Source organism: Corylus avellana, chromosome 2, assembly GCF_965113065.1.
Source record: "Corylus avellana chromosome 2, dhCorAvel1.hap1.2, whole genome shotgun sequence".
Lineage (NCBI taxonomy): Eukaryota > Viridiplantae > Streptophyta > Magnoliopsida > Fagales > Betulaceae > Corylus > Corylus avellana.
Genome location: NC_142491.1, coordinates 42791595 through 42852542, shown reverse-complemented (window position 1 = coordinate 42852542; position 60948 = coordinate 42791595). Strand labels below are relative to the sequence as shown.

Below are 60948 nucleotides of genomic sequence, written 5' to 3'. Positions count from 1 at the left end.
TATTTCAATGGCCACAGGAAGAGTGGCTCCTTTACACTCTATATATAGATAGAATAAAATAAAAAAAAAATTGTTTAGTTATTAGTTTTTTTTTTTTTTTTTTTTTTTTTTTAAATTATAGGAGTATTTTTGTCTTATAGACATTAAAAAAAAACAAATTTTGTGTTTTTGACATTTTGTGCCTTGGAGAGATGTTTTCGTAATAGTTTGAAGGAGATATATAGGTAGATTTTTATCAATACTTATTCATATTTTTAAAATAGATAATTTTAGGGTACCAAACATTTGTTATTAATGTATATTGTGAAAAAATTTAGAGCGGTGGTTTAATGATTAAAGGAAATTTCTAAAATACTCTAGGACATGTGTTTGAATATTGTAATGAGAATCTTCATATTTGATTAGTATAAATCACATTAGTTCTTACTGATGTATTCGTAGAACTGGATTAAATTAAAATTAAGTCGAACTTAAAGAAGCGCTTGTCATTCTTACTATCAAGTCTCTCTTACGTAGCTTTCAGTAGATATGTATTACAATAATCACGTTGGGATAAAATTATGCGCTGTTAATGAATTTGTTTTAATATATATATATATATTTTGGAAAGTATCCAAGGTCATAACCGACAGGCACTCACGCAACTTCTGTATTTACTAAAAAAAAAAAAAAAAATTTTTTTGATTTTTTTTGATTTTTCGTGGTGGGTATACCATACACTCGAGCCCAAAATATGCCACACTTTACACTGTTGACATGGTGAAGTAGTTGCATCACTTCGGCCACAGCAAGACGCCACGTGGTAAACTTTCCTTGACACACGAATGCAAATATATGGCTGACAACACAGCAGAAAAGCCCACCTATAAAATATCTCCCAAAACGAACCGCCCCCACTGCCTGCAAAAAACGCGAATCTCTCTCTCTCTCTCTCTCTCTCCTCGAAAGCGAAATCGAAATCGAACTATACGAAAAAACAAGTCAGTCTTGAAAACGGATCCGAAAGAAATTACGAACCAGAATAAACTGAAAACCCTAACCCTAGCCGAGACTTTTCGTCTTCACCCCACACCGTTGTCTCTCTCTTGATTTTACTGTGCACGTGAAGACCTTAGCCATAGTTAGATTAGGGTTAGGGTTTTTGTGGATAGAGGTGCACGCGAGGTACCGAAGCGGATTAGAATTAGGGTTAGGGTTAGGGTTAGGGTTAGCGCTAGAGTTAGGGTTTCGGTGATGGAATGCGAAGGTTGTGGTGGTGGTGGGCGTTGTTTGTGTCGTCGCTGATGACTGGAGGCCGATGTCACAGGCGGAAGAAAATGATGGGTAGGGGTGCGGACGGAGGTTGCGGCACCGAGGAGCGGTCTTGCCCCGTTTCTAGGGTTCCGGCCAAAATTCCGCCGGGGGCCCAACCGGAAATTCCAGAGAAGCAGACCTCAGTAGACATTGATTTCTACTCGCAGTCTAGGAAAGCGCTCTGTGAGCGCTCGCCTTTCGACGTTGCGGACGAGGCCTCGGCTTTGAGTCTGCCTACTCTGCCCAGCGGCTTGGCCAGCTTCTTGTCGAGGAGTTCGGACAGTCGGAGGCGGCACAAGAAGTCCCATTCGGCCCATTCTGGCGCGGACAAGAAGTCTTCTCGGCCATCTAGGGGTTCCAACATTTGGGCTGAGACGGATGAGTACTTTAGAGACCTGAGATTGTGCGATATTGATGCCTTGTTTGAGGTTTCTTCTCCATTTAGTTCTTTAGCTACTTGGAAGTGTCTTCTGATTCCAATTTCGGAAAATGCTTCGAGGGTGAAAGTAGGTAGTTGTGGAATTGAGAGTGTGAATGAGCATGATGGAAATGGAAGCGGAAATGGTAATGGAAATGGGGTTGTTAAAGAGGAGGTGAAGAGTGAGGGTGAGCAATCATTGGAAAGTGACAGTGTTGGAGACGAGGCAAAGCCTCAGGATGAAAAGGGTTGTTCGGTGTCTGATTCTTCTGGCGGTTTAGAATGGCTTTTAGGAACTAGGAATAAGATTTCTTTAACTTCAGAGCGGCCTTCGAAGAAGCGGAAGCTTCTGGGTGGCGATGCAGGGTTGGAGAAAGTTTTAATTGGTTGTCCTTGTGAAGGGAACTTGTCATTGTGCCACTTTTGCTGTACGGGTGACATGGGAAAGGAGTCCCACCGGTTGATTGTTTGCAGTTCGTGTAAGGTTGCAGTTCATCGGAAGTGCTATGGTGTGCAGGAGGATGTGGATGCAGCTTGGTTGTGTGACTGGTGTAAGCAGAAGAGTGATATCAATAGTAATGATTCAGTGAGACCTTGTCTGCTTTGCCCAAAGCAGGGTGGTGCCCTAAAACCTGTTCATAAGAGGGACGAAAGTGGTGGATCCATGGAGTTTGCTCACTTGTTTTGTTGCCATTGGATGCCTGAGGTCTATATAGAGGACTTGACAAAGATGGAGCCGATCATGAATGTGGGAGGAATTAAGGAAACGAGGAGAAAATTGGTGTGTAACATATGCAAGGTGAAATGTGGCGCTTGTGTTCGGTGCAGTCATGGTACGTTCTGTTGATTCCTTCATTTATAAGAATTCTTCATTTCATTTTTGGTTGGTACACGAGCAGAACATTGTTGTAATTGGAATAATGGGCCTACTTGTGAATCTGTTAGACTTCTGTGTTGGGTCATATTTCAGCTGATACGAGTTATATGGTGTTGTATTCTGCTGCTATCTGTGGATCTTAGAAATTCACTTTATATCTGTCTCTCATCAAGCGGAAGGACAATGGTTACATGCCCTTTGATCTAAATGCTTTGTGTAACTGATGTACGATTTGAATTAAAATGAATGGAATCAATGACCTCTCTTCTAAAGTGTTTAAGACTAGATAGTTTTATCTGTATTTATTTTTTCTGACAATATATTATTGGGGAATGCAAAGGTTTTTGTTACTTTGGAGTTGATTAGAATTTTTGTAATTTATAAGCTATGTTCTCTTCCTTTTCTTCTCTCTCTGTTGCACTTGCACATGGGCAGTTCCTTTGTATCTAATAACTGATTTTAGTAGCAATGAAATTGAGTTGAGTCAAATGATAGATGGCTGTCAGGAACAGGGGTAGGCATTGACATTCTCTGATTCCTGGAAACAGTGGGAAAACCTCTCCTTGGGTTCTTAATCAAGCAACCCCGGAGGTCTCAAAAGAACTAGAAAACTCAAAGACAACCTCAATAGAATAATTTACTTATACCTAACACTTCATCAGGAACATTTGTGATTGACGAAGGAATTGTGTTTTTCATGTCCGGTTCCCTCAAGGGGATGGATCCATAATAATTCACCTATCCCAATAACAAAAAAGAAAAAAAGAAAAAAAAAAAGCTCTACTTGAATGATCCTGTATTAAGAGCTAAATTGGCTAAAGGTATTGGTCATATTTTTTTTTACAATGTTCTTGTTCTTCATGATAGCATTCCTTTCCCAAGTCAGCCTTTGAAAGTGACGTTCTTTGCTTGGTTGGCCGCACTAGGGAAGATCCTTACCGTGGACAACCTTAAAAAGAGGCATATCATTGTGGTTGATTGGTCCTGCATGTGTAAGAATAGTGGGGAGTGGGTGTTCTTTAGAACGCTATCTTCAATAATAAAGGGCTGACTTGGGTTGTGCCTAGTCGAGGGGTAAAACTCTTTGCATGCCGGAGAGGGCAAGTTGGTTGGCCTTATTTTGATGCAGTATGGAAGATGATACCATCTTGCCTTATGTTGTGTCTCTCCGAGGAAAGAAATGATTGGAATTTTGAGGATCATGAGCAGACATCAGTAGACTAAAATGCTCTTTTTTTTTTTTTTTTTTTGGTTTTCCTTTTTTTCTTTAAGACACTTTACCATTGGGCTGCCGTCTTTGATTTTAGAGAGGGCAAGTTGGTTGGCCTCATTTTGATGCAGTATGGAAGACGATACCATCTTGCCTTATATTGTGGCTTTGCGACGAAGGAAATAATCGGAATTTTGAGGATCGCGAGTGGACATCAGTAGACTAAAATGCTTTTTTTTTTTTTTTTGGTTTCTTTTTTTCTTTAAGACTCTTTACCATTGGGCTGCTGTCTTTGATTTTAATATTTATAGCTTGCAAGCTTTTCTAGATCTCCTCTTCTTTTAATTAGGTGTTTCTCTTGTATACATATTGTGTACTTGGGTTGTGCCTTTGCGGTTTTTAATAATACTTTCGAGTACTTTAAAAAAAAATATTTTTTCTAGTAGTACTTCCAGGCACTATTGCATGTCTAGAACCATCAATGAATGGTGAAACTGCAGATCCATGTGCAACAACTTTGGAAATATTGCCTGAATGGTATTTCTTTCCCGTATTTCTGATACTTCCAAGGGCTTGTTTGGGACTATTCTCGAGTTTTTTTTCTTCGATTTTTTTTTTTTTAAAGAAAATAGTCCAAAATGTGTTTCCAAATGTGTTTTCAGAAACTGTTAAGAAATAATGTTTTCTAAGTTAAGGAGAAACAAAGCATTGATTTTTTTTTTTTTTATGAGTGCAAAGCATTGAAAATATCATGCGAGCGATATTGCGAAACCATTTTATTTTGGAGCAAGTCATCTCAGTATCTAAAAATTAACCATCAGAGGTTTCGATTCTGGGTGAAATAGTTGTAAGTTTCCATGGAGGATCTTTGAGCCATTTTTATACATGGGATGTTTATTTTTTCTTTGCAAAACTGACCAACTAATTGATGGTGTTCTATGCAATATCTCAAATATGGTTTTAAATCAGTGCTGATTTTATACAAGTCTCCAATGCTTGCTTTAGCAGATATGGACCATAGTATTTAAGAGAGTTTTCTTGATGATTTTGCCCCCATATCAAGGCTCTAGGTTTATATGTATATATATATATACATATATAATATATATTTATTTATCTTTTTTTTTTTTAAAAAAATAAATGTTGTATCTGAACCTTCTGATTAGGTGTTTCTCTTAATTACTTTTTGTGTTCTTGAGTTGCGCCATCTTGTTTTTAATAAAATTTTGATTTCTTATATATAAAAAAATGAAATTAGCTGACCCTGCTGCTTCCTCTTCACGAAAATATTAAGGTACTTAATGAGTAGGAGTTACGTTCATTTTGTTTTGCATTTAATTAACACTTTAACTCTTTACTTATAAAAAAAAATTAGCACTTAAATCTTTCTTAAAGTTCTCACTGTAAGTTTACAAGGATGGAAACTGTTTTTTGAGATGTAAAGTAGCTAGTTGTTGGGTAATTCCTGCGCTTGCACATTATAGCACCATGAAACTGGTAGGATATACACATTGAATTCTCCTAAAGAAGGAAGCAGGTCCTTGTTATTTAGAACTACCAACATCTATAGATTAGAGCACAAGGTGACCAGTTGTTTATTTAGAAGTTATGCTCATAATGGCTAATGATATAGATTTTTGGGCTTGTATGGAGTTGGAAGCAGGGCTATGTCTTGAGCCTGCATGGAAGTTCAATGTTTTGCGAGCCTCTTTTCTTAGCAGCTGCTGTCCTAGTGCCGCGTCTTGCTTTATCCAGATTTGAAAGATTATCTCACTGAGTTTCAACCACAGTTCTTCAAATCCCTAGTTTTTTTTAGTAGGTCATAAAATCAGAAAGCAAATAGGTATACAAGGAGATCTCCAAATGTCATGATCAAAGTTAAGGATATGAGAAAAAGTTGGACAAACACTGGATTTGGTAAAAAACAACCATCCAGCCATACAAAGATATTAAAAACATAGACTAAATTGAATTTAAGGAAGTCCCACACTATTGAGTATATGGTTGTTGTGTTCTATCCATATTATAAACATAATGCATTATGGAACTGTGCTCCAACTTTTTGCCTCTTGAAGGATTCCCGCATCAAATCCCAAGTTTTTTGCCCTAGTGAATGTTTGATGCTTGGTTGAAGAGCTTTCAGTTGCCAAGTCTGTAAACATGCCACTGTTGTGAATTCTCAGTATACTCAAATGGCTTTTTCATGTGGTTAGAAAAAATATTGGTTTTTCATGTGTTTCTACCATAGGCTCGACATTACTTATCCAAAAAAAAAAGTGTTTCTACCATAGGCTAGTAGGAGTTTAGCAAGATTGTGTATATGCATACGTGTCCTTGAGAAAAAAGCAAGCCAAAGGTTGTTTACTGTTAATGTTGAATAGTCCAGAACTGTCAGTGAATCCATGCTGAAGACTTAAATGGTGCATGGCGTGTTATTGATCTTAATGTTATCATCCACTGGGATATAGGTCTTACTCAACTGTGTTCAATGGAACTGTTGAGGTTGTGGAGGGGTTTACTTCTGCAAGTCTTTTGTTGTCTTAACTTTTGAAAGCTTAGTGGTGTTCTTAAGTTTCATCTTATCCATTTCAATGTTTTTCATGTCAAGGACTCTGGAAGAGTTTACGTATTTGTTCTTCAAAACTTTGTATCTTTGGACTTCTACATATGTTTCTCCTTTGTTGATTTGTTATAGTGATTTTCTTGTTCTTTTTGCTCCTAGCTAGATGTTTCCTCGTGTATACTTCCTGTGTGCTTATGGGCACCTTTACGCTTTTATTGATATTTTTCAATTACTTATAAAAAAAAAGTTATTTATTTTTTAATAATTAATCGAGATATCATTAAAAGCGTAAGACACCCCATGTACACAAGAAGTATACAAGCAAAGCCACCTAGGTAGTAGGTGTTTAATTTTGATTGCTGCTTGGAGTTTTTTAATTGATTGCTTATTCTGTGAGTTAATCTGTCAGGCATTGCATGTTTCAGTTACCTTTTTTATTGCCTTGACATTAGTTCATATTTCTTTATTGCTGGATAATCTGTTGGCTCGCAGTGTTAGTGCTTTTCAAATCTGTGTGCCCTTTTTATTGCTATCCTCTTTTTGGTAATTGATTTTTTGTTTATTTATTTTTTTGGTTGTAATTCTTTTGTTCAGGAACCTGCAGAACTTCCTTCCATCCTATATGTGCGAGGGAGGCGAAATTCAGAATGGAAGTTTGGGGAAAACATGGATGTGATAATGTAAGTTTTCCTTTTGCATTCTAGACTCAAAATTTCTCCTTATATTGTTACTAATGCCTACTTTTGACACATTATCGCTGCTACTTTCTCTCTCTAAACCCCCTCCCCCCCGCGCTGGCTTTGTGAAATTATGAGGCTTTCTAACTGGGAATACCTATATATTGTGGACTTTCTATAGGTTGAGTTACGGGCTTTTTGCTCAAAGCACTCAGATGTACATGATAATAGCAGCAGTTCACGTGCTGGTGATCCTTCTGTGGCTGTTGGTGGTGACTTCAATGTGGATAACCATCTTCCCATGGCAGCCTCTATGAACGAAGCACACAAGTTGATTGATTGCCAAAATGGAGATAATATTGCAGTTCATCTAGGAACTTCTGATGCTACTGATAAATCGGGTGACAGTGAACTGCAAGAGGTAGGGTGTTCCAATTTTGGTTTAGAAACCAGAGTTATGCCTGAATGTGGTGGTGCACAGCAACTCATTAATGTGGGAGAACTAGGGAGGAGCAATGAGGATGTTAACCTATCTGATTCCCTTAATGTTGCACTGATTTTGAAGAAGGTACTTTTGTGTGTGTGCATGTGTGCTTTGAAACATTCAATTGTATAATCTCAATATTTATCTTAGCTCCAGCTTGTTGTAAGTCTTAGTGTCTTCTACTTTTGGTAGATGATTGATCGTGGAAAAGTCAATGTGCAAGATGTGGCATTGGAGATTGGCATCTCACCTGATTCATTAACTGCAACACTTGCTGTAATGCACAAACTAGTTATTTTTATTTTTATTTTTAATTTTTATATTAGTTTCTGAAGCATATAGCTCTTGCTCTTTTGCTCTTTCTTTTTCGTGATGTTTTTACTTCTCCGTGCAGGATGACTGCATGGTACCTGACCTGCGATGCAAACTGTTGAAATGGCTTAGAAATCATACTTATTTTAGTACCTTGCAGAAAAATCTTAAAGTTAAAGCAAATTCAGCAATTATGTGTAAGGATGAAGTTGGAACAACTGATGAATCTGATGTTGTAGCAGTATCAGAGTCTGATATTCCAGATCCTGTCGCTGTTAAGTCAGTGCCCCCACGGAGAAGAACCAAAAGCAATGTTAGGATTTTGAAGGATAACAAAGTAATATGTTCATCAGGGGAAATATTTGGTGACAATGGGATAGTGATCGATAAGGTTAAAGTAGATCAACCCGGCTGTGAAGAACCAGAAAATTCAAGTAAATTATCAGTCCCCAGTGCTACCGAAAAGGTAATCATTTCATACTATTTGTTTGGAGCTTTTGAAGCAAGTGAATTTGTAAATTATTATATAAATTTGGATTGTTTACAGAAGTGGTGTTTAATGGATCAGAAAGAAACTAAATTAGTGCTTTTGGATTAGGTATCTAAATATGCATGTTGATTTTTGTCCTCTGATAGAAGTTGATATGGGCTCGTACTTATCAAAAAATAAACAAAAATTCGTATGGGTTCCCTGCTGAGAACTGCAAGCTTACTAATACCTTTTACATAATTCTTGTAGTCTGTTCTTCCAGGCAGTGATCACCTAGATTTCTTTTCACGGGCCCAGTAGTTTTTCCTTCTTTGTCTTAAAGTTCTTTTATTCCATCGCTATTTGTGTTTTCCTTCTGTTGGAGTAGCATTTGTTGTGAAATGGATCATTAGAGAGAGTAGAAAATGTTAGCTGTAGCTTTTTGTTGGGTTTTGATCCTCCTCGAGTTTCTTGTTTGATGTTCTGTCCTCTTTTTTGATGAGCTCTAAATTTCCATTAGTGGTGGTTATGATTTCATCAAAATCCTTTTTCAACGGCAACATTTTAGTTTTGATGTCATTTTATTATGAATATTGTAGGTATAGAATTTATTTTGCTCTGGAAAGTTGGTTTCTTCAAGCTCTTTATTGTCAGGTACCTTTCCAGGAAATCTTCCCTGCCATCCTCCAGAATTCTTCCACCCTTGCTAGTTTGAGTAGAAATTGTGTGCCATTTTGATCTCTTTGCCTCTTTTAGTTCGGAAATGGTTTGGAAGTGATGTTCTTGTTTGGAGATTGGGGCTGCTTATTCTAGGGCTAATGCGAGCTAGGATTAGGGGCTAATAATGGGAAAAGATGCGTGCGTGTTAGGGAAGTTAGGGTTTAGAAAGAGGGTTTGCAGGCAAACAAAGGGGAAAAACTCAAGTTTTGGGCTGCTGAAGAGATTTGAGAAATTCTTTGTGGAAGTTAGGGTGGGGATTTTGGGGTTTGAAGAGTGAAGAAGAAGATAAATTTCTAACATCAAATCTAGACTTCTAAGTATCATCTGGGGTTTGTTGGCATCACACTTTAGATTAGGGTCAACACAATTCTCTATAAAGGTTTACCTTTTTGAAAATTTAGCAAATTTATTCTTTGAAAAGAAGGCATTGCATTCCTCTCTCTCTCTCTCTCTCTCTCTCTCTCTATATATATATATATAGGATAAATAATCGAATTATCATTAAAAGCGTAACACGCCCTCAGGTGCACAAGGAGTATTCAAGAGAAGTCACCAAAGTATTAAAGGCAAAAAGAACAAGATAGTCCTTTTTTTTTGATAAGTAAAAAGAACAAGAAAGTCCTGATAACTAATCACTAAAAGAGAAACAAAAGCAGCTGCCCAGATATACAAAGTGGTGAAGAAAAAAGATATCAACTCATCGAAAGTGCTCATGCGGTCCTCAAAACACCTATTTGTTTCTTTTCTTCCAAAGACACCACAAAAGGCACAAAGACATCATCTTCCAAACAGCAGCCCTCTGAGTGTTGATATATATGTGCAATTAAAACTAGTGCTAATAAGATTTGGACTTTATGGTATTGAGTACTTAGCTTAAATTTAATAACTTTTAACACCTACTTATATATAAATAAAAAACTATAAACACCCATACATAAAAAGAGCAATAATATAAGAAGCGCATAATATAGCCCAAGCCAAAAGCTACGGGTAGAATCCTTTGTACCCTTTACGATTAGGGAGCATGTCACCTTCCCTTCTCACAAGGATCCTTGGGTATATCAGCTTTAACTTTATAAATGATTTGGCGTATTTGAGTCTTTCCTTTGTGACCTATACAGCCCTTACCCAGATTTCCAACAACTACATAAATACCTTTATTTCCTTTAAGAAGATAAAATAAAACCATTTTTGGGCGTTCGCATCACCATATAAGATTGTGTGGCGGGGTTTTCATCTGAGGGGCCATGGGTAGAATTGTAGAATTGGCGACGCTTCAGCATGGTTCAACTTTATAAAATCATTGAAACAATAACTGTTGGAGACAGAACCTGATGCAGACGATTATCTTATTGTGTGTGGCTACAATAAAAGTGATTTCATTTGCTCCTTATGTTTCTTGAAATTTCATTCATTCGTTTGACTCTCCGGAGGAGGGGTTGTCCATTTTGTCTATGTAACATTGATACCAATATTTGATCTCTTGTGTGTGCCTGAGTTGTATATTTGTGTATTTCAAAAAAATTGGAAGTAACATTTTAGTCGTGGCTGTCTGGTATATACTGGTGTTGACCTCCTAGCTAATTGGGTTACTTTGGAGGTCTGTCTCCCATAATGTGGTCCCTTCTCTTTTCAGATGCTGGAGATGGTTATAATTTTCAGTTTTGCAGCTTAAGAGCTTGCTCCCTTCCCGTGTCCATGTTTCTGTGTTATATTCGTGAATTATGATGATGGCAGGCAAAATATTTTAATTCACTTCCCCAGTATTCTAGAGTTGTGCTCTAGAAGGAATCCTACCTAGGCAAGCTGGGTTTCTTAATTCCTTTCTAAAACATGTACCCTTATTTGTGAAGGGTGGACTATTCGGCCTCTGCTGATTACAACATTCATTATTTCTGGCATGATATTTTTCTGTTATTGAGCTGTGGGCTTTGCGGTGTGTCCTTAACATTTTTTTGTCAACATAAGCCTTCTAGAAGGCTTGGTGGTGAAAGTGATCCATACAGGTAGATGGGTTTTGTGTATTTCAGAACATGGGGTTTTACCGTTTTAGTGAGTCTTTGTCCAATTTTTCTGATTTTGTAACTAGCTCTATTGTTACCATTCTGACAGTGGCATAAATTGACTGTCTATTGTTAAAAATGTACCTCTCCTCCATCTATGCTTTGTTACTTCTAATTTTCTGTAGTTTTCTGGGAGCCTGATTCACACATTTTGGTTTCCTAGAGCTTATACATTTGCAAAACATTTGTTTGTCAATTGATTTTTCTTTTTGTTTGTGCAGAAGTCCACTGAGCCTGATGAAGTTGAAGATTCTTTGCCGAGGCATTCATGTAAATCTGAAGGTACGATTTTCTGACTTTCTTTTTGATTTAACTTTTTTCCATTGGTAAAGAGTTGTTCATGTTCTTATGTTAGCTTTGGTTAGTCTTGGGTTTCTTTTGTGGGGGGTTTTTGCGGGTTTTTCTTTGCTTTTGCTTCTTTTTTCTGTTTTGGTGTCCTTTTTGTATACTTTCTGTATGCTTAGGGGCGCCTTATGCTTTTTTGTAATATTCCTTTGATTACCTATCAAAAAAAAATAAAAAATGTTACCTTTAGATTTACTTATTAAAAAAAAAGTTGTTCATGTTCCTAGTTACTTATATTGGTGATAGTAAGTTTTTGATTTTTCACTTCAATTTGTATGAAGATGGTAGTTGTTTATGTGCTTGGCGATTAAGTCTACTTTGATATTTTGTTGAAATTATACCAAAATTCTGTTCTCAAGTCCTTTTACCTTTCTCAGCATTTGAAACTGAATATTTATCAAAGATAGGATTAAAAAGTCATATTTTTGGAAGTTTTATCATATAGATTTTTTCTCTGGACTTTATCTGGTTTGGTATGTAAAAGTATTGACTGAATGTACCTCTTCCTATTAGCTTAAACTTTTGAGAAAAGTGGTGATTTAACATAGTATCGGAGCTAAAGGTTCTAAGTTTGAACCTTGACTTCATTAATTTACCACCCATTTCAATTAAATATTTCACGTGGTGGAGATGCTGGTGCGCTGCAAAGAGTGATTTTGTGGGCACTTGGAAAGTTGAATTACATCAATGTTCCCTTCTTTCATTGAGTGTTTGGTTTGAAAAAAAACTGCTGGACACTTTTAAGTGCTTTAAACTTCCTGTGATGAAGTTGAAGCTTAACTTTTGAGATCAGTCTTTGGCTGGATGGTTTCATTAAAACATTCTACTTTGTCCTCAATTCATGAGTTTTTGTTTATGCCACAATTTTAGGGCCTAGTTTCTTTTCCCTTCTTGTGTATCCATTGTATTTCTTGGTGTTACCTTGGGTGCTTCTGATTTTTACAATGTTTTTCTTGGTTTCTCATATGATTCAAATGACATTTGTTTGACAGGCAATTCACCTAGACCCTCAACTTGCAGCCTTCATGAAAGCGTTCAATTGGAGGAGGTTGCCATTCATGAGCACAAAGCGTCTGTGAATGGAGACCAAGGAAATCCAGTTTGTGCCACTGTAAATTCAGTAGTCTCTGATGTCATGTAAGCTTTGCAAATGGATCTCTTCTGATTTATACTATGTAAATTTTTTTGCTATATGGTCATTGTTTGAAGCTCTGGCAAGTGGCAAGCTACTCTTTTTGCTCTGTATTGCTAAAATGTTGTGATTTTAAACAAACTTCCTACTTTTTTTCTCATTCATTTACTATAGGGTAACAGAAGCAGCATCTAGCTTTTACATCCACCCGTATATTCGCAAGAAATTGTTGCAGATGGAATTGGGAATGCTTTTAAAGAATCCAGTATATGAGTTTAATGGTAATGTCTCTTTTGTTCCTCTTCCAAGTTTTTTGGATAGTACTAATAGATGCTTTCCTTGGCAGGTTCAAGGGATAAAGAAATATCTAGATTGGAGGCTTCTTCCAGTGCTAGTGTTTGCTGTAATCACGAAAATCAACATTTGAAGTGCAGTAACATGATTTGTAAATCTGATGGACTAAATTTAGAACAATTGGTTAAGGCTAGGAAAATGGGAGTTTTAGAATTGTCTCCAGAAGATGAAGTGGAAGGAGAAATGATCTATTTTCAGCATAGGTTACTTGGCAACGCAGTTGCAAGAAAGCAGTTTACTGGTCTCTTCCTTGTTCTATCTTTTGGGATATTTTGGGCTTTTCATTATTCTTCTACTTTTATTAATTTATTTCTGATGTATAACCATGATATGTAACTATAACTATTGCTTGTGAATGAACTGTCTTTGCAGATAATTTAATTTGTAACGTTGCTAAGAGTTTGCCACTGGAGATTGATGCAGCGCGGATGCAAAGATGGGATTCTGTGCTTGTTAACCAGTATCTTTGTGAGCTTAGAGAAGCAAAAAAGCAGGGTAGGAAAGAGAGAAAGCATAAGGAAGCACAGGCTGTGCTGGCTGCTGCAACTGCTGCTGCTGCAGCATCCTCTAGGATTTCATCATTTAGGAAAGATGCTTTTGATGACTCGGCTCAACAGGAGGTTAGTAATTTATCATTTTCTAAAATTTCTTTTACCCATCATGTTAGAAGCAAATAATGTTTAGTCTTCTTGATATCCGTGATGACCATATCTTTTTTATCTCCTGTTCAGAGTTTGATGAATTTGAATACATCTATTGGGAGGTCTGGCACCAGCTCCCAGTTGATGCCACGGGCGAAAGAGACACTTTCTAGGGTGGCTGCCCCTAGGATTTCATTGGAAAAGCACTCTGATTTTGTTCATTCAATATCAGATCTTTCTAAGGAGCATCCTAGATCATGTGATGTCTGCCGTCGGTCTGAGACAATGTTAAACCCGATATTAGTCTGTTCAAGTTGCAAGGTTTTCTAGCCTTGACCCCAAATTACTGCTTGAAAAACATGATTTTCTCTCTCCTTGAGTTTAAAGGAGTTTTTTTATAACAGGTTGCGGTTCACTTGGGTTGCTATCGAAGCGTTAAAGAATCTACAGGTCCATGGTACTGTGAATTATGTGAGGAATTATTATCATCTAGAAGCTCTGGAGCACCAACTGTCAATGCTTGGGAGAAGCATTTTTTTGTCGTGGAATGTGGTCTATGTCGTGGCACTACTGGTGCTTTTAGGAAGTCTTCAAGTGGTGAATGGGTCCATGCCTTCTGCGCTGAGGTGAAGTTTTTTCTCCTGTTGTCCTGCTTATTGTTGGCTCTTCATATTTCTTATTTCTTGTTTTCACTAGAATACAATTAATTTAAATTTCGTTTCCACCATGTAGTGGGTATTTGAATCAACATTCAGAAGGGGACAAGTGAATCCAGTTGAAGGAGTGGTATGTGTATATGATAAGTCGTGAAGGAATCTGAATTTCTAAATAATTTAGATTACTTATGTTTGCAAGTGTGTTTCTAATATATTTGTATTGTTCAAATCTAGATAAGGTGTGGAACTCATGCTTTGTGCTAAAGTTTGTGCAAGTTTAGGCATAAGCATGCAATATTCTTCACATTCCATATCATGTGACAAAATGCAGGAGACAGTTTTGAAGGAGGCTGATGTTTGCTATATCTGCCGTCGTAAACATGGTGTCTGCATAAAGGTTAGGTTCACCATAAACATTTTTTGTCTTGTCATTTCTGTATTGGACTGCAAGGGGTTCTTTGCATTTAAGATCATTGATAGTTAAGCAACCGTACTTTCTGTATCTGCAGTGTAGCTATGGCCACTGCCAAGTAACATTTCATCCTACATGTGCCAGAAGTACTGGCTTATACATGAATATAAAGAATTTTGGTGGCAAGCTGCAGCACAAGGCTTATTGTGAAAAGCATAGCTTGGAGCAAAGGGCAAAGGTCTAAATTTTTGTTGTAAGTTAGGTTTTTATCTGGAACTTTTTTATGACTTATACTGCCCTAAATGATCAATCTGTGCAGGCTGAAACTGAAGAACATGGAATTGAGGAGTTTAAGAGGATCAAGCAAATTAGGGTGAGGTTCCTCCAAAAATAGTTTTTTATTTATTTTATTTGATAAGTAATTGAAATATCATTTAAAAGTGAGAAGTGCAATATCCTAGTACACAAGAAGTATACAAGAGAAACACTAGCTAGAAGGAGAAAAAATAACAAAAAAAATCATGAAAATTAAGCCCATTAGGAAGGACAAATGCAGCTGTTCAAAAGGTAAAGAATACTGAAGAAAAATGGCTTAATGTCCACTGTTTTCACATGGTCCTCAAAACTTCTATAATTTCTTTTACTCAAAAGATACCACAAAAGGTACGAAGACACTATCTTCCATAGCTATATTATGGGTTCTATTGAGTAACCCCCTCCAACAAGCAAGCAAGTCTACTACTTTTTAAGACATAACCCAAGATAGGCCAACACGACTGATGAATGCATTCCATAAGGCACAAGCAACCTCACAATTGAGAAAAAGATCCATAAACTCCCCATCCCTCTTGAACTTACAGCACCAACTGACCAGAATGATATGCCGCTTCCCAAGGTCATCCATGGTAATGATCTTGCCTAGTGCGGCCGACAAAGCAAAGAAAGCTGCACTCAAAGAATCCTTATTGTGCCAAATACTCTTCCTAGGGAAGGGAATGCCATCCCTACGAACAAGGACATTGTAGAAGGATCTAATATCGAACAATTGTCTTTTGGAAAGGACCCAATAAAGCTTGTCTTCACCTTCTCGTCTCATCCTCAGTGAGTATAACAAATTGAATAATGAAGCAAATACATCCACTCTAATAAAGCTTATATTCCTCTGATGGGAGGCACTAGAAAGCTCCAAATGAACCACTACGGAAGCATCCTTCATGCAAGCAATACTATATAATTTCAGAAAATTTCCTTTAAAGGCCTTATTGTTACACCACAAGTTATGCCATAATCTAATTTTGGAGCCATTTCCCACCTCAATTCCCGTAGAACTAGAAAAATCCTCCTACCCCTCCTGATATTCTTCCATAATTCCAGCCCATATGACCCAAGAGGCTTATTAGAACACCCACCCCATGACTTGCCAAATTTGGAATCCACCACCACTCTCCAAGTGTCTCTCATGCGTATAGCGCCACAACCATTTTCTGAAAAGTGTACAATTGAACATCCTCAAGTTTCGAACTCCCAACTTTCGATCTACCTTGCTATATTGTTATTATTGCTGGTTACTCGTCTGTAGGTTATATTCAGTTTTAGGATCCATTCTAGGATCAATTCAGTTGGCGTTGTTCATGTTGATATCTTCCAAGCACAATGGGGGAATTTGACTTGTTTATGGTTTAGGGTGTAGGGTTTATGTGATTATAATAATTGTTGTATAGTTAACATTTGGTATATGTTCAACAAACATATATTGCATTATACCTGTCCTCTTAGCATACTAGGTGGCTTCTCTTGTATATTTCTTGTATTCCTGGGGATGCTTTACGTTTTTGATGATATTTTGATTACTTATAAAAACAAAAGTCGTCGTATATTATGGGAAAGGTCTAGTAGTACATTATGTTCCTTGGTAGGTGGTTCCATTTTTCTTTTTACAATTGGTTCACATGAAGTTGTATATTCATTGCTGAAACTTGAAAGGAAAGTACCTGGGAAGTAATTTCTACCGGGCAATTACTGAAGTTAGATTTTATTTTACTGTGGCAAAATCTATATGTATGAGTTTTTGTGTTGTTTACATAGACATTTATATGTTCCCATCATGAATTAGCTGCCTTCTTGCCTTTATTTTATTTTTATTTTTTTTCCTGGGGTGTTTTTTTTAGGCTTTGTCCAATAATTATTATTTTTTTTTTCATCCAATGATTGATTTTAGTGTGTTAATAAGCATGGTTTGCTACTTTGCAACTGGTTTTCCATGTACCACTTATAGTGTTTATGGAACTTACTGGCTTAATATAGTTGTATTTATCATTATGTTGTTTTATTTGTGTAATTCTAAGTCCTTGATGGAGTCCTTAATGCTCTTGTACAGGTTGAACTAGAGAGGTTACGCCTTATTTGTGAGAGAATAATCAGACGTGAAAAAAAGAAGGTAAACAATTCTAGCTTAACATTATGGTTTCTGCTATTTGCATAAATATGTATGGACAATTGTGACTATTTTTTGGATCAGGATCCCCTACAATTTTAAGAAAATTGTAGATTCTTAAATTACGGAATTTAGGTTATTCCTAGGCATCAAAACACTTGTTACATTTGTCTGTTACATTTGTGGTATTCGAGGAATCTGATTACTTTTTTCCTGTCCATTGGCGATACGTGGGTTGATTTAGAGTAGACAATACCAGATTTAAGCCCATTGTTGGGGCCCACGATCACTATGAGGCCTTAGGTTTTCTGACTCAACCAGCTTGATCGGTTGGGATGGTCTTGTATACACCTTTGAGCCATTGGGTCCTTAGAACTGCTGTGTCTCAATCGGTTGAAGTTAATTTTACTCCCAAGGATGTTATTGAGAATGCCCAGAAACTGAAGGATTTATTTCCTAATACTTCAGCGGCATTTCTAAGGCATGATTTACAGTATACTAAAAGAAAAAAAGGGAAAATGTCTTAATATATATTGTAAACCTTTTTTTTTTGATAACCATATATATTGTAAACCTTTTAGTTGGTTTCCTTGAAATGCTCAATTGCTTATTTTCAGTTTCTCAAAAATGTCCTTTTTTCTGCTGTACCACTTATTCCATTTGGTTAAATCCTTTTTCCATGCAAGATTCTTGCTTTTGGGAACCCACTCGGTGAGATTGGAGTCTCGAATTTGTTATATGACTCAATTATGGGCAAGTGGGATTGGGATGTGGAAACACATATTTTATAATGGAAAATTGCAAAAGCGTCCTTTGAGGTTTAGTGGAACCTACTCTTTGGAATCACGGTTTCGGTTATACCCCTTGCATCTTAGAATTTTGACTGGGATTAAACCATTGGTTTCGAAACTACGGGGATTGAAGTGTAAGCTCTACAAAACCTCAGGGATGTTTTTATAATTTTCCTTTCTTAATTAATCAAATTGGCAGGGTTTCTGGTATCATCTGTTGTTTTTTCCAATGCTTAATTGTTGAAAATATTTTTTTGAACCACCCCCTCAACCAAATATCCTCTTTGGCTGTTTGCTTTAACAGATATTCACCACACGGGGATGTTGATCTGTGGTTGCTTACTGCACCTTTTTTCTGCTGTTTTACTTCTGTTGTATCTCTAGCTTTAGGTCACCCCAGTTCTGTCTAATAACTTTTTTGACGCTTATGCTTCTTAGTGATATTTAAATCTGACCATTTTTCAGACACTAATTTCTATCCTCATGTATGGGGTGGAATTTATTTGAACTTCTTTCTCTGGCGTTTATTAATTTGCAGCGGGAATTGGTTTTGTGCTCACATGACATACTCGCTTGCAAAAGAGATCATGTTGCTCGTTCTCTGCTTGTTAATAATCCCTTCTTCCTTCCTGAAGTTAGTTCTGAATCAGCTACAACATCCCTCAAAGGGCACACCGATGGTTATAAATCATGCAGTGATGCAATCCAAAGATCAGACGACATAACTGTGGATAGTACAGTTTCTGTTAAGCACCGGATTAAAGTTCCTGTGTCCATGGATGCTGATCAAAAGACTGATGATGACAGCTCCACATCCCAAATCTTTCTTGCCCGAAAGCTCACTGAGAGGGCACAATTTTCTGGGAAGCAAATCCCTCATAGACCTTCTGTTGCATCGCCTAATCTTTCGGATGAGGGTGGATGGAGGTCAAAATCTAGAAAGGTATGGTCTATTTTTGTAAAATATACTATTTTTTCTACTGTAATTTGGGTTAATGCTTCTGCTTTATTTATTCACAGCATGCCGAGACATTTGAAAAAGAACTTGTAATGACTTCAGATCAAGCATCTATGAAGAATATGCGATTACCTAAGGGATATCAGTATGTTCCTGCTGATATACTTCCCAGTGGGGAGCATGACCAGGATGCATGTTCTGGTGAGCCATTGGAACGCCATGGATAGAGCGACGCTTCTTCTTCCGGGTTTTGATTTGCCTACTCAGGCTACCCGTCCATCCAGGGCAAATGTTTCCTGCCCCGAGGCTGCTGGATATATCTGATTATGGAGAATGGCAGACTGAACCCCAAGATGGGGGTTCTGGTCAGTGTGCTCATAAATGGGAGTCACAATCTGGTTTGGACAGGGAAATTTTGACAAGGAATTGCTGTATATTCATTGTGAGAGTAACTGTACAGTGGGTGAGGGTTTATTCCATTAATACATGTATTAGAAGGGCGTGAATGTCTTTGTATTGATGCTTGTCTCTCTTGTGGAGAAGGTGGGGATGGAAGCTGTGCTTCTTGTAACTGTATACGAGGGAACTAAAGGGTATCACCTACTGTGCCTCCTGCTCTGTAAAGATGGTGTATATAGTCCTACAATGTCGATGCTCGAAAATATGGCGCTCTACTTGATATTTGATTAGAGCCTTATTTTGAAGTGCAACATTGTGTCTACTAGTTCGGTTGGTTGGTTTTTTTTCTTTCCCTTTTTTTTTTTTTTTTTTTTTTTCAAACATTTTTCATTCACATGCTGACACGTATTAATAAATTGTAACAGAGCTGTAGGTGTAGCATTCATGTGTATTTGGACAATAAAAAATACCAGTCATGCCGGCTTGGTCTGGATCAAATTTAATCCCATGCCTTTTCCATCCTAGTTTCATGGATTAAATTCTATTGCATTCATTCAATAATATACTCTATATTACTTTTTATTTTGGCTTTTTGGAAGTGTAGCTCAAATTATTGTCATGCCAGCTCGAGGAAGATTTGGTGTATGTTATCTTGGCAGAGACCGGACGGGGATGGAGTGCAATGAGTTGCATCTATTTGGGTTTGGAGTTTCAAAATGTGCGACATTTGAAAATGCAGTTAATTGTTTGGAAAATAATTTGGCCTTTAGAATTGTATTTTGACTTTTAATAGTATGATCTTATATGCGATTTAAAAATGTAATTTTTTAAAAAAGGCACTTCCAAATAAGATATTTTTTGAAATTTTGTTTAAACACGCATTTTCAACCTATAAAATTGCAATAGACATGCTATTCTTTCAATTCTTGTCCAAATTTACTAAATATGAATAGAGTTGGGCGAGACTTGAACAAGAGAAGAAAAAGTAGCATACCAAAGAAGTTCATTACATCCATTTCGGATTAGTAAAAAACGAAATGCTAGACCATTTACCTCGGTTTTTCTTTATACTTTTTTTATTTGTATTTTTAAAATCAACTGTTGGATTTGTACGATCCTTTAAGCAAAGGCGTGAGTCTTACTGGTTAATTTATTTTATTAAAAAAAATAGAGGATGAGAGAATACAATATTACATTTCTCTACTAAAATCCATTTAGCGCGTTGAATGGGGCAATTTTAATTTCAATGGCATGTGATTCTTATTAAAATGATTAAAGGGTCATTTTTATGAATAGAGATTTCCGGCTACCTCAAATGTCAAACATTTGACTTTTTTTTTTTTAATTGAAGAAGAAAGATATTAAAGGAGAGTCTAAATTTAAGATATTAGCACTAAATTTGAGGTATTAGCACCAAATTTAGGATGATAAAATTCCTTTTAGTGATACCATCCCTAAACGATTAACCTTCCACCCCTAGGTTTTAGTTTTAAATTCAAAAATAAGTTTTGAGATATTAGAAACTAAATATTAACTCATAAAAATTCAACAAAAAAATAACAAATTATTATTATTATTTTAATATTTATCCTACGCTAGGCTGCCAAAATTTGGCAAGCGGCATAGAAGGACTCCATTTTTATAGCCGAGAAAAAATGGTAATAATTTGCATTTTCTTTAAATTAAATATTTGGATTTTAATAATTTAGCAATAAAGAAATATTATATTATATATCCTGATCGGGTTTAAAATTTTACTTGTATCCACGTCCCCGAGTCCATTTTGAAGGCTTGCCCGACAAATGGGTTCGTTAGAGTCACCGACGAGCGCAGCAGAGAACGGCTCTACGATTCCAGATACGCATCCCGGCGAACAAAAGACCGCTTCCGGCGACGGAGACCCCGCTTGGATGACGCCGGAATCGGAGGCGACGAGGAGGCGGAGAGCGTCTATGCTACCACTCGAGGTGGGTACTCGCGTCATGTGCCGTTGGAGGGACGGGAAATTCCACCCGGTCAAAGTCATCGAACGGCGCAAAATGCATACCGGTGGCCCCAACGATTACGAGTATTACGTCCATTACACAGAGTGTAAGATCTCTTGCCCATCACTTTGGGTTTTCATTTTGGATTGTTAGGGTTAGTGCCAGGTCAGGGCTTTGGGCTTGAAGCTTTTGGAAGGAGCAGTTGTTTTGATATTGGAATGGTGGTGCTCTGGTGCTTCATATTATTCGGTTTTGTTGTTTAATTTGTGTCAATTGGGGTTTAGGGTTACGATTAGATTTTGGTTAATATTGGTTTTGGTTGTGATGTTGATACTTATCTGAGAATTTGGTGATTGGATTCGATGAGCTGAGTCGGTGTTGCACTTGGTGGAATTGCGATTTAATTGCGAATGTTGTTTTATGTAAACGTAATTGAGTTTACAGTGTCCTGTTTTTGGGATTACGGCTTTGGTGAGTTGAATTGCAGCCAGGGTTGTTTATTGTTCTGTGCCTCGCTAACAGCCAGTTGAGAGTCACTTCGGTGACATTGAGAAATAAGTTATATGATGTTACTCTGGATAATGAAGTTGTGTTTGATAAAGTGTTATAGGGCGACTAATTTATAGAAACATTGAAGATGAATTTGGTTGCTTTTTATGGCAGCATAAGATGCTTGGAGTTTCAATGTTCATTTTGGTTCTTTTAACGTAAGAGGTTTAAGGTTTAACCCTCTCAAATAAAAAGTAAGATTTTGCAATTGTGTTTGGACCAAATAGGTGTCTCCCCTTTTTAGATTTGGTGTGGAGAATGAGGTCATGGCTCTAATCCTTTATGGGTGCATGAAATTTGTTTACCAGTTAGAGAATGAAAAAAGAAACATGGAACATCTGCTCATATAACAAGTCCTGTGCAATTATGTTTAGTGCATGAATGGGTTATCAAAATTATGGTCGAGTAGGATCTGTAATCAAAATTTGAAATAATTACTTGTTTGAATAATTTTAATAGCAATTGAAAGATATGCTGGGGATCTCTAGGGCTGTCTACACATATGCATTGCTCACAAAATAAGGCACAAAGTAAGGTTCTTTTTTATCTTAGGGCTGTCTCAGGGTTGAAAATTAACTTTGATAAATTAGAGTTACTTCCTGTTGGCATTGTGGATGATGTTGGAGGATTGGCCAGTATCCTAGGTTGTAGGGTATCCTCTCCACCTACGAAGTACCTTGGTCTTCCATTGGGGGCTTCATTTAAAGCAAAATCAATTTGGGATGGCATTATTGAAAAAGATGGAACGTTGCTTGGTTGGTTAGAAGTGGCTTTATTTTCCTAAGGGTGGCTGGATCACTTTGATTAAAAGTTGCCTTAGCTATCCATGCTAGAGTTGTAAACCATATTGAGAAACTTTAGCTGGATCTCTTGTGGGATGGAGTCGGTGAGTTCAAATTCCATCTAGTTAGTTGGTCTAAGATTTGTACCTCGATTTCCTTTGGCGGTTTAGGGGTTTGTAACTAGCTTTTGTTTAACTGAGCTCTCTTGAGGAAGTAGTTTTCGCGTTATGCCATGGAGAGGGAGGCTTTGCGATGATCGGTGGTGGAAGCTAAATATGATAACTTGTGGGGAGGGTGGTGCTGCAATGCGATATATGGACCCTATTGGGTCTGGGTGTGGAAAAACATAAGGTGGGGGAGTTCTCTAGATTTTTGAGGTTTGAGGTAGGAGATGGTTCTGGGATTAGGTTTTGGCATAATGTGTGGTGTGGAGATCAGACTTTAAAGGAAGCTTTCTTGGTGTTGTTTTCTATTGCTCGCCACGAGGAGGCCTTGGTAGCGATGATAGAATGTGTTGGATACCTTTCAAAAGGAGGAGGTTCTAGGTCACCCACTGGCATGGAACAGTATTTGGAGAAATAAGGTTCATTTGAGAGTGACATTTTTTGTATGGACGGCTGCGTTAATAAAGATATTGACTCAACCTAAGAACGAGGCATGTCATAGTGATGAACTAATGTTGTATGTGCAAGAAGAACGGGATCCATTGATCACCTTGTGCTCCATTGCGAGGTGCCTAGAGACTTTTGGGTTTCAGTCTGGTCTGTGGGGCAGAGTGGGTCATGCCCCAACGGGTGGTGGAGCTATTGGCTAGCTGGAAAGGCCAATTTGAAAGCCACTGTAATATAGAACTTTGGAGGATGGTTCCCTTGTGCTTGAGTTAAAATCTATCATGTTAACATTCCTCTATGTTTGAATGGCTGCACACAATAGTCCTCTATTTTCTAATTTTCTAGAGTTGTGGATTTATGTTCTCCTTCTTCCCCCTAGTTGAGTGTCTCTCTTGTATGCTCTCTGCCTACTTTTTGATGAGAAGGTGATGATTTATTTGTTTGTGATTTTTGACAGTCAATAGGAGGCTTGATGAATGGGTGAAGCTGGAACAACTTGATCTCAACTCTGTAGAGGCTGTTGTTGATGAGAAGGTGGAGGACAAGGTGATGATTTTGTGATATAGGTTATTATTAAAGTTATGTCCTTTCTTTAATGTATGGCTTTGTGTAATGAGAGTCCCTCTCTTTATCTTTGGATACTTCTTTTGGATTGAAGCCGTCCATTTTTTTTTACCCTATACATTTTGACTTGCTTCTCCTTCATTTTATATTCTTGTTTTTATTAATGATTACAAAAGTTATGCATGAGTTTTTCCAGGTTACAAGTTTGAAAATGACACGCCACCAGAAGCGAAAGATTGATGAGACTCATGTAGAGGTAAACACAAGTCAAAATTTAATTGTCTTATTTTCAGAGTTTCGTTGCTCTATCTTTATTTATTTTCCTCTCTGAAAATCTATTTAAATTAGAAGCTTAAGAAGTAACCAGAGAGATCAAGTGAACCAGAAGACCATATGGGCTCTTGGTAGAAAAATACTCATCATTAGCTAGAACTTAAATGAAAAAGGAACTGGTTGTTCAATGTTTCTTTTTATTATTAGTAAGCTGCGCACTTGTCCAATGTGTCTCTATTTGAGGACCTCACCGTCCACTTTATTCTGACGAAAAGGAGGAGAAACAAAGTTAGATGCATTTGAGAAGATTAGCACCTACTTTTTAGTTTCTCTGATCACCATAATCTATGGTTCGCCTTCATATCTCACATGATTCTCTCTCTCTCTCTCTCTCTCTCTCTCTCTTATAGACATGCACACACGAACTCATATATAGTGGACATACTATAAATCTTATTAATTTTTAATGAGTAGTAAATAATTTGATTAAGAAATTTTATTCAATTTAACCGGGCTTTCTTGGGAAAATGGTTATGGCATTACGTTACAAAGAGGGAGGCTTTGTGGATATTGGTGGTGAAAACCAAATATGATAGCACGTGGGAAGTTGGTATTTCCCCCAAGAGTGGCGTTCTTTGCATGGACGTGACACTAGGAAAGACTTGACTTTTGATAACCTGAGAGAGGAAAATCATAGTGGTGGATTTGGGTTGTATGTGCTAGAGGAGTGTAGAGTCTGTAAATCATCTTGAAGAAATAAATCATCTTGTTCTTCATTGTGAAATGGCTAGAGAATTATGGGTTTTGACTATCCATCCTTTTGGAGTAGAATGGGTCATGCCTAGAAGGGTAATAGTCTAATAGAGTTGTCGGCAAGTGGGAGAGATCAGTTGGGTAGCTGTAACATTTTAGAAGTTTTGAGGATGACACCTTTGTGCCTAATTTAGTGCATTTTGAGAGATCAGAATGCAAATAGCTTTAAAGATTTCAAGATTTTGGTGGTGTAGCTAAAGAATGTGATTTTCAAATCCTTTTATACATGGATAGCTCATAGTGGCATACAATAGTCTGCATTTTTCTATTTTTTTTGTGAATTTTTAAACATTTCTTCTTTGTCTCTTGTATACTTCCTGTGGACTAGGGTTGTGCCCCTCGGTGTTTTCTAATGAGATTGAATTACTTACTAAAAAAAGAAAAAAGAAATACCAAACGATTTGTTGTGCTGACTGTTAGAATGTTATAAGCTAAATTGCCAGCTGTTATTGGCCTCCATTGTAAGCCAATTTATAATTTTTTTCAGTTATATGATCTGAATATTTCCATCATGATTATTTAGGGCCATGAAGAGCTTGATGCTGCGAGCTTGCGAGAACATGAAGAATTCACAAAAGTGAAAAATATAGCGACTATAGAACTTGGAAGATATGAGATTGAGACATGGTACTTTTCTCCCTTTCCACCAGAATACAACGACTGTTTGAAGCTGTACTTTTGTGAGTTTTGCCTCAATTTCATGAAGCGTAAAGAACAGCTTCAAAGGCATATGGTGAGCTGTGACTCATATTTTACTGTTTTTAATTGCTCTATATGTTGAATTTGTGCTATAGCATACTCGTAAATAGAATACTATATTCGCAGGGTTATTGCTGAAAGTTAGTATTTCTGCCTTGATGGAAAGAAACCACATGGTTTGAGCTTGTTATACAGGTCATAAAGATGCATAATGCTTCACACACTTCCACTTCCCTACATCCATATTTCCACACTCATAGGTGGCTTTTAAAACCACCGTTGGATTAGAATCCAATAAAGATGATCCATCCCAAATCCAATGGTGGCTTTAAAAGCCACCTATGGATGTGGGGAAGTGGGACTATGTGTAGCATTTTTTTTTTTTGATAAGTAATAAGAAGTTTTATTAAAAGCGCAAGGCGCCCCTACGTACACTAGAAGTATACAAGCGGAAACGCCTAACTAAAAAAAAAAGAGAAAGCCGAAGCTCACCCACAAAAGAACCCCAACAAACCCACCCAAAAACCCTCAAAAACAAATACCCAAAGAAGCCCAAAGCCCTCAAAACCCACACGAATCATTACATCCCAATAGTCTTGCCCTTCCTTCTCCGAGGAGACGCGCTAGCAATGCCGTAATTAATAGAGCTTTCTAAATTTAACAGCTCTCTCTTGCCCTTAGCCCTAGGCTGCGCGACCTTTATTTTCCAAAGGAAATTCTCTTTCACCTCATTCAGCAACACCAACGTCAAATCATCCTCTTCCTCGCCATCCAGCCCCTGATTAGGAGGATCAGGGGATAGCCTTCCATTGCGTGCTACCTTATTTGCCCGCGAAAATCCTCCTCCATAACCTTCAAGCTCGCCATATGCGGATCATTGTCCTTTAGACCTGCCCTCATCCACTCAATCAACCACTGTTGGGGTTTGGTCAAACCATTTTCCACAGTTATGGTGTCAGAAGTGCCTTTGGTCCTATAGGCTATGCAACCTCCACTTCCGGAACAAAATTCCCTTTCTCCTTCGGATTAGTGTTCTTAGGAACAGGCTTCACTTGAGTGTTGTAAGTAGCAAACCTAGCAAACCTAGCGACTGGGTCGGAATGATATTGTACCAGCGGAGCACTAGGGGATTCCACCGTCTCAAGAAGAAGAGAATCATTCACCCGGCTTCCTCATTCTTTCTTAGCTCTCCAATAGTAGCTTAACATCTGCTTGTTAGGAACTATGGGAGTCCCATTTTCTGATAACCCAGAATTTGAGCGTAATCTATCTCCCAAAGCTAGCGCCTCTAACGAATGAGCAGCCACAAGTATTAAAGAAAAAGAATGTGAAGGGACAGAGGTTTCCGCTAAATGTACCTGTTCAATCCCAATAGTCTTCGGAAACTCCAACGTCGACAAGGAATTCGAACCGTGAACCAAACAGAGACTAGAATCAGGAGGTTGAGCCAAAGCAGAAGCTGGTTCCGATCTAGATTCTGAACCAACCAGGGTCGATGAGGACACCTCCTTCACCTTAGACAAAGGAGGAGTCACAGATCTCGACCCTAAAAACCCCCGCCGAAGCATACCTTTTGCTGGAGAGGGTTTCCGATCGGTCTCAACAGAGGCTTCCTCCATCGCTGGGGAAACAAAATTCACCGCAACCTCCATTTGCCCTGGGTTCGCACTCTCCATGCTTAGAGAACCCACCGGAGAAGATGCAGACCCAGGTTCGGAAGGCAGCGGCGCAGCATACCCAGGAAGAACCTTTGAAGATGAAGGAATCGCCGGAGAAGACACCGGCGTTGCAGACCTGAAAACCAACCCATGAGAACTCGCCGACAAAGACTCAACAATCTGACTTGAAGGAGACCTAAATGTCGGCTCCAAATCCACCGAAAAAGGCTCCGGGTGGGCTGACCCAAAACCCGCAACAGAACCCGACAGCCCAGCGCAAGGCTTCGCACAAGTCCCAGAAGCGGACTTGCGACCAGCCCTCAACCTAAACCCAATAAGAAGGTTGGGCTTCAGGCCCATCTTGGAACAAACCCGGTCCAGGACCGATCCAAGCCTCTCAAGAAGCTTCTTCCAAAGACGAGAAACCCTAGGGCCCTTCGTCCAAGGAAAGTTGCCACCCTCAAGACCAAATCGCCCTCCGTCGCAGATTGGACTAGAACGACCACCTCTGCCCATCTCAAACTCAAAACAATTCACCGGCGAACTCACCTCCCCACCGCTAACCAGCTCGGACCAAGACGCCACGGGGAACAAGTCCAAATGGCAGTCAGACAGAGGCTACTGTCTCGAACTACCCGACTTCGAGGAGGCCACAGCTGCGTAAGAACGATCTGAACACAAGACACCCCCCCCCTCGGAGTAAACATCATAGACCGACGGCCTCTCCTCTGCTGCAAGGAAAACCAAGATCTTCCGCAACTCACCCACGATGCGACGCCAACCCCCTCCTTCACGACCCTCAGGGAAATAAATCCCTCCTCTCCGAACACCCTCAGCAAATACAGCGGCCACTAAGAAACGACCCACCTTATTGAAACCCTTATGGACCTTCAGGGCCTTCCCCTTCTCCCTATAGGATTTGGCGAACTCCTCCTTCCCTGGAGATCGTAATGCCGCTTCCACCGCGTCCGCCAGCCAATCCGAGCACTGGAGACTCAGATCTAAAGATCCAATGAACCCTTTTCTCCTTTCCTCCAAGCGCAGCTCAGACTTACCTGCGTTCGTCGAAAAGGAGAACGATTTAGCTTCCACAGTAAATCGTCACTCCATCCAAACCAAACCAAGCACATCCCACAACTTCGAGAACAGACTAGCGGAAACGCGCCTGCACGCGCCTCCGCTGAGAGCGTGTTCCGCTGAGAGAAGCTATTATATAGGATACCCTTTAGAACAAATATAAATGGAAAGTAACGTATGTGTAGCATTACTCCATAAAGATCTCTTCCTTTTGATGTCAATAGAATCAAAGTGTATCTCGAACTAATTACTATATAATGTTAAGAGAAGAATAGGAGATAGGAATTAATGAATTTGAGTGGTTAGATTTCAATTTCTTGGCTATCTTTTTCTTTCATTGATTTCCATTTCTTCCTTGATTTAATTTTTTTTTTTTTCAGTCTTGGTACATAATCTGAATATTTAATTCTGTATTCTGTGTATGTAGAGGAAGTGTGATCTTAAGCATCCCCCTGGTGATGAGATATATCGAAGTGGTACATTGTCAATGTTTGAGGTAAGTTGTTTTGCTGTTGTTATTAGGGTTAATTAAGTGTTCAACATCTTATTTTGTGTGTAACTCTTAAGTACATTGTGCAGTTGTTCTCTGTTGTCTGAGAGTTTCTGGCTTTATATTGGGATGTTATAGACTTATAGTTCATAATCAGAGCCCTGCTTCTTTTTTTTTTACCTCAATTATTTTTTAGTAGTTAAAATTTAAATCTTGTTTTTCTTTTGGAGACTATATCTGTTTATAAAAAGATAAATTATGTTGAATTCATATATCTGTTGATCTTCTTCTAACTGATAGTTTTATAAAACAGACAGACTTCCTGTTAACTTTTAACTATGATGAGCTTGATAATACTTTCAGAGAATCATGGTATATAGTTCATTTAATATAGGAATATTTGTTCTCCTTTATTCTTGTCTCTCAGCTTTTCTATAGTATCTTGTGTTTTATAGGATCTTCTTGTTGCACATGATCAGATCCAAAGTTTTTAGTTGATATAAATTTTTTTGACAAATGTTTGGAAACAGGTTGACGGCAAAAAGAACAAGGTCTATGGGCAGAATCTTTGTTATTTGGCGAAATTGTTTCTTGATCACAAGACCCTTTATTATGATGTTGACCTGTTTCTGTTCTATATTTTGTGTGAATGCGATGAGCGAGGATGCCACATGGTTGGTTACTTTTCCAAGGTAAATTACTACTGCATTTTTGTTTCTTATCATGAGAAGCATGGAATTTATTGGTGATGTGGTTTAGATGAATCTTGCATGCATTTGGAATTAATCAAACAGTGGATATTATGTCAGATGTTTGTGATTCTTGAGAGTAATTTATTTACATATTTAGGATTCACAACTTCATTTTTTAAGAAGGGGGGTGGTGGGGGGCTGGGGCTAAAGAGAGGAATTGTAGGCGGAAAATGTTTTATGCCTTAAAAAATGTAAACCATTTTACAGAAAACAATTGGGTGTTTTATGGTTGACCAAGTTTTCCAAGCACAACCAAATCCCTGAAAATGTTTTACATCAAAATAAACAGAGCCTTAAAGAGCTGCTGTTCTGGAGAGTTACAAGTTAGAAGTCTTTCGAAATGCAAAGAGTGTTGAGATTAAGAATCATTATTCTTCTTCTAGCTAGGTGTATTTCATGTATACTTGCTCTGTATTTGAGTTGCATGTTTTGCGCTTTTTAATAAAATGTGTTTTCTTATCAAAAAAATGATTAAGAATCATAATTATGTTGAGTGTACTACACGCTGGAAGTAATTTGATAAATATATTTAATTGGTCTTATGTACTATGACTGACGTTTTCAGAAATTCCTGGAATTCACGTATGGCCATGTGTTCTGTATCTGCTGGTGCAGGAAAAGCACTCAGAGGAGTCTTATAATTTAGCATGCATCCTCACCCTTCCTCCTTATCAAAGGAAGGGCTATGGAAAATTTTTAATTGCCTTCTGTAAGTTGTGTTCCTCTTTTTTTTTTCTTTTTTTCTATTTAATTATATTTGCTGCGACAAGTTTCTACTTTGCATTTATTTGTCTTGTGTCATTATCTTCTAGCTGCAAGAATTTCTTACATCATTTCTTGCATGGTGCAGCATATGAGCTTTCCAAAAAAGAAGGTAAAGTCGGCACACCTGAGAGACCCCTTTCTGATCTTGGGCTGTTGAGCTACAGAGGTTACTGGACTCGGGTTCTTCTAGACATCTTGAAGAAGCACAAGGGCAATATATCTATCAAGGTACGCATTTGTTTGAATGTTTATTAAGATCAAGACAAGTTTGCCTTTGTCGTTCAATTGCATATTCGTCTGTTGTGAATTTGTTTCTTGTATTCAGATATCCCATGGGAATTGTTTAACTTCTCTTATTGCTTCCATCCTTTCTGCCGGTTATATAGTATTGAATCCTTTGCTTTCTGCAGGAGCTTAGTGACATGACAGCAATTAAGGCGGAGGATATTTTGAGCACCCTTCAGAGCCTTGAACTGATTCAGTACAGGAAAGGGCAGCATGTAATCTGCGCTGATCCCAAGGTCTTGGATCGTCATCTAAAAGCTGCTGGTCGTGGGGGCCTGGAGGTTGATGTTAGCAAACTGATATGGACTCCTTATAAAGAACAAGGTTGATGGTATCAAAGTCATCCAGATACTTGCTGGCAACCTTGACATGCAACTGACCTCTGCTTGTATAAAGTAGGCCTTAGGGTTTGAAATTGGGGATTTCTTCCTCGACAATTATCCATGTTGTGACATGTATGTATGTATGTATAAAAAATAATAGTAGTATACTCTTAAATCCATAGATGTATGTAGGCTACAACTGATTCTTTGAATTGATTCCAACTTTTTAGTTCCCTAGATTTGATCCGATACAAGCTCCTTCCTCAATGTCCATTACATGCCAAGTGAAGATTTTGATTTGCCATGGCTGTTCAGCCATAAAATAAATTTGCAGGATTCTGAGTTTGAATTTAGATTTTTAGATGCCTTGCAAAACTCACCGGTGGATGACTCAAGATTACACAAAATAGGGCAGGGCATCCTTGAAAGAGCGAATTACCAACTCTCTGAAATATGTCTTCCAAGCAGTCGGTCAGATTTTTTTAAGTAGAAATTCCAAGGTGTGAGTTCTTTTGGGAGAGTTCTATCCTTTTTATTGTTACTATTATTTTATAGATTAATTAAACCAACAGAAACCAAAAAAAAAAAAAAAAAAAAAAAAAAAAAAAAAAAAACATTATAGGCCAATTGAACACTATCCTAAATAGCAATCTAGGCAGATCTTGTCCACAGCTCCGAGGGCTCCGAGGGAAACTTTGAGATGGGAGAAGCGAGTAGGAAAGTTGTTAGCAGAGCTGGTTATATCGGCCCATGGTGGGGTGTTGTGGGTGCATTCGAAGGACAGTATTTTTTGAATCTAGATTTGCAAAATTCTCTACTCGAAAAATGCTCTTTTGACAAAGGAGCCACTAGAGTAGAAGAGTTTAGAATTTATTGCTTAAGACCAAAAGTGGTGTCGGCGTGTGCAACCCATAAGCGCCATAGCATTTGCATACATTGTACGCAGGAACAGGGACTGGCAAAAGGTGGAGCGGGACGGGTAAAGTTTTCCTCTAAACTGGGTTGAGGAAATTTCTTTCGATTTAGTCTATAAAAATCATATGTGTCCATTTTTTTAATCACATGTGAGGTACACATGAGTTTTTAATAAGATTTATTCTAACTTTGTCTCTTCTATTTAAAAAGCATGTGATTTTTACATGTTTAAGGGATACATATTACTTTTATAGAGTAGGTTAAAAGAAATTCTCTCAACTCAGTTGAGTTGAAAGAAAACTGTGTCTGAGTAGGACCAATTGAGGATAGAGGGTAATTTTGGACCGGCAAAATTGCTTTTTAACTTTTCTGTCAAACTTAAAAAGCAATTTTGTGGGCTTGTACAGTTTCTGCGTTGCACTAGGACTACGTTAAAGCTTTTTGTTTACAAAAATTTATGACTCGAGCCTTTCTTGCTTTAATAACTCTAAACTGGAACCCAATCAACCCATGTTGATGCCGCCATAGATGGTACGGAATTGTATTAATTGATCTCCTGCACATCTAATCTTGCTCTCTGTTGGGTTTCTCTTCTTGTTGCATATACATGTAACCAGCCAAAGCAGTTGAGTCATTTCCAATCCCACTTGAGAAAACTGAAGACAAATTTGCTCATATTTTCTTTCATAGTCTCTCTGGCTTGATTTCTGTTTCAAGAAACCTCTTTCAGAAGCGTATATGATGAACACATGAATTTTCTTGCTTTCGTGTTATTGAAAGCAATGTGTTTAGCACTAACAAGATTTCCGATCCATAGTTCCAGCTCTGCTATTAATCCCATCTACCCAAAAGATTCCAATTCTGTAAGTAGATTTTCCTGAAAACCTTTTTACTCCTTCCTGGGACTTTTGGCTCCCACTACGATATTACTTGCCACGACAGTTAACCATAACCGCTGATTTTTTTATTGTTGTAGTAACGGTAGCTTTTCATATATATTGTCAATAGTAAAAATATAGAAAAAGGGCACAAAGCCAATTTTACGTGTAAAGGAACATCTGAGAATTAAAGGCTATGAGTTTAGTTCCGGCAGGATGATCTTGTGGTGGCTTTTCTCATTGATTATGTGAAAAGAAAGCCTGGATCTACATAAGAACACTTATTACATATCAGCAGCACCAAACTTTGAACACAGATTCAAATTAACGATATTCAAATTTGGAAAATAATTAAGATCCAAAACATTTACATTTTCTCCAAATGAAGCTTTCTCATCAAACAGTTGTGGGTTGAAGATGATGCTTGGGATGATGAATTTGTTGAAGCTGTAGAGTTTTCAGGGCTACCCCACCAGATCTCCTCTTCCAAAGATTTTCCCCTTCCCCTGTTTCAGGCTTTTGCACCCGCTTGATCACCGGCAGAGGAGGATCCATATCAACGATGCTGACAGAAACACAGCTGTCACTGCCATGGTGATTTCTCTTCGGCTCGCCTCCGATATTCTCGTTCACTTGTCTCCCGCTTCGACAGCTGGCGGTAGTGGGTGTGGCTAGATTTCTGCTGGAGAAGAGTTTCTTGAGCTTGGAGTACTTAACAACAGTGTTGTGATTGTTGTAGTTGTTGTTGTTGTTGTTATTAGTATTATGTTTGGTCGGGAAGCCAACTACTTTGTTGTTCCTCTTGACCTGGCCCATGCAACCTATTCTCGGCGACAAAGGGTCGCCGGAGAAGGACGCCGTCCGGTCTTCCCATCTCGGAAGCACCACATCTTTGATAGACGTCCTTGAACAAAACATGGGCAAAAATGTAGTTCTTGGATAGAGATGCAGATTCTGTTGGTTGAAGCGATTGTACTCATTACCCATGTTTTTTCCCCCTGCCTCCTCTGTTTTCCCCAGCACAGACACACAGAGAGAGAGAGAGAGAGAGAGAGAGGTGATGGGATGTCAATGAGAAGAAGAGGGCATTGAATGTTTCCCCAAGTTGATTAGAGAGAGTGTTGAGAAAATGTCAAATATGAACAAAGCGATGTGTACTTTTAGGCAACAATGAGGTAACCCTTTTACCTCCTCTGTTTACTCAGTCCTCTTTTAAGTACAAACCCAAAGCCCAAAACCAAAAGAAAACGACGAAGAGTGTGTTTGGTGAAAGACTAATCTCAAAGGGACCATTATTTTGGTGACTTTTGGAGTGCGTTAATGGAAGAAAAGCCTTTTGTTTTTTTCACTTTTGGCAAGTAAAAATTGGAAGAAAAGCTGCTGGTTACGATAATTAAGGGAGGGGTCAGGCTTGCACATTCAACAAAAGTGTAGCCAATTGATTCATCCCAAGTTCACACGCTACTTGTTTTAAATCATATGCTGACCCCTCTCTTTGTCTCCTTGGCTCTCCTCTTAGTTTTTCATCCCATCCTATCCAACCTTTTTATTTTTTACATTATCAAATTTATTATGGATTCATATTTTTGAAAGGTCAAAGCAAGGGTGAGAGATGAAGCCTAATTTTAATAAGAGTCCAAATTAGGAGAGATTATGACCCTTGACACCTTTACCCCATTTCGTCCCTAGTAGGGTTGTGCACCGTTTTATACGGTCAGAGATTTAGATGAAATTTGTTATTGTCTTTGTCCTAGCGGAAAACTGTTTTTAATATTTGCCCTATATTCTAAGGCAAGTGGTATCCACCCGTATCCACCACGTGGAAGGGCGTATATTTGTAAGTATTTGCCCACCTCATCCGCTGCATAATGAGCTTTGAGCTTATGGGCCTATAGACTATACAAGCTAAAATATTTAAAACTTATCTCAGGAAATTTTTTTTTAAAAAAAAAAAAGTTGAAGGATATAAATTTTCTCCAAATTAGATAGAAGGAATTTCTTTTAATTCAGCATATAAGACTGTCATATGTTTTTCATATGCTCAATAAGCATACAGAAATTTTATAGACTAAGTTTAAAAAAAAAAAAAAAAAAAATCAAATTCAATAATTGGAAGGAAATTTTTGTCCAAAGTTAATTTTACTTTTCTTCCTTGTGTTTTAAAATCATTGCCTATTGTCCTCATCCAAACTCATCTTACTATTTCCTGCTTATCTGCAGAAATTTCCGTATTTTTTGGGTAGTAATTGTAGAAAACCCTAATCCTTGAATTTGATTAAAAAAAAAAGGAGTCAAAGGGTTCAAGAGATGACAATAATTAATGGGAACACGTATTATTAGGTGGGATCAGGTTTGCCTAGAAGCAATTAATCCACGGATTCATTATTATTATATTGTATATCATGGATCACTGTAAACTCATCAACAATATTGCAAGCTTTTCATTTTCCTGCTCACCTCATCCACCTTATCATTCAACGTGCGGCTTCTCTTCATGTGGAAAAATGTGACAATTAGGCGTGACACTAAAAATTATTTTAATCAAAAAAATATATATGCTTAAGAATTTAAGTGTGTATTATATATATTTGTCTTTTGTATGTTTATTTAAATTTATAAACAAGTCAATGGAAGATGAAAATAAATACCAAAATTTGTAAACTTAGAGCATTCTTATTTGGCTAGCCAAATATTATTTTAACCAACCAAGATATTAAAATGAGAGCAAAAAGAGCTGCATCAGACTCAATAATTTGAAGAAACATTTGGTAAGTTACTACAGTAAAAAATAAATAACTAAAATAGAGAATCAAACGTAGATGCTTTGAAAAATTTGGTAGCTAAAGTAGATTTTTTTTTTTTTTTTTTTTTTTTTTTCTGAAAACTAAAATGAAGTGCTAAGCTGGATTTTAATACTCTAAGAGCCTTTTTGAGATTGCGTTTGAAAGATAGAGTTTTTAAGTTAAAATGAGCTTTTCAACAAAAGTTTCATTTTTAAGCTTTTGCTAAATGAGTTTTTTTTTTGTTTTTTTTTTATTTTTTTTTTATATATATCATTTTTAGGCTTTTTGGACCCTTAAAAGCGTTTTTAATTAATTTTACCAAACGAGTACTTTTTTTTTTTTAAACGGACTTTTTGAGTGTTAAAAGCACTTTTAGGCCCCTCAAACACAATTTCAAATAGGCTCTAAGTATAACTCGTGTGACCATGTCATAATTTCTTGTCAAATATTCTATTTTTAATGTTTTTTAGTTTATTATTATTTTTAAAAAAAAATGTTTTGACTTGGCATAAAAATAAAAGTAATTGGAAGTGTTTTATAAGTATTTTGTATTTTAAATTATTTGTTAATATTCTTTTTTTTTAAAAAAGGTGTTATGAAACTTACGCTAATATCGTAATGTGCAAGTTAGTCAATGGAATGTTACTTGTAACATCTCTGATAGCAACATACTTTTGTTGTTTTCTAATTGTTGTTTGCCCATAATTTATATATATTTTTAAAAAATAACAATTTCTTCCTATATATTCACACCCATTTAATAGAGAAAATGGAGCAATATTTGACATGAAAATTCTAATCAAACCCCTGCCGTCAACCGACGGTGACGTGCCCAGCGTGTGGGCCACATGCAATACAATTGGACGGAGTTGCCACCGTCGCCCGTATTCTACGTTAAAACATTTGGTCTGACTTTCATGCAGCTTCCAATCCCCTGGTCTTTTCACACATCTAAGGGCATTCTCATAGCTTTTTCGTTATTTTCTCTATATTTAAAGATTTAATTTAATTTTTTTTTTATATGTTAAAATACACCTCAATAAATTTATTTTTAATTATTTTTTATATTATTAAAATATTTATTTATTTATTTTTAATTATATTATATATATATGAGAGGAGAAATGAGAGATAAACGTTTTTATTTTTTTATTTATTTTTAATAATTATAAGGATTGCAGTAATGGAACCTCATACTTTGGGTTCCATTGTAGGGATCTTCATGGTTAAAGCTCATTTAAGGAGTCTGCTATAGGATTTTTTTTGCAATTTTCCTGAAGTCTGCTGAGAATGCTCTAACCTATCAATTTTTTTTAAAATCTAATCACAAAATCCATCTTCTAAATAATATTCTTTTGGGTAATACTTTTAAAATTATTTTAATTTGTTGTATTAAATTGATATTCATCTTTAAAATTCTTTTAATTTATACATTTTTAAAAATACATGTAAAAATTCCTTGCTTTAATAATGCTAGTAAGAATCACATGGAAAAAGTTTAATTGTCCATCTCTTTTACTTACCTAGAAATAAAAAATAAAAAATTATTACCCGGTCCAAGATACACTTTTTATCTGTTTCAAATTTTGAAATAAGTAGTGATTTAACACATGTAATTGAGCTTTTAAGCTTTACTTACTCGGAAATTATAAAATAATAATAATAATTTTGTTTATATATTCCAGGTGTACAGCTTTGATAAGTTCCACGTTGTAAGGGGATCCATGGAAATTTCAAATATCGGTGAAGATAAGTGTCGCGGGGATTTTTTGAATTAATATATAAGTTGGTAAGATTAGGGGACCGACCACATGCACATCACATGATAGGAAAAATGGAAATGATCAAATGAAGGGTGATGTATGCATGCATCTCTCGCCCCCGACATGGCATACATGTAAGCACGTGGGAGGCACGTGAAAGGTTCATTTTGTCATCTTTTCTTTTATATTTTTCTCGCTAGTGCCTTCCTTCCTTGGCCAAAGACGACTAGGCTATAAAATGACAAAGGTATGCTTAGCAATATAGGACCATTGACCTTCCAACTGGAAAATTCACTTTCATTTCATCAATTTATGGGTGCATTTTCTTTATTTATAATAGGGAAAATAGTACTTTGTGTTTATGAAAATATTAAAATAATCATATTTTATTGGAAGACTATAATTTTTTTTTTTTTTTTTTTTTGAGAAATATACACCAGATTTTAGATTTTCTCAAGTACGAAATATTTTACCCTTTTTATTTTAAAATACAAAAAAAAAAAAGAAAAAAAAAAAGGTAAGTAGAGTTTTAGTTATGATATTACTTTTATTGTTCGTTTTATCTTGTTATAATTATTATCATCCTATCAGTATTAGTTTCATTGTTATTAATATTATCATCCAAAATCACCTGTAATATTTTCAATACTTATAATCGTCAACAATCTCCTATCACTATCATTATCATTATCATTACCATTATCATTGGTACGAACAGAGTCAAAATTTCTCATTGACGTACCTAACTTTGAATGAAGGACCGAGCTTAATTCTTATGGTAGTCAAACTTAAATTTTAAGTTTAAAATAATTTCAAAACAGCTCAGTCCTTATGGTTTCGTCCCTAGTTATTAGTGCAAACCATTACATGACTATTTCTTATTTAGGACAATCCAAGATTTATACTAAAACTCGTTACATAGTATGATAATGGACGATTATTCCCTAGGCAATGTTATTATCAATGAGTTCTCTTCCTTCCAAATTCTTAATTCTATAACTTAAGAGTAATACGGAGATTAAGGTGGCCTACGACTGGAGGGATACCTATAGAAGGAAAAAGATCCAAGTTCAATTAGTTGCTCTTGTTGGTGCATGCAATATGAACAGTTAATTACAATTGATCTGATTTGAGTCCTAAGGAAGCTTTTGTAAAGAGAAAAATAGCCTATTATTAACCCCAAGGGTTGGCCTGATGGTCGAAAGCTTGGGATCCTGAGTTTGCTCCTCAGTGATCTTAGGTTCGAAACCTAATAGGTGCTACCTGCTCTTGGGCCAGCTATCCTATTTGAAGGCCTGCAACTCAATGTTCAATGCTCTGAGTGGTGCGGAGTATTAGATCGAGAATTAGTCTGAAAGATTTTGGCTGGGCCTCTATACTTGATCAGTACCCCAACTTGGTGGGGTTAGCACGAGGTACTGTCCGGCTATAGGTAAAATTGGGAAACCTTGTTAAAAAAAAAAAAAAAAAAAAAAAGAGGGCCTATTATTGCATGCAAGGAGAAGGTATGTAGGGAAGAACATATGTGGTTGTCTTTGACCCAAATCTCCAAGGTAGGTCTACATTCATATTATTTAAAGGTTCTTGCCTCTTGGATTCAAAAGAATTATTGAAAGGTTCATTGTTTTTATAATTTATTTTTTATTTTTGAAACTAAAAGGTTAATTGTTAATAGAAACGTTGTCCAAAAAGATGTAGTGGTTGTAAAGCATGAGATACGGAGGGTGATTCGCCGCTTGTTGGTCTGTCCAGGCTCCAGCTATATAGACTAGAGAGGCCAAACAAGTCAAAATAAGATGACCCATAATATCCTCAATATCCACATCAATCCATGGAAAAATTGTGGAAATTTCCAGAAAATTACTGGATATATATATGTCCATGAATCGCAATCCTCTATAATTGGGGATGCTTGAAATTCTCCTTGTCTTGGGAATCGGGCAGAAAGATACTAGAGAGTTCTCATGATGAAGTGAATAAATTATTCAGTCTCTAGAATTTTCCCTGTTCAACACACTGACAAATCATTGTAGGGGATCCAATCCTAAATGCATGGCGCAAGTTTTAGAGATATTGCATGGCCTGTAATACCCTTTTTCTGAACCGTTCATTTGAAATGAAAGAGCTTTTTCGTGTCTATTGGAGTGATTCAGCCTCTCTCGATTGAACATTTTGAGTGGCCGAACTATTTCCTTGGCAACCACTAGTCGTAACGGTCACCACTTCTTTTGCTTCTTAGTATTTGTTTTTACTTTGCTGTCCTGACCTGAAGTGTTATTTGAAATGAATGATATTGCAGCCCCGTGCAAGAGCTAACGAATTGCATATATATATATGATCTGAATCAAAAGTTTTGGTGTGTTTGCAGGTTGTCCTTGTCTTAACATTCACTAGAACATTCATATCACCTGTATTTTGTTTGGAAAGAACAGTGAAAAAGTGTCAAATCATTATTAAAAGAATGAAGAATGAAGCCTATGCGAATAATTTAAACGGAAGGAGACAAACAAGGCAATGGGATCCGGATCCCTTCTCATTACTCAAAAATATAAATTTTTCATATTACAAATCCCAGCCGTCAGTTGCATCGAAGGTCTAAACTATACCTTCTCCCTATGGTCGTCACCAAAGAGAACACTAAGCGATGAAATAGGTAGCACCTAGTTCTTCGTGTTGTAGGAAAAGCTTTTGACCCTGGTCTCAATATAGAAATGGAATGTGAGATATTGTTGCTTGGAAATTCACAAACCTCTCCAATGGGGTTGAATAGTACTTCTCCAACAAAGAAACACTATCCCAAGTGCATCATTCCTTGCGCCAAGGAATCAGAAGCAACTTCGGTTTTTTTATCGGTTAACGAATTTTGAATTTTATTTAGTAAGTTTTTTATTTATTTTTTATTTTTTATTTTTATTGTGGTTGTCCTTTTTGTCTGTATTCTATAAATTTATTTTTTCCTTTTCATTTATAAAACATATGCTTTATTAATTATGTAGTTACAAGAAAATTAATAAATCTTAATATAAAATCTTATAACCGACTAACTGATTAATCGAAAAGGCCAAAACTATTCTTTGTCGGCATAAAGTCGGTTAATTAACTGACTTTCAAAAATCAGTAAGCGAAAATGTCCATACTCACACCGACCAAACCGATACTCACCTCTTATCTACACATGGTTTGATAAAAGTCAAATGACCAACATGTAATTCAGAAAGTTATAATTTATCTATTTTAGGTCTAATTTAAAAAATTTAGTAGACTGTTATACAACTGAAATGATGTGGTAATAGTAAAGATTAGCTTCTGACTTTTTTTAAGTGCTCATATTCACAACCATTCCAGTTATATAAGTATATAACAGTCTTATAACAATATAATAAAATAGCATTACTCAAAAAAAAAAAAAAAAAATTATTTGACTCTTAACATCTCTATCATATATATATATATATATAGACAAGAACCAAAACTTTTTTTCAAAAGGCAGCTTTAAGCAGGTAATGAGTCCTAGACTATCCTTATCATGGGGTTCCTCCGCTAATTCATGCTTTTAGCGGGCATGTTTCCAACCTAATCTTATTGTTGTGCCTGCTTGGGCTGCAAAAGTCAAATTAACGTAATCCCATTAGATTTCTGTTCGGAGGAAGATTTTGATTATTTAAATGAATATATTGAAAAAACAAATAAAGAAACAAGAGTATTATAAAAATTATATCGAGCGGTGACAATGAATTGATGGTGTAAATTTCTGGCATAGGTTGTTTTGACGGTAGTGATTCTCGTGATTATAGAAAGTTTGAAATGGAGTTGTAATGGCAGTAGGTCGGAAATTTCTTCGATCCACTCCATTAAATTGACATATGTTTTTAATGTATTTATTCTTTTTTTTCAAACAACATATATCAATTTAATAGACTGAGTTAGACATATGTCAATTCAATGGACAAAAATGCCCCCTTTTTTCATATGCCACATGATGGGTTTGCATGATATAGGGCCACCGGCCAAACTGCACTGTCCTAATATCTTACATCACCATAGCCATCCTTGTACGGAGGCCTTCAAGGGACCAACCAAAAAGAAGAAAGCCAGAAAAAATCAGACAAAGGGAAACCTGCCTCTTGGTAGAAGAAAATCAGTTGGCACCTTGGTCAATAATACAAAAGATATGTTCCATGTTGTTCCTGTATTTTTTTCTTTTTTCCTTTTTCTTTTTTTTCAATATCAAGGGCTTCAAGTATGTAGCTACAAGTACACGTCATTGCATGCTAGGATTGAGGCTTTTCTATGATGTATGCATCTTTCATGGAATGCTACGACACTTCCAACCTATATGCTAGATTTCCCTTTTCGGATTTTCCACACTGCTTCCAACCAGAAAGCACCGCAGTCTGTCTCACTTTCACCACACTATGGGGGGAAGGAGATAGCCTGATGACTGGCCATCTTTTTGAAATTTCAGAACACTTTTAGGAGAAACATTTATAGAGAAACATCATTGAGAAGTCTCATCATTTCCCCCACCTTGAGCTACAACTGCTTCACCTTGAGCTACAACTGCTTCATCCTGCGGCAACTTCGATCCAAGATTTTCCTCTTCTAATAGTGAAACTTTATTTGAACCATCATCTGTCCTAGTATGCTTTTTTGACTCCTCATTTGGTTCCACAGTACTGCTATCTCCAGGTTCTTCTATATTTTCAACTTGGTGCTGTTTCTGACTTTCTGAATTGGACAAAGAAAGGGGAGCACCACCCAACCCTTTGGAAAGACAAACATACCTAAGAACCAGTTGTTTGTAATTATTTAGCAGGTCTTCTACGTCATTAACTGTTAGGTCACCGACATGGGCAAACAAGTATGGATAATCCCGAAAGACTTGGCTCACCATATCCTCCTTCAGAAGCATAATTGCCCCTTTGTTCTCCAAATCTGAGAGGGATGGAATTTTTGGCATTGATAACTGATCTTTTGCATATGGGGCCTCCTTACTTGTGGATTTTGTTTCAGACGATTTTGGCCGTAATATGGAGTCCCTATCCTTAACATGCAAAGACTGATGTTCAGGTTCCACAGATTCGGCTGCATTTCTGTCACTTTGATCAGACTGACCATCAAAATCAGTTGAAAGCCCAGAAAGAAGTGCTTGAGCAGATTCTATGTTCTTTTCAAACTCAGTTTCATCCATTGAAAGAGCCTTTGCATCAATGTTAGAGATGAAAGACTCGGCTGAGAGCATGTTTGTAAAAAAATACGCTGATTCTGCAACTAATCGAGACTGATTCCTGTACCTTTGAATATACAACAGATTTGAGTGCAGTTGTGGAGGGTTTGCCTGCACGATATCATTCATGTAATCTAGATATAACAATGTAAATGTCACATTTCAAGAGACATTAACCAAAACAAATCATACGAAGAATGGAAGCCATTAGTTAGCAAAGCATTATCGATACTAAATCAGGCCTTGTGTCATTACAATAATTAGCACTCCCTCCCTTCCACCTCCTCTCCCCTGAAAAAGATAGGTGGAAGAGATGCAACCATTTCATGATATCCTGAGACACAAATACATGCATTCTAATGTGATTTAACCCACATGCTAGAATTACTTTCTACAACTTTTATCTCTCTTTAGTTTTAATTTTTAAATGCATGGCAGATATAAAGAATCCTATTACCAAAAAAATCTGAAAGAAAAGGTACAAGTTACAAATCTATATATTTTGCTGGTTTAATGAGTAGTAAAATTCATACATGGAGAAAGTAAACATCAACAACAAGAATTAAAATATATATATATATATAAAATTGACAAATTAGCAATAATAGTACCAATACCACTGAATATCACAACATGGATTGGCTAACTTTTTATCCATTTTTTTAAAATACGGTTTAATTTCTTAATTGTGGCTTTAGAAAGCATAGAAAACTTTCAAGGACACACACACACACATGCATGCACCAACACATATATATCTATATATAGATATCATATATATTTAATTTCTTATCCCCATGTTCAAGTCCTACTTTCAAGATTTTACCATTTCCCATGTCAGGAGTCTCTGTACTTCATAGTCAGTAAGCAACAGTAGACAAAGATTTTTTTTTCTTTTTTTAATGATTGACAGAGCATAGAAATTTTTTTAAGTACTTATTGAAAAAAATTTAGCCATGAACACAATTACAGATATTGAAACCAACTCTTAAGATTTTCTTTTCTCTCTCTCTCTTTTTTTTTTTAATAACGCTTAAGATTTCAGGAATAAACCAAGTCATAATGGTATATATAATCTCACCTTTAGAGTAACATAAATCAGGACAGGAAGAAATTCATCAGCTCCAGGGGGATTCTCATTTGAAGCAATAGAAGCATTATGCAGTAAGTTACTGATAACCTTGCAACAATTGAGGATACAGACAAGCTTGTCTCTTGGTGCCTTGTACATATTGATCTTCTGCAGTTCTTTTTGTGCAAGCTGCCAATACAAGATTAGAGATGCAGGTAAGACTTCAAATGAAAAATATCCCATAAATAAAACCAGTTTCACAACACTCCTCAAGTGTACGTGGAAGTGAACAGGAATAGAAACAATATTGGTGTTCTTCCAAGGTATCCCACATTTCAAAGTGTGTTCCATCATGCACTTTTGTGAAAACCATCTTGTAACATTGTTTAAAAGTTCTTTGTCTCACGATTTCAAATTTGTTCTTGACCAGTGACATGACCTTGTATGTGTAATTCTTGGATAAAGTAAAATACCTAACTTTCACCTCTATGAAGAAAATATACTTTATCTGCAATGAAGGATTGACTACCCCAGGTAATGGATTCAACAGATTCCTATTCATGACCTGATCAACATGCCTTGTTGCTAAGATTCAGCCAACATGAGAGTCAAGATATATATTCGGAGCAAGGTTTCATCAAAGAGTCAAAAATGAAAGGATCAATATGAAGCCAGTAATTCTGTTGAATTGGCAATACATGAGACTCGGCATGCCAATTGTGGAGTCAACATGATTCCAAATGTTGATAGAAAACACCAATAATAGCAAGTTAGCAATGGAATCATTGTCTCGCTTTGGTACCCGCAAATTCACATTCCTATTGCTATTTAGAGCATATTTGAGATTGCGTTTGAAAAATAGAACTTTTAAATTAAAAAGAGCTTTTGGGCAAAAGCTTCATTTTTAAGCTTTTACTAAAAGTACGTTTTGGCAATTTTTAGGCTTTTTGGACCATTAAAAGCGCTTTTAATTTTTTACCAAACGAGTACTTTTTCTTCAAACGGACTTTTTGAGTGTGAAAATTACTTTTAGGCCCGTCAAACACAATCCCAAACAGGCTCTTAGTGCAATAAGAACGTACAAAATAATTTTATCACATGAATCACACTTCACAAGCACTATTTTTTACGGGAGCAAGCTCCAAACTTTTCCTGTTGCTTTATTTGTTTTTTCTTGCTAAAGAAAAACTCCTTACTTTAGCTAACCAAGCTCTACAACACCTTGGGTTTCAGAAGACTGGAAATGTAGAGCCCTGGATTGAGTTTTTAACTAAAAAATTCTGAATCCATGATAACAGTCTTTTTTTTTCTAAATATCTATAGTGGGCAATGGAATGAAAGCCCTTCAATAGAACTTTCCCTAAATATCCATTTGAAGGGACAGATGAATAGTTGAGCGGAGCCAGCTGAAGGAAGGGCACTAACAAAAGCAGGAGCTTTTTAAGCGTGCTCTGGAATCCCCTGCTCGAAGCTTCTTGGTCACAATAGCACCTCTCTTCCTCCCCAAGAAAAAAACAAAAAAGAAACAGAAGAAAAAAATCTAATCTAGGTCAATCAAGCTCAGGATTGAGACAGTGAAGTCCGAAAATTGTAGGCAGTCAAAAAATCCAAAGAAATGTGACAGATTGAGGGAGAAAAGGAGCTTTAGTGCCTCAACTGAAATGCAACTATATGGTTATCAGCTGCATGCATATACAATTTTAGTACAACCAATAAAGCAGTCACAGTCAATGGCCAAAGATGGAAACCATTATGCTCTTAGGAAGCATGATTGATTCATCTACTCATTTTAAAAATAATTACCCAAAACCAATTTTCAAATTCCTAGTTAGATATAGAACTAACACTGAACTAGACTTTTATTTGAGAAAAGAAAATGATCACCTCTAGTAGGAGGGGAGGAGGAATCCAGGACATACCATCATGGACAAAATCGAGAGAGAGAGTGAGAATATATCACGTAGAACCTCTACTTACTAGCCATGATGTTTCATTTTGAAAGGTTGGTTTGATATCCAAATTTTCTGGTTGAATGAATTGTTGAATCAAAGACATCTTCTCATAAAGTTGGTCATCAAGTTTTACGTCATCTGAATGTGAAGCAAATACACGAGTAAATAACTTTGTCATGACATACTTCTCCAGTCCCTGTATTTGAAAGAAAGCACAAGATAAAAAAAATCAGTATATACAGAAGTATGATCCAAAAACAGCACATATTACAAAGAGAAAAACACCCAAAAAGGAAATGAAAACAATAAAATTACCAAAATTAAAAAGAAAAATCATCCAAACAAATCCTATACAAGGCAAGAAGTATGAAGTACCCAGCTTTTTGCTACTTTTAAAGATATAAAATAAAAGTGAATAGTGCATGCATGATCTCATAAATATTTGTACCAACAAAAGGAAAATATTAACCATTTGGCCAATAATAGGTCTAAAGCATTATAGGGTATGTCTGGAAAAGTTTTTTAAGAACACTTTTTAGTTTTCAGACACTCTTCTCAGAGAAGTGTATGAGAAATCTCCTCCAACAGTGTTTGGTTGTCTGATAAATTTTTCGACCATTTAAAGAACACTATAGCCACTTTCTCTCTTCGCAAACCAGAGCCAATAAGACCAACCATTGCCTAACCTATATAGCCTATACGGTTGCCGCTGAAGAGAATAAACACTCATGATTAATACTTCAACAATCACCACAATACTTCATAAATCCTCATCCACTCCTGTTATCTCACTTTCAACAACTGTCTCCTCTAAGCACTCCTTAAAGCCAAGCTCAAGTGCCCACCAAAACCATGCATGAGCAGACCTCCAACCCATGACAAGTGCTTGAACGCGCTCCAAAGCCCAGGTGATCTACCCCACCACCATAGCTGGGCATGACCCAACTGCAGTGGCTAGGTAACCCAGCCACCCCTAGCTGCAGTGGCTAGGTTACCGAGCCACAATAGCTGGGCATTGCTGGGGCTATTTTTTTAATTTTTTTTTCAATATTCGAACAAAATAACATCATTTCAGTTCATTTTCGTTGATATCATAATCCATCTCAAAGACACTGTTCTCCAAGTACCAAAGATAAGCTTGTGTAGTATCCTTTTTTGATAAGCTAAAGAGAGAGAAAACAAAAAACAAAGATGGTAGATAAGAGAAAAGAACTGAGGTCAGTTCTGAACTAGTTATGGATTTAAGAATCCTCTCTAGTCATCAAAGAAAGATTCCTAGGGTATATATTAGGTTCACTGGGCCACACCCACTTCCTATGCTACTTACTAATTGGTGGCACCATAGAGTAAAAAGATATTAAGATATCAAGGTTCATACTTTGATACCAAGGTTCATATTAAGATACCCTTTGCAAATATGGCAAATTCCCATGGAGAAAAGAAACATAGGATTTTCAATGGGTCAAAACTGATGATAAACTTTCAGAAAATGCAATTTATTTCTCCATATTGGATTTTCATGCTGAGCTTTCAGATAATGCAATTTATTTTCTTTTTTTGATAGTTAGATTTGAACCCGACCCTAACCCAACACCTAGGTGCCTGGTAATGCAGCTTTAGCTCGGTGCTTTTGACAGAGGTTTAGTATCCATATTTTTATGATTCTGCATATCTCCATTGTACACTGATTGATTTCAAGAGTTCTATTAGACTCATTAAATAAGTCGCTTTCAGAAGATCATTGGAGTCATACCACAAAGAACAACAGAAGTCAGAAGTTATTTTTTGATAAGTAACTTAAGTCAGAAATTATGTCCAGAGTTGTAATGCCTTCGTTCTCTCATTCACTCAACTCCTATTTCCCCTTCCCTTCAGCCTTTCTTTCTTCATCATTTATACAGAAATATATTTCAAAGCAACACTTGTAGACGATGCCTGAAATATTATGGGTTGTGCCCCTATGCCATCAGGTGGATTGCTTACGTCCAATGGTGTAGAATCAAGAGGGTGGCAGTCAATGAAAAATTCTGTTTTCCCCTACACTGTTGTCCCTAAGAAAGGAAAAGAACCTACGGGTAATTAGGAAGCTAAATCAGCAGTGAATGTTAGGGAAATTGCTTTTTAGTTTGAGAGCTTTTAGAACTCATTTATTTTAAGACTTTCATAAACTTACATTAATGCCTTTTCTCTTCTCTCTCCTTTCTTTTTTAATAAGTATCTACATGTTAGTTTCATTCATATCCCTTCAAATTGACACACTGACAGAAAACAAAAGTTGAAGGTCTCAATAGTCAATCTTCTGTCATGATATCACCAGAACAACTACAAGAACTTCTCGGTGGAATCCCCGGGGCCGAGAGGACCAAAATAAGTGTTGGGGTTATCCCACATCGGTTGTGGAAGAGGTTGGTGGTTACTTTTTAAGTGTGAGGAAAAGCCTCACCTCTTGAACTAGCTTTTGGGGTTGAAAGAGGCCCAAGACCACCCAACACTGGTATCAGAGCCCAGATTTATCAACAAGTCTCGGCCCAACAGTCCACAGGAGAAACGGGTTGTCGCTGCTTCGACCCAAGGTCCGATGTGTGAGGGGTAGATTGTTGAGGTTATCCCACATCAGTTGTGGAATGGGCTGGTGGTCACTTTATAAGTGTGAGGGAAAGCCTCACCTTTTAAGCTAGCTTTTGGGGTTGAGAGAGGCCCAAGACCACCCAACAATAAGAATTGTTCTCTGGTCCTTTTATTAAGATTCTAGGACCTAATATTCCATGATATAGTACATTGTTATATTTTGTATACCTTTTCATTGACCTATGAATAATGCAATTCTATAATAAAGTCGCACAAAGAAAAGAGATATACATAATAGAACATCATAATAACACAACGATTTTTTTTTTTTTTTAATAAGTAATGTAGTATAGAAAACGCGCAGAGGGGCGCAACCCTAGTACATAGGAAGTAGACAAGAGGACGCCTAAGTAGAACTAGAAAAGAGAAAAAGAAAATCAGAGAAACTAATCACTAAAGGAGCAAGCCAAGCAACCGTCCAACTGAAAAGAGTAGTAAAAAAGAAGTGCAAAAGATCCTCCAATCCCTTTCGGAATCCTCGAAGAATCTCCCATTTCGTTTAGTCCATAAGCACCACGTGATGCACAGCGGGGCCATTTTTCAAACCACGGCACTTCGAGAACAACCACCCCTCATGATAACACAACCATCCTATAAATAGATGCAAATACAAGGTAAATGTCTGAGTAACTCACTTCACCAGCACTCTCCAGCTCCTCAGCTGAGCAACCAACCCAAAGTGGATGAGCCCTGAAAGCTGATTCCATTTTGGCAAGGAACTCCTGTACCGCTGCACTGTCCTTCTCTGGATCGGGAGCATTGTTTGAAAACAAGACAATAAAACTGCCATATGGAAGACATCACATTCAAAACCTTGCACATGATTGTTTTGTAAAGAGAAAAATTATTATTATGGCAACTCTTCTACAGAAAGGGTATCATGATTTTCAGTTATGAGCTCCTATCTGCTCTGTCTGATGAGTCACAACACCTTATAGCATCTCCAACAAGGTTAAGTAAAATAGCTAGTCATGAGAGAAGAGAGAAGGAAGAGAGAAATTATTAAAGAAATGATCTAGTGTTCTTTTGCCATTCACTGTAGCACCAAATGTATTTTAGCTAGCCTATGCTGGAGGTGAAAAGGGGGCAATATTAGCTGAATTTAGCTAATATGGACATTTTACCTAATTTGCTAAAGATGCTCTTAGAATTGAAAATTATTTGTCGAGTAATGCTACTCTTCACACTCATTTTACATGAGCAGACGTACCATGTTTTAAGTGATGTCACCCACTTAAAATAAAAAAGAAAAGAAAAGTCACTTAAAACACGATAAGTCAACCGTTGTGACATAAGTATAAAGAGTAGCATTACCCTTATTTTCCTTTGACTATGGACTGCTGCAGGGATACAGCTTTTAAAATGGGGACTGCCACTAGGTAATTCACATTGAACTTGCTAGGTTTACAAATTGACATGACAATCTACCCTGCGTGATACTCATTGTGGATTGACATCAAAGTTGTAAGAGGTTGTAGTAAAAGTTACAGTAGGCAAGCATTTTCCTTCAATTTATGAAATCAAAATTATCTAACTTTGCACTACTACAAGCAAGAAAAAGTAGTTCCCAAACATTTCCTAAATTATTTGGCAGAATTGCGATAAGTAAATAGAAATATCTGTTGTTCTTTTTTGGAAAAAACACGATAATTGCAAGAACTTAGCAGTCAAGATATAGGGGAATTAGGAAAATTGAAGGATTCAATTTGGAAACTGTATCAATCATATGATAAATGCAGTACCTTTTGATGGATTTGACGAGATCAGCAGCGGAGGGTTGTCGCATGCGCTCCAGAAAGTCGTGCAAACCCAGGAACACGTCAGCGTTCTCCATCACCCACCACCGTCCGATCGTATCAAAATTCTGAGCTTCCCAGTAGAATGAAGAGACCCCGCAGTACTGGAGTAGCTTTGAATGCTAAAACGATGTTTTTTATTATCCGTTTTCGGTGTTTTGTTTTTGAAAGAATTGCTAGGGCCCAGCCCAAGGCCTGCCTTGAAATGGCCGGGTGGCTGCCTATAATTGCTAAGGCCCAACCCCAAACTACTTATCTTTGGTTTTTTCTTTTACATTTTTTTCTTGGTTTTTTTTTTCCTTGATGTGACTGTTTATTATTGCTGATTCAAAAGAGATATGCTTGGTTGCAATAAAATGGTCATGTTTTGGTCATTTTAATCCTAGGTGGCAGGCCTTTATAATTTTTTAATATTTAAAATTTTTAAGTTTTTGAATCAAAATTAAAATAATAAAAAATTCATTAAAAAAAAATTGAAAAATAAAAAGGGAAAACACTGGAGGAATGTTGGCCTAGGAATGCAGGTCTAATTAATCTATTTAATTAAATGAATTTATATAATGTTATACTCATGTGACTTAAACCTGATAATCTGATATGCGACGACGCAAGGGCGAGCAATTTTTGACACATATCTCATGCGACATAAACCTGACATGCGACGATGTAAGGGCGAGTAATTTTTGACACATCTCTTATGCAAACCCGATACAAACTTAATACAGAATTAGTAAATTAGAATTGAAAAAATAATTTTGTTACATGAATAGGTAACAGATCGAGTAATGCGCCTATTAAATTATGAAATATGTAGCCTATTGAGGTCTTAGTGTGTGGATGCAGGTTATATGTTGAACCACCTTAATCTTTGTGTCTTTCTCTATTTCCTTCATTTCATATTATTCCACATTTTATATTCATCCCATTGTGAGATCTTATAAGGTATTAGTTGAGATCTTATAATTATCATCCTTGTCTTCCAGATTGAGCTTCATGTAGCGAGTCGTGAAAGAAGAGATTGAACAAAACAACAACTAAATTACATGGTGGGGAGTTGCGTACTCAAATACGATATGAAGTAAAATCTCAAAAGTACAGTTAAACGCAAGTTTCTAAATATGCCTGAACCCCGCCTGAGTAGAATACAACGAGAGGCTACATGGTTTCGAACGGCCAATAACACCACAAACACAAAGAAACTAAGGAAAACATACATGTTAGGAAAGAGCAGGAAATTGAAAATGAAGAGTGACACCAAAGAACATACATCATTAATAATCTCTGCAAAAGCCAGAATAGAAGTTGTAGAAACCATGGCTAAATCAATTCAAATTGCAAAGATAGAGTAAATGGTCTAATTATATATGAAAATGTAGTGGTACTGGAACGTAGCGAGAAAGGAATTGGAGCCGTGATTTGATGTGGACGGTGCATTCTCTCTCTTGGGGTTCTTTTTGTTTCCTTTTTTTTTTCCAATTTTCTTTTTTTTTTTTTTTTTTTTGAAAAGTTTGCAATAGTTTGAAGTCCTTGATGGGCTGTTGGGGAAACACCGGAGGAATGTCGGCCTAGGAATGCAGGTCTAATTAATATATTTAATTAAATGAATTCATATAATGTTATACTCATGTGACTTAAACCTGACATTCGACGATGCAAGGGCGAATAATTTTTGACACATATCTCATGCGACGTAAACTTGAGATGCAACAACGTAGTTTTTGACACAAGTCTCATTCAAACCCCGATACAAACTTAATACAAAATTAGTAAATTAAAATTGAAAAAACAACTTTGTTACGTGAATACTTAACAGATCGAGTAACGCACCTGTTAAATTACGAAATATGTAGCCTACTGAGGCTTTAGTGTGTAGATGTAGGTTATATGCCGAACCACCTTAATCTTTGTGTCTTGCATTCTATACTCATCACATTTTGAGATATTATAAGGTATTAGTTGAGATCATATAATTATCATCCTTATCTTCCAGAGTGAGCTTCATGTAGCAAGCCGCAGAAGAAGAGATTGAACATAACAACAACTAAACTACATGTCGGTGAGTTACATACTTAGATACGGTGTGAAGTAAAATCTCAAAAGCACAGTTAAACGAAAGTTTCTGGATACGTTGGAACCCCGCCTAAGCAGAATAACAACGAGAGGCTATGTGGTTCTAAACGGCCAATAACACCACAAACACAAAGAAATTAAGGAAAACAAACATGTTAGGAAAGAGCAGGAAATTGAAAATGAAGAGTGACACCAAAGAACACACGTCGTTAATAATCCCTGCAAAAGCAATAATAGAAGCTGTGGAAACCATGGCTAAATCAATTCAAATTGCAAAGATCAGGGTGAATGGTCTACTTATATATGAAAATGTAGTAGTACTGGAACGTAGCGAGTAAGGAATTTGAGCCGTGATTTGATGTGGAACGGTGCATTCTCTTTGTTGGGTTCATTTTGTTTTAGTTTTTCCAATTTTCTTACATTTTTTTTTAAAAAAAAAAGTTTAATGTGGTTTGAAGTCCTTGATGGGCTGTTGGGGAAACAATGGAGGAATGCAGGTCTAATTAATCTATTTAATTAAATGAACTATATATAATGTTATAATCATGCGACTTAAACCTGACATGTGACGACGCAAGGAGGAGTAATTTTTGACACATATCTCATGCGACGTAAACCTGACATGCAACGACGTAAGGGCAAATAATTCTTGACACATATCTCATGCAAATCCCAATACAAACTTAATACAAAATTAGTAAATTAGAATTGAAAAAATAACTCTATTTCGTGAATACGTTATAGATCGAGTAACGCACCTGTTAAATTACGAAATATGTAGCCTATTGAGGCTTTAGTGTGTGGATGTAGGATATATGCTGAACCACCTTAATCTTTGTGTCTTTCTCTATTTCCTTCATTTCATATTATTCCGCATTTTATACTAATCGCATTTTGAGATCTTATAAAGTATTAGTTGAGATCATATAATTATCATCCTTATCTTCCAGAGTAAGCTTCATGTAGCAAGCCGCAAAGGAAGAGATTGAACATAACAACAACTAAACTACATGTCAGTGAGTTGCGTACTTAGATACGATGTGAAGTAAAATCTCAAAAGCACAGTTAAACGAAAGTTTTTGGATACGCCCGAACACCGCCTAAGCAGAATAACAACGAGAGGCTATGTGGTTCCGAACGGCCAATAACACCACAAACACAAAGAAACTAAGGAAAACAAACATGTTAGGAAAGAGCAGGAAATTGAAAATGACGAGTGACACCAAAGAACACACGTCGTTAATATAGCACTAGAGTGCTTGACTCCTACTCTACATGCTATCATCTCCGCTATCATCTCCACGTAGACTCTTAACAAACTATTACTCCAATTTGCAAACACAAATTGGTGACCAAGTACCAAACATTTGCTTGGGGGAGGTAGTGTCATAGACCTGTGGCTTGGGTCTAAGCAATAGAAGCTCCCAAAGCGTACCCCACTCTCTCTCTCTCTCTTCCCTTCCGACCTCACAAATTTGCAAACACAAACCTCACCACTCACCAATAAAAAGAAAACTTGTCGCACGAGTCCCAATGACCAAATGCCATCATTTCCCTCCCAATTATAATTATGAGGAATAACACTTTCAGTTATAACCAACAATGGGGTGGGGACCGTGGGGTTACATGCCATGTTGACGATAGATTCCTCAAATTGCCACCCTTGCTGCCCTTTTCATGTCGTTCCTCTTGCTATTGCTCAATGTAGGGGTGTCAACCCCGTTCGGTTTCCCGATTTTTGGCTAAAATCGAAACCGGAACCAGGGTACCCTGGTTCTCGGTTTTGGAAAACCGGAACCAGAACTGGGACCCCGGTTAAAATCGGCCGGTTCCGGTTTTACCCGGTCCGGTAACCGGTTTTTGAAGAAAAATAGTTTTTGGGCTTATTTTAGGTATTTGGCCTAAAATAAGCCCCATTTTTTTTTTTCATAAGTTAGCTCATTTTAAAAAAAAAATTCTATTAATCTTTTTGTCTAAATTAAAGAGGCTTTGTTATGATTGTTCCAAATAATAAAAAAATAAACCTAAAAAAGCCCAAAAATCCTAAAAAAATCAATGTTTTTGCCAATCTGGGCTTTAGAAATAAAAATTCAATTTTTTAAAATACCCTAAAAATCATTTTAAATTAGGTACATAAAGAAAACATTAAAACAATAAAAAGTAAAAATAGAGAAGTGAAATGAAGAAGAGGACTAGAGGAGAAAATGGAGAAGAGGAGGAGTTTGCGGCATGATGTGAGAAAAGAAGATGAAGGGGACTTAGGGGAGAAGTGAGAACTGGAGACGGGAGACCTAAAACTAAGCGTAAAAAAATTAAAATATATTAATATATATATAATATAATAATATATAAATATTATTTAATAAAATATAAACCCGGTTCCGGTATTCCTGATAAAAACCGGGTACCGGAACTGGGGTACCCGGTTTTTGGATTTTTCAAACCGGAACCGGAACCGGGTCCCCGGTTCCGGTTCCGATTTCCCGGTAATTTTTGGCACTCCTAGCCCAATGCCGCGCCCCCCCCCCCCCCCCCCCCCCTTCACTGCAAAAGCAAAGCAATGACCCCATTTCGACAACTCATAAGAGCACACCCCATTTATGCAAACAGCAGACAAAAGAGTGACTGAGAGAGAAATCCCATGGAAAACAGGCCTCTCTCTGCCAAGCTGATTCAAAACAAATTTCCTTACTGAAAAGAAAAAAATATCTTACAAAAGAAATAATCATGGAAAAATGGAATTCCATAGACTATCCATCCATTCCTTTCTATAAGCCTTTATATAAATATAACATAAATGTCATGTATTTTTTGGAACGGTGACGCTTTGACAATGGGAATGCACATTTTTATCACCCCAATAAGAGCATTCCCAATGGAAGAGCCAAATGTTACTTTTATCTAGAATAGCTCTTCAAATGTTCAAAAAACCTCTCACATTGGATGAGCCAAAAATATATGTAAAATAGATATTTGATTAGAAGAGCTAAAAAAAAAGTTAAATGTAGCAGCACTTTTTAAGGGAGCCATTTTACTTTTTAGTGTTTCTCTCTCCTGCTTTATCTTTTTTCCAAATCTTTTCTCACCTCTTTTTTAGAAATACAGCTAATCGGATGTGGAGACACTTAAAAATGACTTAGTTAAATTAGATAAAAGTGAGTTTTGAAGAGCTATTTTACATAAAAATATGGCTCTTCCATTGTGAATGCTCTAAGTAATTAAAACAGAGCAATCATCTCCTCCATCCCAATGACATACACTGACATTTTTTTGTAAGAAAAACTATCCTCTTGGCTACTGTGTAATTTACTCTAATATAAAGTATGTTTACAATAAATTATATAAACTACATGTTTATCTTATAATTATTTAAACATATCATTTACTTCATATAATTATAATTATTTGATTAATCACCACTTTTAGCGTAGTAAAATTTCTTTGAAAACACCATAATATGATTTACTTTATATAAACAACTATAATTTCTTTGAAAAGCGTTGTTTCACTTAAATGTGCCTTTTGATTTTAAATTTACGGTCTAACTTAAAATTGACACTTGTCAGCATTTTAAATAGCCACTTATCTTTTTTAGACCCTCTTCTATTAAAAAAAAAAAAAAAAGGTTGAATAAAAAGCAATATATAAATTAGAAAAGAAAATAAGGAATAAAAAGGGCAATGGAAGAACAAAACCACATAAAATAAAGACAAACAAATGGAAAATGGAAAATACTAATATAATGGAAAATATTTTTCTTTTCTATATAACTTTCTTGGTTCCAATAAAATTGATATAGGTTTAGGAAGAAGTTAATTCAAATAGAGATTTTTTCTTTCGACCATCATTTGATTATATAATGTATAAGAAACTACTTTTAGAAAATAAAGTAAAAATAACGCATTAAAGGTTTCTAAAATAAAAATAATGCATTAAAGGAAAGGCTCGACGAAGGGAGGGAGATGCGGCGGGGGAAGGAAAATGCTTTCGGAGATCAAGATTTTATTTGTTTTTTTTTTTGGCCGAATTTACTTGGTTATATCATGCTCACATTTAAACTTCATTTCTCTAATTTGTCACACACGACTGTTCATTGTTTAAGATTATGAAAAAGAGTAATTTTAAAAGTCTTTCTTATGTCTTTTTTGTTTTTCCAAAAATAATATAATTTTTAAAATCACCATTTAATCATGCTTTATCAACCTGACAATAATATAATCTAATAATCTTGATCTATATCTGTCCAATATTTGGCTACAACAAAAAATAGTCCCACACGCCCTTTTTTTTTTTTATAATTTTTTTTATAATTTATTTATTTATTTAAAAAAAAGAAGCAAATTACAAACAAATAGAATGGTTATATAGGGATCCTTCCCACTATTGGTCATAATAGAAGAAAATATGAAGGTAAGTGTATTGAAAATACTTCAAAACGCAAGATGACAAGATTAATAACGGCCCAATTGGTGAGATGGTGCGCATGTGGGCCAAACGTGTATTTAAGTCTCACATATAACCCCTTTTCATCCTCACACACACACACACACACAAATAATAATAATAAAAAAATAAAAATAAAAATAAAAATTGTTAAGGAAAGTAGGGAATCCCATCAAACTCTGAAACATAAGCTGAAAGGGATTTTCATCACAAAACTAGAAAGCAATGCGATTTTTGTTTTTCACTACACGAAGAAACGTCAGTACAAAGAACCAACAAGTAATAGCAATTTGCTCCTATTCATGGGGCTACTCACTGAGCATAGTGTGCATATGAGACCCATCCCTTGAATCATGATGTTACATTTTAATCCTTGAGGAAAAAGAATAAACAGGGAAAAAAAAAAACATTTAAGAATACTGAGATTGTGTACTAATGAACAGCTTCTATATAACTTTTTGACCACATCTTGCTCACCAGCACTTACAAGGCTGAAGTTGTGTATCATAGATATATCCAAAACTTTCATCATTTTAATGCTCTAAGCTGCCTCTCACTGAAAAGACATGTTCCATGTTATTACTGTATATTTTCTTTTTTCAATATCAAGGGCTTTAAATATGCAGATACAAGTACACGTCATTGCATGCTAGGATTGAGGCTTTTCTATGATGTGTGCAGATCTTCATGGAATGCTATGACACTTTCAACCTATATGCTAGATTCCCCTTGCCGGATTTTCCTCACTGCACTTCCAACCAGAAAGCACCGCAGTCTGTTTCACTTTCACCACACTAAGGGGGGAAGGAGATAGCCTGATGACTGGCCATCTTTTTGAAATTTCAAAACATTTCTAGAGAAACATCATTGAGAAGTCTCATCATTTCCCCCGCCTTGAGCTACAACTGCTTCATCCTGCGGCAACTTTGTTTCAAGATTTTCCTCTGGTAATAGTGAAACTTTATTTGAACCATCATCTGTCCTAGTATGCTTTTTTGACTCCTCATTTGGTTCCACAGTACTGCTATCTCCAGGTTCTTCTATATTTTCAACTTGGTGCTGTTTCTGACTTTCTGAATTGGACAAAGGAAGGGGAGCACCACCCAACCCTTTGGAAAGACAAACATACCTAAAAACCAGTTGTTTGTAATTATTTAGCAGGTCTTCTACGTCATTAACAGTTAGGTCACCGACGTGGGCAAACAAGTATGGATAATCCCGAAAGACTTGGCTCACCATATCCTCCTTCAGAAGCATAATTGCCCCTTTGTTCTCCAAATCTGAGAGGGATGGAATTTTTGGCATTGATAACTGATCTTTTGCATATGGGGCCTCCTTACTTGTGGATTTTGTTTCAGACGATTTTGGCCGTAATATGGAGTCCCTATCCTTAACATGCAAAGACTGATGTTTAGGTTCCACAGATTCGGCTGCATTTCTGTCACTTTGATCAGACTGACCATCAAAATCAGTTGAAAGCCCAGAAAGAAGTGCTTGAGCAGATTCTATGTTCTTTTCAAACTCAGTTTCATCCATTGAAAGAGCCTTTGCATCAATGTTAGAGATGAAAGACTCGGCCGAGAGCATGTTTGTAAAAAAATACGCTGATTCTGCAACTAATCGAGACTGATTCCTGTACCTTTGAATATACAACAGATTTGAGTGCAGTTGTGGAGGGTTTGCCTGCACGATATCATTCATGTAATCTAGATATAACAATGTAAATGTCACATTTCAAGAGGCATTAACCAAAAGAAATCATACTAAGAATGGAAGCCATTAGTTAGCAAAGCATTATTGATACTAAATCAGGCTTTGTGTCATTACAATAATTAGCACTCCCTCCCTTCCCCCTCCTCTCCCCTGAAAAAGATAGGTGGAAGAGATGCAACCATTTCATGATTTCTACAACTTTTATCTCTCTTTAGTTTTAATTTTTAAATGCATGGCAGATATAAAGAATCCTATTACCAAAAAAATCTGAAAGAAAATGGTACAAGTTACAAATCTATATATTTGCTGGTTTAATGAGTAGTAAAATTCATACATGGAGAAAGTAAACATCAACAACAAGAATTAAAATATATATATACAAAAAAAATTGACAAATTAGCAATAATAGTACCAATACCACTGAATATCATAACATGGATTGGCTAACTTTTTATCCATTTTTTTTAAATACGGTTTAATTTCTTAATTGTGGCTTTAGAAAGCATAGAAAACTTTCAAGGACACACACACACATGCATGCACCAACACATATATATCTATATATAGATATCATATATATTTAATTTCTTATTCCCATGTTCATGTTCAAGTCCTACTTTCAAGATTTTACCATTTCCCATGTCAGGAGTCTCTGTACTTCATAGTCAGTAAGCAACAGTAGACATAAAGCTTTTTTTTTTTTTTTTTTTTTCATTTTTATTTTTTAATGATTGACAGAGCATAGAAGTTTTTTTTTTTTTTTTTTTTTTTTTTCAAATACTTATTGAAAAAAATTTAGTCATGAACACAATTACAGATATTGAAACCAACTCTTAAGATTTTCTTTTCTTTTTTTTTTTTCAGAATAACGCTTAAGATTTCAGGCAAAACCAAGTCATAATGGTATATATATATTTTTTTTTTGATAAGTAAGTCATAATGGTATATATAATCTCACCTTTAGAGTAACATAAATCAGGACAGGAAGAAATTCATCAGCTCCAGGGGGATTCTCATTTGAAGCAATAGAAGCATTATGCAGTAAGTTACTGATAACCTTGCAACAATTGAGGATACAGACAAGCTTGTCTCTTGGTGCCCTGTACATATTGATCTTCTGCAGTTCTTTCTGTGCAAGCTGCCAATACAGGATTAGAGATGCAGGTAAGACTTCAAATGAAAAATATCCCATAAATAAAACCAGTTTCACAACACTCCTTAAGTGTACGTGGAAGTGAACAGGAATAGAAACAATTTTGGTGTTCTTCCAAGGTATCCCACATTTCAAAGTGTGTTCCATCACGCACTTTTGTGAAAACCATCTTGTAACATTGTTTAAAAGTTCTTTGTCTCACGATTTCTAATTTGTTCTTGACCAGTGACATGACCTTGTATGTGTAATTCTTGGATAAAGTAAAATACCTAACTTTCACCTCTATAAAGAAAAGATACTTTATCTGCAATGAAGGATTGACTATCCCATGTAATGGATTCAACAGATTCCTATTCATGACCTGATCAACATGCCTTGTTGCTAAAAGATTCAGCCAACATGAGATTCAAGATATATATTCGGAGCAAGGTTTCATCAAAGAGTCAAAAATGAAAGGATCAATATGAAGCCAGTAATTCTGTTGAATTGGCAATACATGAGACTCGGCATGCCAATTGTGGAGACAACATGATTCCAAATGTTGATAGAAAACGCCAATAATAGCAAGTTAGCAATGGAATCATTGTCTCACTTTGGTACCCGCAAATTCACATTCCTATTGCTATTTAGTGCAATAAGAACATACAAAATAATTTTATCACATGAATCACACTTCACAAGCACTATTTTTTACGGGAGCAAGCTCCAAACGTTTCCTGTTGCTTTATTTGTTTTTTCTTGCTAAAGAAAAGCTCCTTACTTTAGCTAACCAAGCTCTACAACACCTTGGGTTTCAGAAGACTGGAAATGTAGAGCCCTGGATGGAGTTTTTAACTAAAAAATTCTGAATCCATGATAACAGTCTTTTTTTTCTAAATATCTATAGGGGGCAATGGAATGAAAGCCCTTCATGAGAACTTTCCCTAAATATCCATTTGAAAGGACAGATGAATAGTTGAGCGGAGCCAGCTGAAGGAAGGGCACTAACAAAAGCAGGAGCTTTTTAAGCGTGCTCTGGAATCCCCTGCTCGAAGCTTCTTGGTCACAATAACACCTCTCTCCCTCCCCAAGAAAAAATCAAAAAAGAAACAGAAGAAAAAAATCTAATCTAGGTCAATCAAGCTCTGGATTGAGGCAGTTAAGTACGAAAATTGTAGGCAGTCAAAAAATCCAAAGAAATGTGACAGTTTGCGGGAGAAATGGAGCTTTAGTGCCTCAACTGAAATGCAACTATATGGTTGTCAGCTGCATGCATATACAACTTTAGTACAACCAATATAGCAGTCACAGTCGATGGCCAAAGATGGAAACCATTATGCTCTTAGGAAGCATGATTGATTCATCTACTCATTTTAAAAATAATTACCCAAAACCAATTTTCAAATTCCTAGTTAGATATAGAACTAACACTGAACTAGACTTTTATTTGAGAAAAGAAAATGATCACCTCTAGGAGGAGGGGAGGAGGAATCCAGGACATACCATCATGGACAAAACCGAGAGAGAGAGTGAGAATATATCACGTAGAACCTCTACTTACTAGCCATGATGTTTCATTTTGAAAGGTTGGTTTGATATCCAAATTTTCAGGTTGAATGAATTGTTGAATCAAAGACATCTTCTCATAAAGTTGGTCATCAAGTTTTACGTCATCTGAATGTGAAGCAAATACACGAGTAAATAACTTTGTCATGACATACTTCTCCAGTCCCTGTATTTGA

The 60948-nt window shown here is 36.5% G+C and overlaps 5 protein-coding genes across 8 annotated transcripts in view; 2 read left to right on the top strand and 3 right to left on the bottom strand.

The window, feature by feature from the left end:
• The first annotated feature begins 894 nt into the window (after positions 1–894).
• LOC132167898 (PHD finger family protein) lies at positions 895–19521 on the top strand. Of its 3 annotated transcripts, XM_059578937.2 has the most exons (19): positions 895–2544; positions 6956–7041; positions 7220–7606; positions 7715–7798; positions 7917–8300; positions 11308–11368; positions 12424–12568; positions 12738–12844; positions 12910–13158; positions 13290–13537; positions 13649–13879; positions 13963–14184; positions 14291–14344; positions 14546–14611; positions 14724–14864; positions 14946–14999; positions 17004–17063; positions 18390–18794; positions 18872–19521. In XM_059578937.2, exons 1-19 carry the CDS (start codon positions 1239–1241, stop codon positions 19034–19036), a joined length of 4455 nt encoding a protein of 1484 aa, XP_059434920.2. In that variant the 5' UTR covers positions 895–1238; the 3' UTR covers positions 19037–19521. The 3 variants fall into 3 exon arrangements, with proteins under 3 accessions (XP_059434920.2, XP_059434921.1, XP_059434922.1); XM_059578938.2 differs by lacking the exon at positions 18872–19521 and having other exon boundaries at positions 18487–18663; XM_059578939.2 differs by lacking the exons at positions 14546–14611; positions 14724–14864; positions 14946–14999; ... (1 more) ...; positions 18390–18794; positions 18872–19521 and adding an exon at positions 14449–14539.
• A 1453-nt stretch (positions 19522–20974) lies between these two features.
• LOC132187412 (histone acetyltransferase of the MYST family 1) lies at positions 20975–31071 on the top strand. The gene is made up of 9 exons (XM_059601717.2): positions 20975–21299; positions 23593–23681; positions 23896–23955; positions 25309–25518; positions 28647–28715; positions 29240–29401; positions 30077–30170; positions 30312–30454; positions 30637–31071. The coding sequence occupies exons 1-9, from the start codon at positions 21011–21013 to the stop codon at positions 30838–30840; spliced, it is 1320 nt and encodes a 439-aa protein (XP_059457700.2). The 5' UTR covers positions 20975–21010; the 3' UTR covers positions 30841–31071.
• A 1853-nt stretch (positions 31072–32924) lies between these two features.
• On the bottom strand, positions 32925–33793 carry LOC132167627 (myotubularin-like protein). Its single transcript, XM_059578635.2, has one exon. The coding sequence runs from the start codon at positions 33612–33614 to the stop codon at positions 33024–33026; it is 591 nt and encodes a 196-aa protein (XP_059434618.1). The 5' UTR covers positions 33615–33793; the 3' UTR covers positions 32925–33023.
• Positions 33794–41116: 7323 nt separating this feature from the next.
• On the bottom strand, positions 41117–49963 carry LOC132188788 (vacuolar protein sorting-associated protein 9A). Of its 2 annotated transcripts, XM_059603328.2 has the most exons (5): positions 49795–49963; positions 48688–48835; positions 45450–45620; positions 43482–43661; positions 41117–42511 (listed from the first exon to the last, which is right to left on the bottom strand). In XM_059603328.2, the coding sequence occupies exons 1-5, from the start codon at positions 49884–49886 to the stop codon at positions 41672–41674; spliced, it is 1431 nt and encodes a 476-aa protein (XP_059459311.2). In that variant the 5' UTR covers positions 49887–49963; the 3' UTR covers positions 41117–41671. The 2 variants fall into 2 exon arrangements, with proteins under 2 accessions (XP_059459311.2, XP_059459329.2); XM_059603346.2 differs by lacking the exon at positions 48688–48835 and having other exon boundaries at positions 49795–49885.
• A 6823-nt stretch (positions 49964–56786) lies between these two features.
• Positions 56787–60948, bottom strand: part of LOC132189149 (vacuolar protein sorting-associated protein 9A) — an 8518-nt gene continuing 4356 nt past the window's right edge. Inside the window, exons 3-5 of the mRNA XM_059603727.2 lie at positions 60768–60938; positions 59033–59212; positions 56787–58044 (exon numbers count right to left, since the gene is read on the bottom strand). Of these exons, the coding sequence (XP_059459710.1) occupies positions 57226–58044; positions 59033–59212; positions 60768–60938 (1170 nt within the window). The 3' untranslated portion in view covers positions 56787–57225. The remainder of the gene's footprint in view (positions 58045–59032; positions 59213–60767; positions 60939–60948) is intronic.

Coding starts and splice junctions, on each gene's coding strand:
- LOC132187412 (XM_059601717.2), top strand. CDS start 21,011: ATGGGTTCGTTAGAGTCACCGACGAGCGCAGCAGAGAACGGCTCTACG. Junction 21,300..23,592: donor TTACGTCCATTACACAGAGT/GTAAGATCTCTT, acceptor GATTTTTGACAG/TCAATAGGAGGCTTGATGAA. Junction 29,402..30,076: donor TGGTTGGTTACTTTTCCAAG/GTAAATTACTAC, acceptor CTGCTGGTGCAG/GAAAAGCACTCAGAGGAGTC.
- LOC132167627 (XM_059578635.2), bottom strand. CDS start 33,614: ATGGGTAATGAGTACAATCGCTTCAACCAACAGAATCTGCATCTCTAT.
- LOC132167898 (XM_059578937.2), top strand. CDS start 1,239: ATGCGAAGGTTGTGGTGGTGGTGGGCGTTGTTTGTGTCGTCGCTGATG. Junction 15,000..17,003: donor AGAGGATCAAGCAAATTAGG/GTGAGGTTCCTC, acceptor GCTCTTGTACAG/GTTGAACTAGAGAGGTTACG. Junction 17,064..18,389: donor TCAGACGTGAAAAAAAGAAG/GTAAACAATTCT, acceptor ATTAATTTGCAG/CGGGAATTGGTTTTGTGCTC.
- LOC132188788 (XM_059603328.2), bottom strand. CDS start 49,886: ATGGAGAACGCTGACGTGTTCCTGGGTTTGCACGACTTTCTGGAGCGC. Junction 48,836..49,794: donor CTCGTCAAATCCATCAAAAG/GTACTGCATTTA, acceptor TCCATATGGCAG/TTTTATTGTCTTGTTTTCAA. Junction 42,512..43,481: donor TGATTTATGTTACTCTAAAG/GTGAGATTATAT, acceptor GATATCGTGCAG/GCAAACCCTCCACAACTGCA.